Source organism: Anomaloglossus baeobatrachus, chromosome 1 (genome assembly GCF_048569485.1).
Source record: "Anomaloglossus baeobatrachus isolate aAnoBae1 chromosome 1, aAnoBae1.hap1, whole genome shotgun sequence".
Lineage (NCBI taxonomy): Eukaryota > Metazoa > Chordata > Amphibia > Anura > Aromobatidae > Anomaloglossus > Anomaloglossus baeobatrachus.
The window spans coordinates 18,685,553-18,757,641 of record NC_134353.1 but is presented as its reverse complement, the minus strand read 5'-3'; the positions used below and the strand labels follow the sequence as shown (position 1 = coordinate 18,757,641).

Genomic DNA, 72,089 nt, shown 5'->3' with positions numbered 1-72,089 from the left:
ACTGAGTAATATTTCTGGATTGAAATGAGTTTTATTGTACTAGCGGAAAATGTGCAATCCGCATTTAAGCAAAAGTATGGGCACCCTTATCAATTTCTTGATTTGAACACTCCTAACTACTTTTTTCTGACTTACTAAAGCACTAAATTGATTTTGTAACCTCATTGAGCTTTGAACTTCATAGGCAGGTGTATCCAATCATGAGAAAAGGTATTTAAGGTGGCCACTTGCAAGTTGTTCTCCTATTTGAATCTCCTATGAAGAGTGGCATCATGGGCTCCTCAAAACAACTCTCAAATGATCTGAAAACAAAGATTATTCAGCATAGTTGTTCAGGGGAAGGTACAAAAAGTTGTCTCAGAGATTTAACCTGTCAGTTTCCCCTGTGAGGAACATAGTAAGGAAATGGAAGAACACAGGTAAAGTTCTTGTTAAGCCCAGAAGTGGCAGGCCAAGAAAAATATCAGAAAGGCAGAGAAGAAGAATGGTGAGAACAGTCAAGGACAATCCACAGACCACCTCCAAAGACCTGCAGCATCATCTTGCTGCAGATGGTGTCAATGTGCATCGGTCAACAATACAGCGCACGTTGCACAAGGAGAAGCTGTATGGGAGAGTGATGTGAAAGAAGCCGTTTCTGCAAGCACACCACAAACAGAGTCGCCTGAGGTGTGCAAAAGCACATTTGGACAAGCCAGTTACATTTTGGAAGAAGGTCCTGTGGACTGATGAAACAAAGATTGAGTTGTTTGGTCATACAAAAAGGCGTTATGCATGGAGGCAAAAAAACACAGCATTCCAAGAAAAGCACTTGCTACCCACAGTAAAATTTGGTGGAGGTTCCATCATGCTTTGGGGCTGTGTGGCCAATGCCGGCACCGGGAATCTTGTTAAAGTTCAGGGTCGCATGGATTCAACTCAGTATCAGCAGATTCTTGACAATCATGTGCAAGAATCAGTGACGAAGTTGAAGTTACGCAGGGGATGGATATTTCAGCAAGACAATGATCCAAAACACCGCTCCAAATCTACTCAGGCATTCATGCAGAGGAACAATTACAATGTTCTGGAATGGCCATCCCAGTCCCCAGACCTGAATATCATTGAACATCTGTGGGATGATGTGAAGCGGCTGTCCATGCTCGGCGACCATCAAACCTAACTGAACTGGAATTGTTTTATAAACAGGAATGGTCAAATCTACCTTCATCCAGGATCCAGGAACTCATTAAAAGCTACAGGAAGTGACTAGAGGCTGTGATTTTTGCAAAAGGAGGATCTACAAAATATTAATGTCACTTTTATGTTGAGGTGCCCATACTTTTGCACCTGTCAAATTTAGTTTAAATGCAGATTGCACATTTTCTGTTAGTACAATAAACCTTATTTCAATCCAGAAATATTACTCAGTCCATCAGTTATTAGATATATGAAAAAGAAATAGCAAAAACCCAAATTGTTATAAAGAAAAAAGGTTAACATTAATAGGGGTGCCCAAACTTTTTCATGTGACTGTAGTATAATGGCACCCATATTTCTTCATACTCTATAATGGCTCCAAGCAGAGCCCTCACATAACCATTCATAAAGTATAAAGGCTCCCTCAAAACCCTCCAAATATTATCATGGCCCCCACAAAGTTCTCCATATATTATAATGCACCCCCATAGTCCTCCATATAGTATAATGCACCCCTGATAGTCCTCCGTATAGTGTAATGCACCCCCATAGTCCTCCATATAGTATAATGCACCCCCATAGTCCTCCATATAGTATAATGCACCCCCATAGTCCTCCATATAGTATAATGCACCCGCATAGTCCTCCATATACTGTAATACACACCTCATAGTCCTCCATATTGTGTAATGCACCATCATAGTCCTCCATATAGTATAATGCACTCCCATAGTCCTCCATATAGTATAATACATACCAATAGTCCTGCATATATTATAATCCTGCCCCCATAGTCCTCCATATAGTATAATGCAACCCAATAGACCGCTATATAGTATAATGCACCCCCATATTCCTTTATATAGTATAATGCATATCCATAGTCCTGCATATATTATAATGCATCCCGCTTTGATGACGCCATCGGGCTCGCTGTCCTGAGATGTTAGAGCATGATGGCAGACTTAGCATTAGCGGAACGCTCCCCCTTTCAGCCATTGCTTTCAATTGTATTGGCAGACGCATTGCCGATACAGCATATGCCGGGTGGGGGATGAGCTCTGCCACCTTTGGCAGTATACTACTGCGTATAGAAAATAAAAATGTACGGTAATTTATCTCTTAAATAGAGAAAAAAACAATACAAATTTGGTATTGCATTATCATAGTCACCGGAAGGATCATGTGAGTGGGTTATTTTTACTACAGAAATTACATCATAAAAAAAGGGTAAAAAAATGCTGAAAATGTATTTTTTTAACTATTTCACTGAATTTTGATTGAAAGATGAGGAAAGAAAAAGGGAAGGAATGAGACAGGGACGGAAAGAGAGAAAGGGAAGGAAAGAGAAAGGGAAGGGAAGAGAGAAAGGGAAGGAAAGAGAAAGGGAAGGAAAGGGAAGGAAAGAGAAAGGGAAGGAAAGAGAAAAGGAAGGAAAGAGAAAGGGAAGGAAAGAGAAAGAACGAGAAAGGGAAGGAAAGAGAAAGGGAAGGAAAGAGAAAGGGAAGGAAAGAGAGAGGGAAGGAAAGAGAAAGGGAATAGAAAGGGAAGGAAAGAGAAAAGGAAGGAAAGAGAAAGGGAAGGAAAGAGAAAGAAAGAGAAAGGGAAGGAAAGAGAAAAGGAAGGAAAGAGAAAGGGAAGGAAAGAGAAAGGGAATAGAAAGGGAAGGAAAGAGAAAGGGAAGGAAAGAGAAAGGGAAGGAAAGAGAAAGGGAATAGAAAGGGAAGGAAAGAGAAAAGGAAGGAAAGAGAAAGGGAAGGAAAGAGAAAGAAAGAGAAAGGGAAGGAAAGAGAAAGGGAAGGAAAGAGAAAGGGAAGGAAAGAGAAAGGGAATAGAAAGGGAAGGAAAGCGAAAGGGAAGGAAAGCGAAAGGGAAGAAAAGAGAAAGGGAAGGAAAGAGAAAGGGAAGGAAAGCGAAAGGGAAGAAAAGAGAAAGGGAAGGAAAGAGAAAGGGAAGGGAAGAGAAAGGGAAGGAAAGAGAAAGGGAAGGAAAGAGAAAGGGAAGGGAAGAGAAAGGGAAGGGGGGAGAAAGGGAAGGGAAGAGAAAGGGAAGGAAATTGAAAGGGATGTAAAGAAAAAGAGGAAGGGAAGAAAAAGGGGAAGGAAAGAAAAAGAACAGGAAAGAAAAAGGAAAGCTTGTCCCTTGAAAAAAAAAAAAGGTGAAAAAATTGAACTCTCAGCCAGTATATTGCCTGTTGCAGACATCACTTCCACCATTCACCAATGGCCACAAGGATGCCAAATACAATGGGTGATCGGATCATGTATCTTTGCCTGGAAGCACAATTTGTAAGATGCAGTATATGGGGTGACGCTGGGGTATGTTCCCATGGGAGAGAATCAGGACGATTATGCAAATGACCCTTGGCTCAGAGTCTGCTGCGAGCGTGATCTGAGCGTCATTCTACACTGATCACAGTCTATCACATGTGGGTATTGGATCACAGGTGCGAAGAAGATGAAGAACCTATTTTCTCCATCTTCTCCATTGTCTCTGCGTATAGCGGACTGATGACATCCGAGTGCCATCGGATGTATCACAAACACCACTGACTTGTACTGGTGCGCACTGATTGCAGCATGCAGCGTTTTTTCCTTCACACTGAATGTCAGGCTGCCACCAGGGGGAGCTGGAGTCCTGCAGAGAAAGACACTACACGGAGCTGAATAAGCAAGGAGGAAAACTCACAGTATGTGCTGGTGCAGAGTCTCGCAGCATCAGCTGGAAAGCAGAAGCGGGGGATGGTAGGGCAGGCCGGGTCCTACACAGTACGGGAAGATGGAAGACCGGAGGAATAAGCAGAGGCGGGGTCGAGGTCAGGCCGAGGTCACTACCAGAGGAAGCAACCAAGTGGGGAGATAGGGGGGAACAACCAAGGCTATTGTGGGAAGGAAGGAGGTGGGACAGAGGAATGGCAGAACGACTAGGGGACAGAACACAGAGATCGATGGCACAGAGAGGGGACGGATCAGGATCACACTTACAGGGACCAGAAATCACAGGCAAAGCAGCACTATGCTGTATACTATTATAGCTGGTGCTGGTTCACCGGAGATGACAGTATTTAAAGCATCCAAGCTCCGGAAGTGAGGCCCGAGACAAGGCTCTGCCCCCTAGCCATGTGGACGGGGAGGTGAAACTGTGATACTGAATCAGCATGAGAAAAAAACAAAAAAAACGCAGATCTGCACTGTGCCATATTCATCTCGGTTCTATGGGATAAAACCCTTGTGGTCTATAGAAATAACAATATCCGACAACTGTGGTTCTTCTACATGATCGGTGCACAATAACCCCATGGTTCTCCTACATGAACGCTGCACAATCGGCCCCTGCAGTTCTCCTACATGACCGGTGCATTATTGGCCCTTGCGGTTCTCCTACATAACCAGCGCATAATTTTACCTCGCGGTTCTCCTACACGACCAGTGCACAATTTGCCCTCGCGGTTCTCCTACATGGCCAGTGCACAATAGGCCCTCGCGGTTCTCCTACATGACCAGTGCACAATGTCCCTTTTACAGGCACCGTCATTACAGAGTCACCTGTTATTGTGATATTGAAATCCTCCTCTCGGTTTTGGATCCTCGTCTTATCATCATATCTGGTGATAAATGTGTAGACGCCACTGTCCTTCTTTGTCAGGTTCATCAGTATGAAGCTGCAGTTCCCAAGATCAAATTGGAGCCGTCCGGAGAAGTGAAGACGCGCCATTAAATAGCCATCGCTGTACGAGCCGATCAATTGATTGGTGACGTAAAGTTCATAATGATTGTAAGAATGAAAAGTGCAGATAGTCGTAACTGAAGAGAAGAACCGGAGGACACAGACAAGGACGTCATCATCATGTCACCGACAGAAACTGTGGAGGGAAAGACAAAAACAACCGGAAGTCACCAACAGAAAACAACATAGAAAAGGGAAACTGTCTCACTACTGATACATTCTCAGGACCCACCGCCCACCAGACCATGTCATGACCAAGCTGAGGGTCGTAAGGAGGCTTAAAGGACCCTGACATCTGAAATAGCGTACTAAACCTCTGACTGACGGATCCAGCCTGGTGACGTCAGCATCGCCGCCATGTTAAGACTGGAAAAATACTAAATAAAAACGTTTAACCACTTGGAAAAGCACAGAGGATCTTAAAAAGAAAATGTTGTAATATTCCAGGGAGTAATATATGGTTAAAGGCTATTAGTAACCTGGTAATCACCTATCCATGAGGCTGAAATAGAATACCGGTATAGAAAGCATGCAGGCAATGTAGAAAGGAAAAGGAAAGTCACACTCAATAAAAGCCAACAGAATAAGATATATAAAAAGACAAAAAAAATGCAGCACAAAAAGAAAAAGGAGCGATGTCAGTGTAGAGAAGTCATTCAAACAGCGAACACAAGAGGGCGCCAAAACGCCACAGATAGAAGAGAAACATTTACAGCGCAGCCGTCATTACAGGCGACTGATCAGAAGCCAGTAGAGAGGAAAAAACCTGAGAGTCCAGGTCTCAACCGCGGAGGACTGTTAGGTTTTTTTTTTCAACATTTTTTTTTCTATTCAGAATCATCAGATCAGCAGTCAGGTGTGTGCAGGAGAGATGACTCAGTGTAGGCCAATATGGGACTTGTTTTTCCCATCTACACATGGTGCCATAATAGGGATATAAAACCTGGAGGCCACCATAATAAGGATGTAAAACTAGGAGGGCACCATACCAAGAATACAACAGTAGGAAGATGCCATTTTAAAAATAGTATATAACACCAGAGGGCACCATGCCAAGGATACAACACCAGAGGGCGCCATACCAAGAATTCAACACCAGAGAGCACCATACCAAGGATGCAACACCAGAGGGCACCATACCAAGGATACAACACCAGAGGGCGCCATACCAAGAATTCAACACCAGAGAGCACCATACCAAGGATGCAACACCAGAGGGCACCATACCAAGGATGCAACACCAGAGGGCACCATGCCAAGGATACAACACCAGAGGGCGCCATGCCAAGGATGCAACACCAGAGGGCACCATACCAAGGATGCAACACCAGAGGGCACCATACTAAGGATGCAACACCAGAGGGCACCATACTAAGGATGCAACACCAGAGGGCACCATACCAAGGATGCAACACCAGAGGGCGCCATACCAAGGATGCAACACCAGAGGGCACCATACTAAGGATGCAACACCAGAGGGCGCCATACCAAGGATGCAACACCAGAGGGCACCATACCAAGGATGCAACACCAGAGGGCGCCATACCAAGGATGCAACACCAGAGGGCGCCATACCAAGGATGCAACAACAGAGGGCGCCATACCAAGGATGCAACACCAGAGGGCGCCATACCAAGGATGCAACAACAGAGGGCGCCATACTAAGGATGCAACACCAGAGGGCGCCATACCAAGGATGCAACACCAGAGGGCACCATACCAAGGATGCAACACCAGAGGGCGCCATACCAAGGATGCAACACCAGAGGGCGCCATACCAAGGATGCAACAACAGAGGGCGCCATACCAAGGATGCAACACCAGAGGGCGCCATACCAAGCATGCAACACCAGGGCGGCAGTTCTATGTGCCCCTCACCCTGCTTTCCCCTTTGAGTCACCACTGAGGAGTCCTGATAATGGGGTCACAGTGACCATTACTCACTCAGGGTGGCACTGAGCAGCAGCAGCGGTGGTAGCGGGGCACCGGCCATGCTGGATCCATCCGAGCTGTCTCTCTGTTGGGATGCAGTGTCTCACAGCAGATTGTCTTCAGGAGTTTTGAAGAGAATATATTGGGGCGTTTCACCGGTGCTTTCGCCATCACACTCGGTGAGGAAATACCTTAACTCGTCCTTGACCTGAGTGTTGTGTGCCTAGGTGAGCTAGACTTTAGTGGAAAGTTACACATCTTGTAAACCTCGTGCTCCGCATTCTCACCTGTCACCTGTAATCCGGCTGATAAATAAATGTTACTCTTCTCTATAGTGGAATCATTGCCCATATCACATGTTTGCTCTGATAGCGGGTTCCCAATTTTAGGTAGTCATGACATGAGCACAACTAGGCCGTGAGATTCCACCAACTGCCGGCAAAAGCTTATAGAGAACTGTGACAAGCTGAAAAGGATGAAGAAAAGAAATGGACGTAATATATTCTTTGTCCAAAATTACAGAGATGAATAATAGGTTTCTTACATCATAGACATGGAACGAACAAGGAATAAATGCGGATTACAGGGAATGAACGCATATCCCGTATAAACATGCGTATATTATATTCCCTGTGCTTCATAGGTGGGCAGTGAAGAAGGAATATATGTAGATTACAGGGAAATGAACATATAAACACGTGTATATTATATTCCCTGTGCTTTAAGTGGGCAGTGAAGAAGGATTATATGTAAATAATAGGGAAATGAACATATAAAAATGTGTAGATTATACTCTCTGTATTTGATAATGCAATGAACTTGAAGTATGTACAAAATATGTAACAATTGCTAAATTTCCATTATATTGTGAGGCCGCTTTCACACATCAGTTTTTTGGCATCAGGCACAATCCAGCGAAATAACTAATGTGACGGATCCGGCGAAAAAAGGATCAGTTGCATCAGTTTTTTCCATCAGTTCCTTCAGTTGTTTGACAGATCCGGTGTGGTACTGAGCATGCTTACGCTGCTTTCACACATCCGGTTTTTGCAGTGCAGCTCAATCCAGCTCAAAAACCTATGCAACGGATGCGGCGGAAAAACCAGATCCGTTGCATAGGTTTTTCCATGCGGCACATCCATTTTTTGATGGATGCGGCTTGATACTGAGCATGCGCAGTGAAAAAAAACACATCCGGCGGCTGGATGCGGTTTTTGCCGCAGGACGCCGCATCACGCATCCATAGGCTTGCATTGTAAATCGTCGCAGAAAAAAAGTGCCAGGCAACCTTCCATCCGGCCGCCGCATGGGCTAAATATGCCGCATCTAGCAAAAAACGGACGCAACGCAAGGCCATGTGGCACAATACGGCGCTAATGCAAGTCTATGCAGGAAAAAACGCAACCAGCGGCAACAAAAAACGGTTGCGTTTTTTCTGCAAAGCGCCGTATTGTGCCACTCAGCAAAAACCGGATGTGTGAAAGCAGCCTTAGTTAAAAAAAAAAACAGATCTGGTGTCCATGCAGAAACATGAAAAAACGTCTGTTTCCGCCAGATCCGTTTTTTCCCCCATAAACTTTCATTCGCACCAGATTGTGCCGGATGGCCTTGCATTTCATCCGTTTTTTGCCGGATCCGGTAAAATTTACTTGTATAGTGGCCAGATTAAACGTTGAAGTGAAAATTTGTGTCCGGCAAAAAAACGGATCGCGCCATATCTGTCGCCGTACGGCATGTTTTATAATGGAAGCCTATGGACGCCGGATCCGGCAAAAAAAAAAAACGTTTTTTTTTTTAATTGAGCATGCTCAGTATCACACCGGATCTGTCAAAGAACTGAAGGAACTGATGGAAAAAATGCAACTGATCCTTTTTTTCGCCGGGTACGTCGCATCAGTTTTTTCTCCAGATCATGCCTGATGCCAAAAAACTGATGTGTGAAAGCAGCCTCAACATTTTATCCGGCTGCCGGACAAGTAAATTTTGCCGGATGCGGCAAAAAATGGATGAAACGCAAGGCCATCCGGCACTAATGAAAGTCTATGGGGGGAAAAAACGGATCCGGCGGCAACAGACGCCGGATCCGTTTTTTCATGTTTTTGCCGGATTGTGCCTGATGGCAAAAAACTGATTTGTGAAAGTAGCCTTACTGATCTCCCTTTAAGAAAGCCATGGAACCCATAGGGTGGAGGGGCGACATGACTAGAGGGAAGGGAAGGAGTGATGGGGTTAATGGAAACAGGAATGGTTTGTTTATAAGGCAGAGTAAAGGGATTGGTGGGTAGGAGGAGTTCCCTGGAGGAAGAGGTGGGACAGTTGAGGGGTGTAAGTAAAGGACTTTGACTTACCCCCTCTCTCTTGACTTCCGGATATGGAGCGATCTGACTGGAGAGGTTCCTATAAGGTGTCAGGACGTCACCTTCTATTTCTCCATGGAGGAGTGGGAGTATTTAGAAGGACACAAAGATCTGTACAAGGACGTCATGATGGAGGTTCCCCAGCCCCTCACATCACCAGACTTCCGGATATGGAACGATCCGGACGTGCGACAGGATGGCTGCTACCCGGGAGCAGCGGATTCATCATGGCAGTGCACGGGCCCCTGGCAGCGCGGTCCCACGTCTTGGCTGCTGGGGGTTAACCCGTTGGCACTTTCCCCTCGCTCCCCTGTCAGCTGCGGGCGGCGTCCCCCCTCCCTCATATCTCAGGTACTTGCCGTGTGCGGGGGGAGCGAGGAGGAGATGCGAGAGCCCCTTCGGGGACCCTCCGCGGTAGGACGTGGGCAGGGCAGTACTCAGCTGCTGCTCCGGCCGCGGGAGGAATCTCCGTCCGGGCCGCGGCAGCCGGGAGGGGGTGTGGCTTGGCTGCGGCCTACTTCCGGTCCGAGCCGCGGCCTGGATTGCTGGATGCGGCGGCTCCCGGACGGGGAGAGCGCCCGGCGGTGACAGAGGCCAGCTTTACCCCTCGCGGAAGGCGGGGGGGGGCCGCGGAGCTGCAGCCAGTGGTGGGTCCGGCACCAGGGCAGGCGGGCCTGGGGCGACGGGTGCCCAGGAAGCGTCGGTGAGTGGGGGTGACGGCAGGGGCCCTGCAGTTCCTGCTTGGTCACCCAGATCAGGTTGCAGCTCCCGGCCGCGGCGGTCTCCCCCAGGAGGGGGAGGGCCCAGCGGACAGAGGCTTTCATGGGGCCCAGGAGGGCTGGATGCGGCGGCTCCTGGCCAGGAGAGCGCCCGGCAAGGACGGAGGCCAGCGTTACCCCCCCCCCCCCCCCCGCGGGTGGAGGGGGGGGGGGGCCGGGGGGCTGCAGCCAGCAAGGGGTCCGGCACCAGGGCAGGCGAGCATGGTGCGACGGATGCCCGGGAGGCGTCGGTACGTGGGGGTGACGGCGGGGGCCCTGCGGTCCCCGCCTGGTCACCCAGAGCAGGCGTGCAGCTCCCGGCAGCGGCGGTCTCCCCCAAGGGGGGGAGGGCCCGGCGGACGGATGCCTTCTGGGCCCAGGAGGGCAGGAGGCTGGCGGCTCTGGATGGGAGTCTGCTGGCAGCGGGTCGGGCCACAGGTACCCCCTGTCCTTGCAGGTAGCAAGGGGGGGTCAGGCCAGAAGATAAGGCCCGCGGTGGCAGCCCGTAGGACGGGACGGTTTCTGGGGTTGTCGCCGCGGGACAGAAGATGGAGCTTGGAGGATGGTGCCCACGCGGCGTACCAGGAGGACGGCCGTCGTGGTGGCAGCGCTTCGGCGGCGTCTGCATTACATGAGCCAGAGGCGGTCGGCTCCAGCGAGGAGGAGGAGGAAGCAGCGACGGATGAATCAGACGTCCGGATGGCGTGATTTTTATTCCAGGATATGCCGGGTCGCGGTCGGGTGAGACGGCCGTGGATTTGGCAGGGCTGGGGGGGGGGGGCGGCTGCGGACACGGCAGCGCCGAGTGGGTTGGTGTTTTGACCAGGTATGGGGTTTACTGAAGTGGTGTATACGGTTGTGGAGAGTGCGCATGCACCGCCGGCGGCATGGACGGGATCGGTGGTTAGTAGGCGCAGGTGCGGCAGGCAGAGTGAGGGCGCATGAGGCGGCAGGGGAGCATTTTCGGGCAGAGGCGGCAAGGGCTGTGACAGAGTGAGTGGTGAGGAACGAAGAGGGGGATGAGGTGGTGCGTCTGGCTGACAGTGGCCAAGTGTGAGAGGTATGGGTGCTTCAAAGGCCCGCTGGGGGGGCTCACTTGCTGGAGGATGTGAGGGATAAGATTTGAATGGGGAATGTGTAGCAATAGTTTCGCTGCTCCCCCGGGAACAGTTTCACCTGGATTAGGTTAAGCCAAGTGATTCCAGGAAGGATAAGTAGAGGGAGGGGAGCGCCGGTGGAGGCTCACCCTCGTACATTTGCAACGTGGCTGCGGGCATTTGCGTTTTTTGGCAAGGGTATCGGGGGAAGGAATTGGGTAATTGGTTCGGCATGGTTCGGTTATATGGATCCATTTGGGGTGGCTTGTTAGGTCATATGGCGGTTTAGTCTGGCTTCAGTACGCCGAGTAATTTCAGCAAGGGAAGGTGTTGCGTGCCAGTATGCGGTAGGATCATACGGGCACATCCTTATGGCTGCAGTGGATGGCGGCTCCTAGTCAGCCCCCCCCCTTTTTGGGGGGTAGTTGGCTGTTCGGGGCTTGGAACCCCGGCGACACGGACGATGAGGGTTTTTTGGGGGGAATAGAAGGATGGGTGGTGCAGATTTGGCGCGGACGGTTGTCTTAAGCATAAGTGTTGGGTTGTGGTAAGGAACATAGTAATTCTGCGTCATTCTATTTATATTGGTGGATCTTTGCCTCCTTATTGGAAGTTTGTGCTGGGCTATGGGACACCTGGTGGTTGTCAGTGGAAAGAGGGGTCAGGAAGTGGTGTTGGGCAGGATGGGTGGGCCATTCGGGGCCCTCCTTGTCACGATTGGGTTTCTCTGTTGGGGGGTAGTGCCGGAAATGAGCCGTATATAGATGTATATATTTCGGCTTGTTCAAAACGTATCTTATCTGGAGGAGTCATCGGTGTATGCCTGCTTGGCTCCAGAATTGTCGGCGGTTTATTATGTGTCGTTTGACAGAGGGTGGGATTTGGTAAAGGCGGTGAGCCGGGGAGCATTGATGGCAAAGGCGAATTTGGAGGCGGCATTTAGGTTGTTACTGGTCCACCCTGCTAGCTAGCAGTTCTGGTGCTGCGGTGGGGAGGGGAGTTATTATTATGTTGATCGGTGGGTGCTAATGGGTTGTTGTCCCATTTTATGTTCCTTTGGAGGCGGTTATTTCTTGGTGGAGTGGTTTGTGCGTGGTGTGTCCCAGCTTACACCTCTTATTCATTATAGGTTGATTCTCTTTACATCGGGTTGGCGGGTTGATGATTCGTTGAGGTTGATTGTTTTATTACAGATGGTGGTGGATACTCTTTTGGGCCTGTTGGCGCAGGCGAAGACTGAGGGTCCAACGCCAGTGATACGGTTTGTGGGGATAAAGTTTGATGTTATGGTCAGAGGGGTAGGATTCGTGGGTAATGGTGTGGTCCTATGGGCTGCGATAGAGGCAGTTAGGTCAGCTAAGACGGTGCGGTTTCAGGCGGTGCAGTCTTTGCAGGGGCGGTCGAACCACGGGTGCAGAGTTACGCCGCTGGGGTGCGTGTCTGCTGGACGGCTGGCGATGGCTGCGCCAAGGGTGCAGCCATCGGATCCTTTGTGTGTGGTCACGAGGGAGATCAATGATGATCTGATGGTGTAGGAGGTTTTTTCTTACGGCGATTTAGTGGCCGCGGATTGTGGCTGGGTAAGGTGCTACCTGATGGAACGTAGCTGCGGTACTCGGAGGCAGCGGGTCCAGTTGTTTTCTGGTTGGGCATTGTGGGGTAGCGCTTCCAATCGGTGGTAGTGGTCGGGTGGTGGAGGTTGGCAGTTTTTTCCAAGAGGAAGGTGTGCTGTCATTCTGGCTATCAGTTGGTGGAGAATTCGATTAATAGTTGGTTTGCTAATCCTGGGGCCAAGGGTGGCGTACTTGCGACAGTTGGTTTCTCAATTGGATGTGTTTTAAAAAAAAAAAAAAAAAATGTTATGCGTGGCGCAACCAGTACTGGGGTTCGCCAAGGGAATAGCAGCTGCTGTGTTTCCTTCCAGTTCTGCAGGTCTCGGGAGTTGAGGCCGGGTAGCAGACGAGGTGGGCACGGTGTGTCCGGAGGGCTTGTGGAGTCTGGTGTGGCTGTGTTGGGGAGCGGCTCGGTGCCCAGTGACTGAGGTTATTTGGGGCTGATATTCAGAAGTATGGGTGGCGCGGATAACGTTTGGGACAATGTGTGAGGAAGGCCCGGTGGAGTATTTGATGGTGGCGTTGGCAGTGGTGAGTAACGGTTTTCAGGCTGCTAGGCCGGCGTCAGCAGTGGAGCAGGGGTGGCGGCTGTGGCTGTCTTGTTAAGGATTAGATGTGGAGAGATGTTTTCGCAGGATCTTAGGGCGCGGCAGGCCTTGAAGGGTTTGGTCGTAAGGGTGTGAGGGAGCGGGATACAAGGGTCCGTCTCCGTTGTTTTGTGGCAGCGTTTGGTGAGTGGTTTGTGGCGGCTATGTTCATCTGAGCACGAGCGGGTTTTTGTTTCCCTTGTCCAAAACGGTTTGTGTTAGCCTTTTGGGGGGCTTTGAGATTGTGGGGTTGGTCAGCCCATCTACGGTCAAGAGCGGAGGTTGGATGTTGGAGGATGTGTCCGAGGTGGTGCAGTGGGTTGAGCGCCGGCTTTGTCGCTCACCGAATTAGATTAGGCGGGTGGTGAAGGTTGGTGTTGTTATACGCGGTCCCGGGTGCGGAATTATGTTGTGAGGGCGCCCAGGCTCATTATTGTGTCGCGTTTGTTAAGGTACCATTTTGTGGCAGTGCTGCAGACTTGATTGCAGGTGGCGGGGGTGGGCGCCCGGAATACTATGGGTCGTATTCCTTCTGGATTGGGCTGCCATGGAGGCCCCTCGGTGGGCTCAGAAAAGGGGTTGTGAGAAGTATTGGGAGGTGGGAGTCCTCTTGTTTCGGTGTTACGTTTGGCCTCAGTTGTTATCGGGTTAGGCTACTTTCACACATCCGGTTTGAGCCCTGCGGCTCAATCCGGCTGTGAAAACTATGCAACGGATGCGGTGAAAACACCGCATCCTTTGCATAAAGTTTTTACATGCGGCCGGTCCGGTTTTTTCCGGTTGCGGCATGCTACTGAGCATGCGCAGTGGAAAATACCGCATGCGGCGACCGGATGCGGTTTTTTCCGCATCGCGCCGCATCCGGCCTCCATAGGGATGCATTGAAAAATGCGCCGCAGCGGCCGGATGCGGCGCAATGCGGTGTTTTTTGCCGGAGCAAAAAACGTTGCAGGGAACGTTCGATCCGGCCGCCGCATCGGCTACATCTGCCGCATGCGGCAAAAACCGGACCGAACGCAAGCCCCTGCGGCACAATGCGGCACTAATGTAAGTCAATGCAAAAAAAACCGCAATCGGCGTTACAAAAGCCGGTTGCGGTTTTTCTGCAGAACGCCGTATTGTGCCGCAGAGCAAAAATCCGGATGTGTGAAAGTACCCTTAAGGCAATGGGGGCATTTGAGTCTTTTGGGAGTGGAATGGGTTGGCGTAACAGGTTGGTGTTATCTGTGGGTTTATAACCCCTGGGTTTTTGTGGTGAGGGTGTGCCTCATTTGGATATTTGGGCATTCGTTGGTTCTCGGGGCCTCGACGGTCTGAGGCTCGCCTGAATGTTGCCAGTTGGGTCTGGACGGGTCGATGGTACTGGTCCAGTAAATTGGAGGCAGCGATTTGGTATCTCGAGAAGTTATTTATGAATGTTTTAAAAAAAAAAAAAAAATTGTTGGTTGTTGCATTGTGTAAGACATACCTGAGCTTAATCGTGGGGTAGTTTTGATAGTGTGACCAGGTTGGAATGGCGTGTGGCTCGTGCGATAGGCAGTATCAATCGAGCCTTATTGGGGGGGCGGCGCCAAAAGTTGGTGGCGCTGAACTGGTGGTTTTGGGGATGCGATGGGGGTGCATCTTCACGTGCTTGGTGCTGTTTTGTGGACGCTGGGATTGCGTGGAGGTGTGGTACAAGCTTTTGGTGTGTGGCGGGTCCAGGCCACGTAAGGAGTCACGTGCCCTGTCCTGTGGCGGGGGGTAGGTCTGGTCCAGAGGCGGTTGAAGGCAATGGTAACTGGACAGAGAGACACACCATCTTGGTATGGTGGCTCCAGGTTCCGGGATGTTGCAGGCACGGGGTTCTGCAAAGTTGGGGGGTTAATCCGTAGGTGATTAATACCTCATCTCTGGGTCGGTGTGTTGCGGCCAGGGATACTGGGGTGAGAAGTGGTTCCTGGACTGGGCCTACTCAGGGTTGTATATTTACTGTATTGGTTACTGTGTTACCTATTGTTATTTGTTGGGGTCGCCCGTTGGACGGCGCCCCCTTGTGTTAGTATGTAAATAATAGGTAATAAAGGCTGCTGTGGCCAATTTTAAACCAAGTCACATGCAGTTCGTGTATTATTTACAGATGGTATTGGTGGGTAACACACATACAGCACGACTGGAGAATCCTTCCTCAATGGTCATGAAAGTCTGTCAGTAGAAATAGACAGCAAAAAGTAATGACTAGTCTGCAACACAGGGAACAGCGAAAAAAGCAAGTCAGGAGCTCTACCCGGTAATCCGACATCACGGAAAATAAGACACTCCTCAAAAATCCATTTATTCCAGATTGTCTTATTCCAGCGTGAGCCAGTACTGTTTAAAACTGCTTCAGGCGTCAGATTTTACACTCGTGAGCGTCATATCTGCCTTTTGCAAAGTCCAGCTGTGGTCCACCATCATGTTTGGATTCCAGCGGCCTTGATACCTGTTCTCCATTGGAGGAATGTCTTTAGCCAGCAGCGACGCGTGGAAGTGTGACTAAGGTAAATATCGGGTAACCAAGGAAAACACTTCTCTTGGTTACCCGATATTTACCTTAGTTACTAGTGTCCGCCGCTCTCACGCTGTCAGTGCCGGCTCCCTGTTCCCTGCACTCCTAGCCAGAGTACACATCGGGTTAATTACCCGATGTGTAGTCTGGCTACATGTGCAGAGAGCAGGGAGCTGGCACTGGCAGCGTGAGAGCGGCGGACACTGGTAACGAAGGTAAATATCGGGTAACCAAGGAAAGGGCTTCTTGGTTACCCGATGTTTACCGTGGTTACAGCTTACCTCAGGCTGCCAGAAGCCAGCTCCTGATCATTTAGTTGTTGCTCTGTCGCTGTCACACACAGCGATGTGCGCTTCACAGCGGGAGAGCAATGTCCAAAACATGAAGCATGACATTCAGCAACGACCGGCGACCTCACAGCAGGGACCAGGTTGTTGCTGGATGTCACACACAGCGACAGCGATGAGACGTCGCTGCTACATCACAGAAAATGGTGACTTAGCAGCGATGTCGTTGTCGTCGTCGCTGTGTGTGACACCACCTTTTATGGAACCTTTCTCCATATTTTTCAGTTACGTGTCCCAAATTGGATGGAAAAAAATCAAGATGGAACGAGAAGAAATACATTTTCACTGACATTTGGCAGCCATGATGCTCATATGCCTGAAGCACATTGTCTATTTGATCAGCGCAGTTTTCAGCTCGTCTGTTCCCAAGAAGGTTCTGTACAACGACAAATACTCCAATCTGCCGAGTTTTGCTTGGAATGGGTCAACTCATCGTGCATTAGTTTGTTGAATTTGGGGCCTTTATTCTAGCCTCACTTTTCAGTGCTAAATTTCTATAATAATCAATTGAAACTACAACATTTTTTATTAAACCAAGTTCAGTGTGAAGTGGTGGAAGATCAACTTTAAGTGGATCAACCAGAGACTTGTGCTGTACATTGTACTGACTGTGCGCTCGACTGTAAAGCCGGCGTCACACGCTATGATTTATCTGACGATATGTCGGCGGGGTCACGGTTTCCGTGACGCACATCCGGCATCGTTAGCGACGTCGTTGCGTGTGACACCTACGAGCGACTCCGAACGATCGCAAATAGGTTGAAAATCGTTGATCGTTGACACGTCGTTCAGTTTCAAAATATTGTTCGTCGTTTGGAACGCAGCAGACCTATTGGTACGTTTGACACCCTGCAAACGACGAGCAACATCCACACAACTGCCTTGGTCAAACAATAAGTCGCTGAACGATTTTGCGTCGCTTGTGCGATCGTCACGTGTGACCACTAATAAACGACCTATGAGTGATCTCGGCAAATCGTCACTACGATCTGGGTGTGTCACGTCACTCATGAGATCGTCAGATAAATCGTAGCCTGTAAAGCGGTTTTCCAGAGGCCCCTGTCTCATTGTGTAACGACTGCTGTCATCACAACTGTGCCATAGGCAGAAGAAATATGCAATAGGGGAACAAAGAGGCGCAATAGGGTCTTAACTAGTTAAAAAACAGGGTATAAATGACAATGGAGAGCTGTTGGTGATTGTATTACTTTGTGAGTGGAGTTGTTGTGGAATTCTCCCATTTATTTCTTGCTTCCTCCCTGCTCTTATTTTCCTCCTAAGCTGTTTTGTTTTATACCTCTGTTTGTGTGTATGCCGTGAGATAGAGATTTGGTTTCCACTGTTTGTCTATTTCTGTTAGCTTTATCACTCCTGCACCGACCCTCCCCAGGGGTTGTGGGGATTGGGTATAAGATCAGGCCTGGTCAGGAGCAGGGCAAGGAAGGTGGCCCAGATACCCTCACTATCAGAGGTAACTCTGGGATTAGGGATAGATAGGATCCCCTAGCCGGAGGACCAGTCTAGAAGCCCCTGTCCCTGCTCTCCACCTTCACCATGACAGCAAAGTGTATCATGAAATTGGGTGACAGATTTGCTTTAAGACAATGAGCACTCGTTACTCGAATCAAGCAGGTCCAACACTCAGATGGACTCAACTTAAGTGCCAAGTGTAATGGAAGTCAATAGGAAACTCAAGAATTCTTCCCAGAATGTCTGGGGGGCAGTAAAATCACTGAAATAGATAGGATCAGCACTCAAATGGAATGGGAATAGCATGGGGAACACTCCTGGATGCATCTTTGACTCCCAGGTAACTGCCGAGAACTAAATAAATAAATAATTACAAAAAAATATGTACGGTCCCCCACATATTTTAAAAGAAGCCAAGGTAAAGCAGACAGCTGGGGGCTGGTATTATAAAGCTGTGAAGGCCCATGGCTATTTGGCTCCTTCCCAGCATAAAAATAGCAGCCTGCAGCCACCCAAGAAGTGGTGCATACATTAGATGCGCCATCTCTGGTGTTTTGCCCAGCTATACCCGATTGCCCTAGTGTGGTGGCAACCGCGAGAATACTTGCGGGGGTTAATGTCAGTGGTGAATTGACTGCTTGCATTTAGACCAGGGGTTAGTAATGTAGAGGTATCTATCAGACACCCTACATTACTAACCCAGTACATAAAAAGAAAAAAAGACACTCACAAATAGTTTACAGTATTTGAATAAAGGTTCCCTCACATTATCCCTTGTGCACAAGTTTATTATTATTAATGTTCCCACGAAGTTCTTCCGTCGTAGTCCATGAACCCCGAGTGCGGCTCTAGTCACTGAATAGCAGTAAACTGCAGCTAATCACAGGCACCGAGTAGTAACTACAACTCTACTCAGGGTTGTCGGCTCAATGCGGGCTCAGTGAGACCCAACTGCTCTGTAAAGCTATGAATATCTGCACTTTACTACCATTCAGGTACCAGAGATGCATGGGTGATCATGGACTACAATGGAGGAACTTTGTGGGAATACTTTTGATAATAAATTGGTCAATGAGGGATAGTGTGGGGGATTCTCTATTCAAATAAAGTATTTTTTCCTGTGTGTGTTTTTGTATTTTTGGATTACTGCATTAGTAATGGGGGGTGTAATAGACGCCTCTCCATTACTAACCCCTGGGCTTGATGCCAGCGGACATTACACAGCCAACATCAACCCTAAAAATATTACCCCAATTGCCACAGTACGAAGGCAATCAGGAAGAGCCAGGTAAATTGCCAAAATTGGCACAACTAATGGATGTACCATTTCTGTGGTGGCTGAGGGCTGCTATTTTTAGGCTGGGAAGGGGCCAATAGCCCAGAACTTTACCAGCCTGATAATATCAGCCCCTAACTGTCTGCTTTATCTTGGCTGCTTATCAGAAATAGGGAGGACCCCACGCCGTTTTTTTCATTTATTTTATTTATTAAGTTAAACAAAGCTAAAAACACTGTTAAGTGCCACATGAAAGGCACTAAAGGGGGCAATGTGCAAACCCTGTTCTAATCTAAGCTCTGCCTCCTGAACTGCTTCCAGAAGAAGCCGAGCATCACGCCTCTGGGTCTTATATAAGACCTGATGACGGGATGTGACCAGCCAAATCACGGTAATGTCAGTAACCAACATGGCTACTGCACCACTGTGTGTGGCAGGAAATCCCTGCATGTTGATTTGCTGTTTAACAGCAAAACATATGGGTTTGGGACTCTAGCACCAGGGATAAATCGGCCGAGTAACGAGTGTACCCGAGGACCACTGAGTATTGAGCAACAGCGAGTTTGCTCGCTCATCACCGGATGTTAGGTGGTTATTGTGTGACGTCCCTGGACTATCAGGTCGTCACAGGGTACTGCACGCTCTCTCTAGTGGAGTATTCAAATGCCTCATGGTTCTGGGTCCCCATCTTACAGTGCTGCCTGAAACAGCAAATCAAATCCTAGATACACTCTGCACCACAACCACCAGGCACACCAGTGGGCGGCTTAAGCGGAATAGAGTTGCACACCTAGGGGTCAGGAAGGGAAGGTGAAGAGTGTAGAGGAGGAGTGTAGAGGAGGAGTGTAGAGAGAGGGAAGTGGAGGAGGTTGGGAGTGGTGGCTCCCAGGAGAAGCTACCTAGGTTGCGGACGATGGTCTGGACCTAGAGGAGTCGGACCCCCAGTCGCAGGGGATTGAGGCAAGGTGCCTGGACCTGTTAAAGAGAATGGTCAGCAGCCTGGTCCTATCACCGGTCTGGGACCGAAGGCACGGCGGGGTACACGGACCCTAGGTCGGGGAGAAGCTTCAGGCAACACGGCAATTAACCTGCGAAGAATGGAGACTTCATGGACTGTTCCCACTAGCTCCAGAATTGGGGCACTAGTGCAACGAGGGGGATAAGGTCTTCCATATAAGCAGCCCACTAAAACCCCAAGCGTGAGCCCCGAGAGCAGGCTCCCACACTTAGCAACAGTGGAGAGTGGGGCCCAGCAAGTTACAGACTACTGGGCCACTACGGTGAATTTAAACTTTGGGCCAGGAGGCAGGTCACGGACCATCAGGAAGCACTGCAGGGGACAGGACCCGGATGAGCTCCCCTTGAACGGCAGCGGCACCCAGAGACTTGGTTTACCCGGTTGTCAGTGTCTGCTTACTGGCTGACTGAGTACATGAGTGACTTTTCCCCCTTCATGGCACCGACTATCACCATCCAGAGTCCCAGGGCATGCCCCTACCCGTGGAGGGTAATGACACCTTGCTGCCCCATTTCATCAACCCAGGTACTCCCAACGGCAATGGCGGTACTCCCAGTTATCGCACACAACGGGTGGCGTCACCAACTATAACTCCCTTGTAAATATCCCCCTTTTACTTTAGAGTGTGGCCCCTAAGCCCCTGAGCCTCAAACTGACACCATCCCGGATTCGAGTGGTTCGATCCGCTGCTGGGGTGGCACAATTGTATCGTGATAATTAAACACGTTGTTTCACATCAGGGTGTGAATTGGTTCCAATATCCTCTATTTTTCACATTAAAATCCTTTCTCACTATGAAAAGTGCTGCACTATTGTGAGATGCAATCATGTCCAAGTGTTACATCAGCCGCCATGTGACCGCTCTGCCGGGTGCTTCCTCTCTCCTGATTACGCTATCTCCTTATGGTCATACTCGCTTGGCAAGAAGTATGGAAATATTAGTAAATTCTTTTTCAGGCAATGTTTACTACGAGACGCTGCATCCGGTGCTCGTGACAGAGCGGGGAGCTGATTCACTGTCTGGAGCAAGGTCCACTGAACTTCTATAACCTTTATACATCTCTGTAATGTCAGCTACAGTTAGGTCCAGAAATATTTGGACAGTGACACAAGTTTTGTTATTTTAGCTGTTTACAAAAACATGTTCAGAAATACAATTATATATATAATATGGGCTGAAAGTGCACACTCCCAGCTGCAATATGAGAGTTTTCACATCCAAATCGGAGAAAGGGTTTAGGAATCATAGCTCTGTAATGCATAGCCTCCTCTTTTTCAAGGGACCAAAAGTAATTGGACAAGGGACTCTAAGGGCTGCAATTAAATCTGAAGGCATCTCCCGCGTTAACCTGTAATCAATGAAGTAGTTAAAAGGTCTGGGGTTGATTACAGGTGTGTGGTTTTGCATTTGGAAGCTGTTGCTGTGACCAGACAACATGCGGTCTAAGGAACTCTCAATTGAGGTGAAGCAGAACATCCTGAGGCTGAAAAAAAAGAAAAAATCCATCAGAGAGATAGCAGACATGCTTGGAGTAGCAAAATCAACAGTCGGGTACATTCTGAGAAAAAAGGAATTGACTGGTGAGCTTGGGAACTCAAAAAGGCCTGGGCGTCCACGGATGACAACAGTGGTGGATGATCGCCGCATACTTTCTTTGGTGAAGAAGAACCCGTTCAGAACATCAACTGAAGTCCAGAACACTCTCAGTGAAGTAGGTGTATCTGTCTCTAAGTCAACAGTAAAGAGAAGACTCCATGAAAGTAAATACAAAGGGTTCACATCTAGATGCAAACCATTCATCAATTCCAAAAATACAGGCCAGAGTTAAATTTGCTGAAAAACACCTCATGAAGCCAGCTCAGTTCTGGAAAAGTATTCTATGGACAGATGAGACCAAGATCAACCTGTACCAGAATGATGGGAAGAAAAAAGTTTGGAGAAGAAAGGGAACGGCACATGATCCAAGGCACACCACATCCTCTGTAAAACATGGTGGAGGCAACGTGATGGCATGGGCATGCATGGCTTTCAATGGCACTGGGTCACTTGTGTTTATTGATGACATAACAGCAGACAAGAGTAGCCGGATGAATTCTGAAGTGTACCGGGATATACTTTCAGCCCAGATTCAGCCAAATGCCGCAAAGTTGATTGGACGGCGCTTCATAGTACAGATGGACAATGACCCCAAGCATACAGCCAAAGCTACTCAGGAGTTCATGAGTGCAAAAAAGTGGAACATTCTGCAATGGCCAAGTCAATCACCAGATCTTAACCCAATTGAGCATGCATTTCACTTGCTCAAATCCAGACTTAAGGGTATGTGCGCACGTTGCTTTTTACCTGCTTTTTACCTGCTTTTTTGCTGCTTTTTCTTCTGCGCTGTTTAATGCCAAAATGGATGTGTTCTTCTATTCAAGCAAAGTCTATGGGAATTTGGGTTTCTTGTTCACACTATGTTGTTCAAAATGCTGCCTTTTTGTGGCAGAACTTTGGTCAAAAACTCAGCTTTGCAGTGCAAAACCCAAATGGCAAAAACAATTGACATGTTGCTTCTTTGAAAAGCTGAGTTTTTGACCAAAGTTCTGCCTCAAAAAGGCAGCATTTTGAACAACATAGTGTGAACAAGAAACCCAAATTCCCATAGACTTTGCTTGAATAGAAGAACACATCCATTTTGGCATTAAACAGCGCAGAAGAAAAAGCAGCAAAAAAGCAGGTAAAAAGCAGGTAAAAAGCAACGTGCGCACATACCCTAAGACGGAAAGACCCACAAACAAGCAAGACCTGAAGGTTGCGGCTGTAAAGGCCTGGCAAAGCATTAAGAAGGAGATAACCCAGTGTTTGGTGATGTCCATGGGTTCCAGACTTAAGGCAGTGATTGCCTCCAAAGGATTCGCAACAAAATATTGAAAATAAAAATATTTTGTTTGGGTTTGGTTTATTTGTCCAATTACTTTTGACCTCCTAAAATGTGGAGTGTTTGTAAAGAAATGTGACAATTCCTACAATTTCTATCAGATATTTTTGTCCAAACCTTCAAATTAAACGTTACAATCTGCACTTGAATTCTGATGTAGAGGTTTCATTTCAAATCCAATGTGGTGGCATGCAGAGCCCAACTCGCCAAAATTGTGTCACTGTAAAAATATTTCTGGACCTAACTGTATATACCCGGTCAACGAGAACACGACGGGCAATAACCTCTCGGCATCACACTCAGCTTTCATTTTCCTGACAGAATAAATCTGACCTTTATGTGATATTAACACTGAATCTTCCACATGTCCCAGTAATTCCGAGATCGTTTTTTGTGACACTTTGTACGCTATGATAGTGGTGACTTTAAATTGCCAAAATCTGCTTTTCTTCATGAAATTATTGAAAATTTATAAAAAAAACAATTCACCATTCTACAACTTTAACCCCTTTACATGTAAGCCTGGTTATAAATTTAGTGTGAACCTTACACAGAAGTTAATTTTACATTTTTATATTTATCACCTGAATAAAATAAATACATTTAATTGATGAATTGTTGCTTGTGATATTGACATGTCTGTTATAACTGAAGATTAATTTTTAATAAATACATGATTAATTATGCGCATAAGATGCGCATAAGACATTTACATCTGTTGGATTAGTCCTCTGGGATGTAGAAGGTCCAGGACTCGGAGAAGTAATCCACCAGATGTAAATGGAGTGTGTGCATAATTAATCATCTTATTAATCAATAATGTATACAATAAGACTGACAACACACGCCTCCCGGTGATTTTATTCTTTAGTAGCAGATTCCTACTTGCCCATTCACATAAAGGTTTGTAACCCAGAGAGGCTTCAGTTCAGTGTAGGTTCCCAGTATACGAGACATGCCATGACGCGGCTACTGGGCAGATATAAAAATGGACATTTTAGTATGCTAAATATCTCAATTTTTCCTAGATTTCCTTAAGCAGTAATACATATCTATATTCTCACATTTGTGGGTTGAATGCTTTAGCATTTCAGAGTACAGAGTGTCTCCTCACCTTTGCCTCCCCCCACTGTCCCTTCACACTTTCCCCCTCATACTGTGTCCTCAAACTTCACGCATAATGCTTGTTCACACTTTTTCCCCCCATACGGTCTCCTCACACTTTTCTCCCTTATACTGTCCTCCTACAAGATTTTCCCCCTAATAAAACTCTTCTCTGTATTATTACTGTCTTTCTCCTCCATGGTGCAGTTACCTGATCATGCTGCTGATGTTGTCTTGACTGCGAAAGTGCCAGTGGTCACAATTTCCATTGTTCTTGTGCCCAAAAGATGCAAGTACAATTTATTGCAGGGAGCTGGGAATTCACCTGATCTGTGACTTGGCTGGCAGTTTGACAACTGGCTTAGAACTTATCAAGGCATGTTAGGATAAAAAAATAGCCCATACAGATAAAATGGAATATATTACAAGTGCCTTGAATAGAGATTAATAAATTAACAAGCCTAAAGGCCCCGTCAAACACAGAGATACATTTCGGCAGATCTGTGGTTGCAGTGAAATCATGGACATATTGTTCCATTTGTACACAGCCACGAACCTGAAATGCCCTGAACAAGAGGTTAGAGACATAGTGAATAAGAAAAACTATACTACTGTTCTAATTGAAGGTATTTGCCATTATTATTATTATTATTATTATTACTACTACTATGTCTTCTACATATTGGGATAGAGTCTTGGAGATGGGAATACCCCTTTAAAATGAAATTAAAACACACGACACAACATAAATATCCTAAACAACATAAATGCCCTCAACACCAGATATTCATATTAAACTTAACTATTACAAAAAGGCCCCAAAACCTAAGGTTTCGTTTAGCCTTGTGGGGCAAACGTCCAAAGTCTGTACACCACCTGCTTTCAGGTTGTGCCAGGATTTTACCATGGTCACCACCTCCCCCAAGTCCTAGATTAACCTGATCGAAACCTTAAAGACAATTCCATTGGATTTCCATTAATGATGAAGCTGGAAATGCTGAGGCAGAGTCTTTTAATGAGACATCCTCGACTTCCATCGCATTTTCAATATCGCGAATATGTTCTCTTACACGTAGTCTCAATTCTCGTGTCGTTAATCCAATATACACCTTTCAGCAGTTGCATTTGCCATGGTATCTTACGCCTTTGATGAATAGTTTAATATTTTCCTTATATCTAAATGTCTCTCTCTACATAGAGATTATATATATATATATATATATATATATATATATATATATATATATATATATATATATATATATTTATTAAAATCCATCATGATTACAAAATGTTTTAGCTTTGAACAAGTTCCCACAACCCCTACCTTGCCACATGGATAAAAACGGGGTGGAGGACCATCTACCCGAGACCCCAGTACACAGCATAGTAATAATATAGGTATGTCACTGTTATGTAAAGGTTTACTAATCTCGTGCATGTGACTTGTGATGTATTGAATCATGTGAGGATGAACTGAGCAACTCATTTAGTAGTATGTATTAGGACATAAAGTCATGAGAGGCCTTTGTATTAATTTTACATCTGTACCTAAAGTTGAAACAGAAGCCCAAAAGTCTAGAAGTACCACATTGGTACCACAAAGGAGTGTTGTCAATAAAATGGAGTCAATGAGCTGATAGCAAGTCCTATAGGAAGAAATTGTAGGCAGAATGAGACTTTAGCCCTGAGAGTGTCGTTCACCGATGAGAGATTCACTTCCTAGTGGCTTATAAAGTACCCTGCATGTTTTAAAACAAGGGAACCTGTGGGAACAAGTGGACCTAAAGAAAGAAATGTACCTGTGGGAACAAGTGGGCCTGTGGGAACAAGTGGGCCTGTGGGAACAAGTGGGCCTGTAGAAACAAGTGGACCTAAAGAAACAAGTGGGCCTGTGGGAACAAGTGGGCCTGTGGGAACAAGTGGGCCTGTGGGAACAAGTGGGCCTGTGGGAACAAGTGGGCCTGTGGGAACAAGTGGGCCTGTGGGAACAAGTGGGCCTAAAGAAAGAAATGTACCTGTGGGAACAAGTGGGCCTGTGAGAACAAGTGGGCCTGTGGGAACAAGTGGGCCTATGGGAACAAGTGGACCTGTAGAAACAAGTGGACCTAAAGAAACAAGTGGGCCTGTGGGAACAAGTGGGCCTGTGGGAACAAGTGGGCCTGTGGGAACAAGTGGGCCTGTGGGAACAAGCGGGCCTGTGGGAACAAGCGGGCCTGTGGGAACAAGTGGGCCTGTGGGAACAAGTGGACCCGTAGAAGTAAATCTATCATGTTTTCCAATTCTTCTATGTTCCCAGGGTCAAGAGGTAGATACTGGGACCTACAGTTCTCCTGTAGACCGTCTGTAACTTTAGTAGCATTCTATCATGTGTGTTGTGAGACACCAGGTCTCCCGCCCTACTGGTGCACTATCGCACATTGCACCGGACCTTTAAGGCTATTTCAAGTTAGGGACCCACTTAGAGGTTCGCTGTGACGTGGCAGCGGCTTCATACAGTCTGATCAGAATGGTAAACCAAAAACCTCATGTTCAGTTGTATGCATTTTTGCCTAGTGGCACTAGATCAATGCATGATTTTTGGACGTACAGTCCATGTCTTTTTTAACACTATATCATGGGTGTGCCCCAGTCTGGGGGCGGGGATCTCTGGCCAGTCTTGGACCAGAAGGTCACAGCGCCTTTTTGTACATAGGTCTGCAGCTTGTATTTACATGTATTTGCCTTCCTTTGGCGCTGTAAGGGTTGAGGACCCTTTCCTATCTGGCTATCCTTTGGAGCCTTAAGCTCAGGTGCAGCTCTTTGTGGCCACTCCGCTTTTCTATACATAGTCTCATGTTTTAACATCTGATGCAGTTTATATATTCTTATATCCAAGTTGTCCTCTTTGGAAGGAGACAGTTTCTGTAAGAAGCTGAAGTTTTGTGACAAATGCAGCTGTGGTGTTATGTTAACTGCATTGGATTTGCTTGGAGTGTTTTATTAGTGCAGTGGTGAGACTAGCACTCTCGCCCGCCTTTTCACTAGCCAGGGCTAGTTCAGGGCAAGCAAGGACCTAGGCATGTGATCAGTGCCTGGGGAAAGAACCCATACAGGGATGTTAGGGAGTGCAGGGAACAGTCTCAGGTGAGTACCACCAGGGCCAGCACTAGGGCCCACCATTGTATTGTGTTCTCTGTGCATCGTTTGTTGCGGTACTTGCTGGTGCTTCCCTTATTCCTGACAGAACCATGGAAGTCATTACATGGCACACTAGAAATATTATTGACTAGATACTGCCTCATGGATCCTCAGGGGCGGGCAACTCAGTCTTCTCCTCTTCAATGCTACTGCCTACAGGATTGGGACAAAAATACCAATCCCCAGGGCTTTATGTATATTGCCTGCAACGCATGAGCAGGACAGCCATAGTAACAGGTATGTTAGTCCTGTTGTCTGATATCTCAGCCGATTCGTCATGTAAAACCGCCCCTCCTAAGAGATGCTAATCTGAGCCAGGATTATAGAAAAAACCCCACACAGGATCCAGGAGGCACATTTATATTCACACTTTATTCATATACAGTACAAAATATCATATAAATAACTCTTAAAAGATATCGCTGATCTAAAAAGTAGTAATATATACTGTATATATATATCAAATACATTTGCGAAACCATTAAATACAATATAGAAAGTGCAGTGTGAGTTGTATGCTGGATCGTTATTCTAACTACATGCATAAGAAAGCGAATGGAAAAATTCTATAAAATACAAATAATTTATAAAAAAAAAAAACTGTTTGGTTAGCAGTAAAAATCTAAAAAAAATATAGAAAAAGTAAAAAAATAAAAAAATTATGAAAAAAATGCAACAAAACAACTGTATAAATAAATGGGGTAATATAATAATATTACAAAACGCTAAAGTGCTATTAATTGCTACTGATCAGGGAAATGATCAGAAACAGTTTGTGGGACCACGGGGGAACACTATTCTCCTTATGGAGACTTCGCAAACCAGTCTGGTTGCAAGTAAAGTAAGGGTACTTATAGCTGCCATGCCCCTCTGCAAAATATTCAAATTGACTCTCCAAGACAGGAGACAAACTGTAGCGCAGCGCCACCTATTGGAAGTAGCGATCCTAAAAGTTAAATGTGGATTTTTAACAATCCTTTACAAATAACTTAGGATATATAGCCAGATCAGAATCCCAATTTGCCAGATTTAACTTTTAGGATCGCTACTTCCAATAGGTGGCGCTGTGCTAGAGTTTGTCTCCTGTCTTGGAGAGTCAATCAGAAACAGTTTGGAAATTTTTGTAATTTTTTAAGTTGGGAAGAGAATGACAGAGAATACTGGTAGTTCTAGTATTGAGAGGGTGATAGAAATACATACAGTCCAAAATGTAGTTAATAATATAGGTGGAGTCGAGGTATACAGTCATAGCAGCAGTACCGCGGGGGTGGGGCACATTCGCTTGTCGCTGTCTGGGTGGTTTTAGAATTAATTTCACATTTGTATAACATTAATTTGAGGTTTGTTGCTGCCAAGGCTTCCCTGTAGATGGCCCTAGAGAGCTGCCTTCATCCTGCCAGATTAGAGGTAATTTGCATACCTTTTTCCCAGGATGCATTGCTCGGAATATCTCCATAGTAGACATGATCAAACCCTAGACGTCCATCAGAGGTCTCTAACTCTACTCTCTGAGGGCAGGAACTCTGAATCAGATGGAGGTCTTTATACTTTGGAAAGCACCCTGTTTAGCTGAATATTGTAAGTCAAGGCTCATCAGTCTGTTGAACATTTACTTACAGAGTAGATATGTCCAATGGGTGGCCCCCTTCACATGTCCGTGCTTCCAATACATCCATTTTTTCAGCCTTCTGGCTAAGGTCAAGTGTATTACCTTTCAAAAAGGCGGCCTATGAGAGCGGATCAATTTAGTAGATTGATACATTATGGATACTGGCTTTGGTACATTTGTTGGTACACCGAGTGGATTATATAGTCATCCAGTGCAAAGAATGGCCCCCAGGATTTAGCCTATCAGGCTGGGTAAGATTGATGTCCCGAAGTGCCGTGGAATTGGCGATACTGGGGTGCCCTAACTCACTGGGCCTTGGAAACCCATTTAAGTGTTGGCACATTTTGTATTAGCACCTACATCATTCTTATTGGAGCACACACCGTTTTATAGGCCTTCTGGCTAGGATAGGGAGTTTTATTTATTCCTGCATGAAAGTCCAGTCAGTATTTTTACATTTGTTTCATGGTGTGTCCACCCATTACAAGGATTTGTCAGTGTGTTCCTTTATGCGTTCCTCTCAGGTTTAGGGGGAAGTGTGTGGCCATCAGGTCCCGCTTCCCCTGACTCTTTTCTCTTGTGAGGAGAGCTAACAGTCAATGGCTACCTGTTCTCGCTTGGGTGGGAAACTCAGGCAGATGCTAAGTAAGATTGGGTTTCCCTTGACTTTGGCTAGGGGAGGCTATTTGTCCTTCTCACTGTGGCCTTGAATTGGAGGGAAAAGGATCAGCTATTGGGGGTCCATCATGTTGGAGAGGTTTGCGAAGACCGCATTATAGTGCACTTTTTTGTGGCACTTTGACACCCTGATGGAAAACACTGATGGAAAACATGGATGACACTCAGATGGAAAACACTGATGTCACTGGTACCGGTGTAGCACATTCGTGTTTTACACGTGTGAAGGGGGCCTAATCCACAATAGATCACTTTGTGTGAAGGATATCACTGTCTCAGTAAGAATATTTGGAGGTAAAAACAGTGCTGCCTCTGGAGGACCAAGCTTATTCATGCATTACACAGCAGCATACAATACTTCCTCCATCCAGCAGGGGCACTATAGATTAAATAAACAATTACCACCCGCTAAATCTGATCATAATAGTTTTCTGCCTCCACAATCAGTTCAGATTTTATTTCCTGTGACTTTCAATAATTTTAAAATAAGAATCGTTCCATGAATTCTTTTGATGCTGGTTTTAAGGCCGGACTCTGCACTCTCATTGGCTGGGGGGGGGGCTATAAATATTGTGTTACATAAAATACTTGGAAAACTTGAGGGGGTCCATATGATTGTTCTCAGCAGGTCAGTTGTACATCAGTGCTCGGCAGTGTGTGCGCACCAGCTGTTGTCAGCACCATACCAGGATCCTACAGTACTACACTTTTTCATGGATGTTTATTTTTGAGGGTCACCAGGCGTTTCTGTAGGATCTTCTTGGAGATCATCATGTGTTTTCGTAGGATTGTCTTGGGGTTCTCCGGGTGTTGTAGGATCTTCTTGGAGTTTGACAGTTGTTTTTGTAGGATCTTTTGGGGGGTCACCAGGCATTTCTGTAGGATCTTCTTGGGAAATCAGTGTAAATTTATTTTTGTAACCTGAAAAAAACATGAAATAAAATAAAAATTTAAATGCACCGTTACATCCAAAAAGAAATGTACAAATCCAACCATGTTAAATTGGTCCTCACACCAGACAGAGATGTGATGAAAGTAACTGCAGGATCAGGCGACTCCCAGCATATCACAGTAAGGGATCGTTCACATAAATGCATTTTCGGTCCTAGTGTTGTCCGCAAATACACGGACAGCACTCAAACCAATGTTACTCAAAGGAGCAGAGCAGATAAGCATTTTTTTTTTTCAATGACAAAATCTGCATGTGAAAAGTCTAGGGGTGCACTAACAAATAGATGCTACACTGAGGCTCCATATGGCATCCTGTTTTTTATGGATACATTGCACTTCTGTAACACCGGAAACTGTAAATAATATCGTCAATTTATTAAAAATGGCTAGTGTAAAAAGCAGATTGCATTTAGAATGCAAGCGAGACATAAAAGGCTGAGTTTTCGGGATGGAAATATGAAAGATTTTCTATATCCTTGTGTGAACTTGCCTCTAGGGATGGGCGAACCCAAACTGTAAATTTTGGGGTCTGTACCAAACACATGGTGTTCGTGCACACGATCCCAAACACGAGCTTTCACGAAGTTAAAGTTACAGTTCGCGTCCAGGGGCTGTAAAAAAAAAAAAAAAAAAAAAAAAAAAAAAAAAAAAAAGCACAATTATTAAAAAAACATTATGATTATACTTACAGGAGCCGCGATGAGTCCTGCAGATTCTGTCTCCCGGCCACTTCCGCTTCCGTCCAATCATTGCTGTGTCCTCCCGGTAACCAGAATGACTTAAGGACCTTCCGTGTCATCATGCCATGTGATCAGTCAGGTGTGCATGTTGTATTATTTCATTGACTACAGACTGGTCACGTGACTATGATGTCATCAAAGGACCTGGTGCGCCATGATACGATTGTTGCATCGCGGCGCACAATCTCCCGACAGCAGCGGGTCAGCAGCGTTTGTTTCCACAACTGAGGCGCTCCTGTCCTGAGAGTGGGGTGATGCAATGCAAGTGCAATCATACCCTCACTGTCAGCTCTGCTACATCGTTCGCTCTGTACAGAGCGATGTAGCAGAGCTGACATGGCACGCTTTGCTTCTCACTCTGTATAGACACTGTCTGTGCACAGTGATGAAGCAGAGTTGACATTACTGTCCCTGTGGATTACGTCAGACTAAGGAGTTTTTTTTATAATAAAGATTGAGTCTGTAAATGGTTTTTTTTTTTTATTCCTAATACATTTTTTTCTCTGTTTTTTTTTTTTTTTATTTTTTTTACTGTTTACTAGAAATTTATGGTGGTCATGTCTAATGTCTAATTTGGTGTGACAATGAATTTCGGGCTTAATACCATCTGAGAATACAAAGCTGGTATTAACCCCTTTATTACCCAGCATGCCACCGCCATCAGGGCCACTGGTCGAGCCGGGTAAAGCACTTGGAAATGGTGCTAAAAAAAACAATTCGCCATTTCCAGGGACAGTTGCGGGCAGCCAAGAATCCCACCAGCTCCCAGCTGCCTGGCTTTACCTGACTGGCAATCAAAATACAGGGAAGCCCATTTCTTTTTAGTTATTTAAAAAAAAAAAAAATAAAAAAAAATGCGGGGCTTTGCCATATTTTTGTATGCTAGCCAGGTACAGTAGGCAGGTATGGGCTGCCCCCATCCCCTAGCTGCCTATTTGTACCCGGCTGGGAACCAAAAATATTGGGAAGCCCTCGTTTTAATTATTTAATGAAATAATAATAAATAAAAAAAAAAAAAAATGACGTGGGCTTCACCCAATTTGTGTGTCCAGCCAGGTACAACTAGGCAGCTGGGGATTGGAATCCGCAGCGCAGGGTGGCCCAAACTTTTTGCTCCCCCCCCCCCCCCCGCTGTGAATTGCAGTCCGCAGCCGCCAAAGAAAATGGCGCTTTCATAGAAGCCAACTCCACCAGCGGCCCTGGTGGTGGGTGGCACGCTGGGTAATAAGGGGTTAATACCAGCTTTGTTTTATCAGCTAGTATTAAGCCTGAGATTCTTAATGTCAGGCCAAGTTTGACCTGGCCATTAAGAATCTCCAAAAAAAAAAAAAAAAAAGACAACACACAGAGAAAAAATACTTTATTAGAAATAACTACACAGACACACCATTTTTATTACACGGACTCCATCTTTATTACTCCCTCTCACCTCTCCACGATCCTGGACTTCTGTCACCGATCTAGCTCTGCTATATCAGAAAGAACGGGAAGAATGCTTCTTCTCCCCGTGCTGTCTAATCACTCAATGAGTGAGCAGAGGCTGCGGGTTGGTAAGTGGTGACGTCACCGTGTCACAGTAACCTAACGAGCGGGTTACTATAGCAATGGTGATCTCCAGGGCCGGATTAAGGTTGGTGGGGGCCCCTGGGCAGAAAATCTGGTGGGGGCCCCATAAACGTTACCATTTTTAGCCATAACAGTAGAGCACGAACTGTAGCATTTAGATATAAATCCAATGAACATGTATCTTATCCTGTTCTGCCACATTCAGATTTACAGTACTACAATACAGATACAGTCCAGGATCACTCACAGCCGTCACTTATACACAGTACAATACAGATACAGTCCAGGATCACTCACAGCCGTCACTTATACACACAGTACAATACAGATACAGTCCAGGATCACTCACAGCTATCACTTATACACACAGTACAATACAGATACAGTCCAGGATCACTCACAGCCGTCACATATACACACAGTACAATACAGATACAGTCCAGGATCACTCACAGCTGTCACTTATACACACAGTACAATACAGACACAGTCCAGGATCACTCACAGCCATCACTTATACACAGAAAGTAGAGTTACTCACATATTTTTTAATTGATCCCAATGTTAAGGCAGCCAGGGCCGGCTCCAGGTTTTTGTGGTCCCCGGTAGAGTCTCAGTGGGCCCCATCCACATGCAGACACGCACATACACATACATATTTGAAGACAAATTCACAAACATACATTTAAACAGACAAATATATGGACAGTCATATACACTGACATACATGCAGACACAGACGCATTACAGGTGTTAATATGGAGAAGTCACAAGCAGCATCACTCACCTCCCCCGCTTGTTTCCAGCTCCTCTAGGACATATGGCTGTGTTGCATGATGGCCATCAATAACCGACATGACTGCACACCATGCACACTGACACAGCACTGCTGTATATACATAACAGGAGGCGCTGGGGCCTACAATATATACATTACAGGAGGGGAAGGGGGCATAGACATTACTGGGGGGGGCATAGACGTTACTGGAGTGGCAAACAGCTCTGGTGGCGTACACATTACTGGGATGGGTGGCTTAGCGCTCTGGGGGACCCATAGTTCTGGGGGGGCCGCACAGACTTCTCTGATTCATATATACACACACACAGCTCTGCTTCACACCACACATCTTTCTTCAGCTCTGCTTCACACACACACACACAGCTCTGCTTCACACACACACACACACATCTTTCTTCAGCTCTGCTTCACACACACACAGCTCTGCTTCACACACACACACATCTTTCTTCAGCTCTGCTTCACACACACACACACAGCTCTGCTTCACACACACACACACACACACACACACACACACACACACACACACACACACACAGCTCTGCTTCACACCACACATCTTTCTTCAGCTCTGCTTCACACACACACACACACACACACACAGCTCTGCTTCACACCACACCTTTCTTCAGCTCTGCTTCACACACACACACAGCTCTGCTTCACAGGCGGCTCTGCTTCACACACACACACGGCTCTGCTTCACACACGGCTCTGCTTCACACACGGCTCTGCTTCACACACGGCTCTGCTTCACACACACACACAGCTCTGCTTCACACACACACACACACAGCTCTGCTTCACACCACACATCTTTCTTCAGCTCTGCTTCACACACACACACACAGCTCTGCATCACACCACACATCTTTCTTCAGCTCTGCTTCACACACACACACACAGCTCTGCTTCACACACGGCTCTGCTTCACACACACACACAGCTCTGCTTCACACACACACACACACACACACACACACACAGCTCTGCATCACACCACACATCTTTCTTCAGCTCTGCTTCACACACACACACAGCTCTGCATCACACCACACATCTTTCTTCAGCTCTGCCCCTACCTGCTCTGATGCCATCCCCCTGCTGCTCCGGTATAGGCCGCGGCCGCGCGCGTGGGTCTTCTCCTCCGCGGCCGCGCGCGTGGGTCTTCTCCTCCGCGGCCGCGCGCGTGGGTCTTCTCCTCCGCGGCCGCGCGCGTGGGTCTTCTCCTCCGCGGCCGCGCGCGTGGGTCTTCTCCTCCGCGGCGTCCTGCTGTGACGTCCGCGGCGTCCTGCTGTGACGTCCGCAGCATTGGACGCCGCAGCAGAGCAGGGAGCAGGCACACCTCTGACCCCGGAAGTACAGGCGATGGTACTTCCGAGGTCAATCAGCGTCCTGCGCCCGCAGTTTGTTTTTGCGTCTTAGAGACGCAAATACAAATAAATGTAGGTGCTCCCCCCCCTCCCCAAAACACAGCTGATTTAAACTGTCTTTACGGAGGGGGAGCGGGTGTGAAGAAAAGAAAAAAAATTGCTGACGGGTGGCAAGTATGGCCCTGGTGGTGGGGGCCCCCTTGGAAGCTCTTTTGGTGGGGGCCCCGGGGCTGAAGCCCCGCCTGCCCCACCTATAATCCGGCCCTGGTGATCTCTGATCACCTGATTCCCAGCGCCGCTATTCACTGGCTGTGGTATTAGTGTGTTAAAGCCAATCCCTGCATGTGAGCTCACTCTGTAAAGAGTGTCGACCTGCAGGGAGGGGTTGAAGAGCATGTGTCGAGCATCTCGCCGGTACTCAGCACTCACAGAGTACTGAGATGATCGGGCGAGCACCGAGGACCGGCGAGTATGCTCGTCCATCCCTATCCACTGACAGCACGGGACCTTGCATGACGTCATAGTTGTGTGAGCAGTCTGTAGCTAATGAGATAATACAACATTCACACGTGACTGGTCACATGGCTATGACATCACATATGGTTCTATCATCAGCGGTGGTTACCGGGAGGGCAGAAGCAGCGGGAGACAGAGTCTGCAGGACCAGTAAGTATAATGACAGTGTTTATTATTAACGATATTCTTTATTTTACAGCCCGCCCCATCACATAACTGTAAAGCCCAAGATCGTGTTCTCTCAGAACCCAAACATTACAAAACATTCGGGCGAGTCTCCCCGATCACAACCATCGGGGGGTTTCGCCCATCACTACTTGCCTCTAAAGAAGCAGTCCACCAAAATGTATTTTTACAAGAGATGAGCAGAGTAATCGAATTTGAGATTATTTTCCTGAAATTCACAGAACCAGGAGAATTTTGACTAATATGTTATTGGATTTGAAAGGATCCCCCTTTCCCCTTTCAAAAAGAACAAAAAAAATTCTTGGCACCATTGTACACAGTGCTGAAGATTGTATCAACTGAGAGGGTGTCAAAGTGTCTCATACTCGGCTGAGCTAGATATGGCGGCTCTGCTCTCACAGACTATACCCCTCGTACTCGCAGCAGTAACACCCTGGTATAAAGGATTGCACTTACAGTAGATAATGGTGATGGATCCAGCTCTCAAAACCATAGAAAGGAAGAGTGACAGGAAGAAATAACCAAAACCGGGGGATTCTCCTCCCAAGAAGACGTCTGAAAAATAACATGAGGTAATCAGAGGTCAAGATTATTGGATCCCTTGAAGGAAAAAAAAAAAAAAATATCTGAACTGATGGGTATAATACAGAATATGAATTTCCAGCTCTGGAAGAACCAAGAAGATTCGGGTCCAGATCATGTATAAGTGTATGTATATACTGTATATGTGTGTATGTCAGTATACAGTACTGGGAAGAAGCGAGACTCTGCCCCATAGATTCAATGATATCTGGAATGGCCAGTGCTTTAACGCTAATGGTATACAGTTAGGTCCAGAAATATTTGGACAGTGACACAAGTTTTGTTATTTTAGCTGTTTACAAAAACATGTTCAGAAATACAATTATATATATATAATATGGGCTGAAAGTGCACACTCCCAGCTGCAATATGAGAGTTTTCACATACAAATCGGAGAAAGGGTTTAGGAATCATAGCTCTGTAATGCATAGCCTCCTCTTTTTCAAGGGACCAAAAGTAATTGGACAAGGGACTCTAAGGGCTGCAATTAACTCTGAAGGCGTCTCCCTCGTTAACCTGTAATCAATGAAGTAGTTAAAAGGTCTGGGGTTGATTACAGGTGTGTGGTTTTGCATTTGGAAGCTGTTGCTGTGACCAGACAACATGCGGTCTAAGGAACTCTCAATTGAGGTGAAGCTGAAAAAAAAGAAAAAATCCATCAGAGAGATAGCAGACATGCCTGGAGTAGCAAAATCAACAGCCGGGTACATTCTGAGAAAAAAGGAATTGACTGGTGAGCTTGGGAACTCAAAAAGGCCTGGGCATCCACGGATGACAACAGTGGTGGATGATCGCCGCATACTTTCTTTGGTGAAGAAGAACCCGTTCACAACATCAACTGAAGTCCAGAACACTCTCAGTGAAGTAGGTGTATCTGTCTCTAAGTCAACAGTAAAGAGAAGACTCCATGAAAGTAAATACAAAGGGTTCACATCTAGATGCAAACCATTCATCAATTCCAAAAATAGACAGGCCAGAGTTAAATTTGCTGAAAAACACCTCATGAAGCCAGCTCAGTTCTGGAAAAGTATTCTATGGACAGATGAGACCAAGATCAACCTGTACCAGAATGATGGGAAGAAAAAAGTTTGGAGAAGAAAGGGAACGGCACATGATCCAAGGCACACCACATCCTCTGTAAAACATGGTGGAGGCAACGTGATGGCATGGGCATGCATGGCTTTCAATGGCACTGGGTCACTTGTGTTTATTGATGACATAACAGCAGACAAGAGTAGCCGGATGAATTCTGAAGTGTACCGGGATATACTTTCAGCCCAGATTCAGCCAAATGCCGCAAAGTTGATCGGACGGCGCTTCATAGTACAGATGGACAATGACCCCAAGCATACAGCCAAAGCTACCCAGGAGTTCATGAGTGCAAAAAAGTGGAACATTCTGCAATGGCCAAGTCAATCCCCAGATCTTAACCCAATTGAGCATGCATTTCACTTGCTCAAATCCAGACTTAAGACGGAAAGACCCACAAACAAGCAAGACCTGAAGGCTGCGGCTGTAAAAGGCCTGGCAAAGCATTAAGAAGGAGGAAACCCAGCGTTTGTTGATGTCCATGGGTTCCAGACTTAAGGCAGTGATTGCCTCCAAAGGATTCGCAACAAAATATTGAAAATAAAAATATTTTGTTTGGGTTTGGTTTATTTGTCCAATTACTTTTGACCTCCTAAAATGTGGAGTGTTTGTAAAGAAATGTGACAATTCCTACAATTTCTATCAGATATTTTTGTTCAAACCTTCAAATTAAACGTTACAATCTGCACTTGAATTCTGTTGTAGAGGTTTCATTTCAAATCCAATGTGGTGGCATGCAGAGCCCAACTCGCGAAAATTGTGTCACTGGCCAAAGATTTCTGGACCTAATTGTATGCTTCTTCAAATATTATTATTGTTTATTTATTTATTGGGGGGGGGCCCTATTAGAAATTCTGCTATGGGGCCCCATGATTTCTATGTACGCCCCTGGGTGTTACCAAGGGAAACTCCTTTTCCACAGCATATAGTGCCCAGTATAATAAAATCAAACACATAATCCTCAAATATCTACCGGTGGTTAATCAAGATTCTTCTCTCGTTCATATTATATCAGGGGGTTGTAGAATAGTTGCACGACGAGGAGTTTCCCTTGGTAACACCCGGCCTTTTTTGCAACAATGATTCAGAAAAAAAAAGAAAAAATAAAAAAACTGGTTGTCTGTGTCCGTAATTTACAGGTAGAAAGGGGGTGGGGGAAGCCGCTGCGATGTTTGCAAATTGGCAGAAAATAAAATGAATAAAAATAAAATGTCTTTTCAAACTCCAGATATTACAATGTATCATATAATGTCCTTTATGAACTGTGAATTCCATCATGTTGTCTATTGTATAAAATGTTCTAGCTGTAGGGTGAAATATATAGGACGCACTATAAAAAAAAAAAAAAAAAAAAAAAAAAAAAAAAAAAAAAACCACACACAACAAACCACTGCAGAGCATGTTTCAAATATTTCAAACGCAAATTCTTCATACTCGGGGGCTGCGAGACATTGTCTCAGTTCACAAAACTTCATTGGACTTTAAAAAAATAAAACAAAATTTTCACATAGGCTTTAAATCAAAAGGATAGATCTTTATTACTACATTTTTTTTGAAAAATACTCTTCAAACCGTGTAACAAAAAAAAAAAAAAATTTGGAGAAGATTAAACAAAGTTTTTTTTCTTTTCCATACGTATTTTGCTTTTTCTTTCTTTGTGTTTTATGCAAATTGTGTCATTTTGATTGGTTGCTTGTGGCTTTAAATACTCATCTGTAATGTATTGTGCCATCTTATGACTAATGACGCTGTGGGCGTTGGAAACACGTCCGGGTCATGTGGTGTGTGCGCTTCAGCACCATGTTTTAAAATGTTGTCTGTTTTGAATAAAGAAGAAGATACTTTTTTTTTTATTTAACCATACAGGATGTGCCAGATTTTTTTTTTATGGGTAGGGTGATAGACAGCAATGTGGTCAAGATGTAGGGGAGTGCAGAACTGTGGAGAGGATGGGTAGGGTGATAGAGATGAAGAAGAGATGTAAGGCGGTGCAGAATTGTGGAGAGGACGGGTAGGTGGTAGATGTACGGCATTGTAGAATTTTGGTCCATTAGCCAGACACAAACCCTTGTTGCCTCCCTCCAGGGGCTGATGTCCAAACCAGGTGGGGTGGAGCCAAGCGGTTGGCCCCACCCACTGAGGAGTTCACAGTCCTGGAGGCAGGAACAGTAGTTAGATAGAGTGAGGAGTTGAACGTGAGAGGAGTTACTGGAGGTGTCTGGGTTGGAGCCCAGGCACTGACAGCAAGGTTGGCAGACTGTGGTGGCCGTCTGCAGGAGAGGTGGACTGACGTGACACCGTAGGACCGGAGTCAGGCGGTGGCCCGCCGGTACCGAACCGTGGAACGAAGTGAAGCCAGCACACACAGGCAGGGCCATCGGACCCAGACTAGGCTTGGAGTCGCCGGAAATTAGTCAAAACCCGAGAGTGACAGGAACCCCAAGGGTCCCCTAACTACCAAAGTCACGGTAGAAGGCAACCGTCCGCACAGTGGGGATAACAGCTACCGCCAGAGGCTAAAAATCCAAGGGCCAGCGCCTGTGGGCAAACTGGCTCCTTTGGCGCCAACAAGCCAGGGAGCGGACCACCGCTGGGAACCCAGCGTGGTCGAACAGTACACAGGGTGCAGGGAAAGACAGCCGCCATCACCTGTCCGGGGAGAGGAACACTGCAGCCGGCTGCGGGACCAGTCCATCCAGCCGTTTGGTTTACCGGAGACTTTGCATGTCATTGCCTGAGTGAGTACACCTGCGCCATCTGGCACCGCGCCGCGCTGTCCCTGCAACCCTGCACCTGGCCCATCCTGCCTCCCCAGTCACCACACCGGGCCCCGGGACCACCAACCCCTACCCACAGAGGGGGAAAATAACACCTCGGCTGCTCCCTACCAACACTCCCGGGATCCCCTGTCACCAGCAGCGGTGGTGCCCACCTTCACCACACACCGTGGGTGGAGTCACGGACTCCATTCCCTAAACCAACTTCCCCCTTTTCACTCACGGGCGAGGAGCGCCGCTCGAGTCCCCGGATCCGGCCCATCGCTCGAGCCACCGAGCAGCAGCATCAGTGCCGGACCCGAGCGTGAGGGAGCGCAGCGCCCCGCCGCCCGCGACAAACTTGGCGTCACAAACAGGATCTTACCGTTCTACCGGCTGTTAGAAGTGCCTTGTAGTCCCGCCGAAAAATTTCAGAATCCGCCATCTTGGGCGCGAGGATTATCCCGCTCGAGCGTCTTCCCGAGCAGTGGAGGCGCGAAACCTGGGGCCCCGCCCCCGAAGGAGGAAGTGCTAAGAAAGTACCAAGGGGGGGCGGATGGAGGAATGGCGGCGTCCTCGGGCTGGCATGCAGGGGCACCCGCCGCTGGAGTGGCGGGGCCCGGAAGAAGCCGGGGAGGAGTAGCCTTTGAAGACTGCGGTCCAGGAGAGCTCCCCGTCGGGACCGCTGCTTGGCTGTAGCGGGAGTTGGGCCGGTTCAGCCTGAAAGCGAGGGCGCAGAGCCTGCAGCAGCTGATGGATTGGATGGCGGAGGTGCTCAGGATGGTTGCGGTGGTGTGGGCCGCGAGCAGGGGGCCACCGCAACCGTGCCGCGACCAGGCTACACAAACTCCGGAGCCAGCCATGAGTGAGTGGGAGTCGGAACCCGGTGCCGCCGCAGCGGGGGCGGCCCGAGGCGGTGCAGTCGATGGCAGAGGAGGTCTCGAGGCCGCTGCCCCCGCCGCCGATCCCGATGGCGGTTCATGGCTATGGGATGTGTAGCAAGTGGGAGGAGAACCCGATGTACTGGTCGGTACCTGGCCAGGGCGACCCCCTGCGGTGGTAGCCATCCCAAGCGCCTGGAGTTAAATAGAAAAGTTGTTCCCCGTTGGGACCCTTAGCACCGTTATGTGAGTAAATCAGTACTGTTACCGTTGTGAGACTGAATCAGCCGAGTACCTCACCTAATAACCGTAAGAAAGGAACAGTCCCCGTTGGGACTGGAGTTGTCCCCGTTATTTAACCCCCACCGTTTCATAAGGAACTCCTTATGGACAAGGCCGTGAACTTGCAGGCCGCCCACGAACTTGTGGGATTGTAAATATGTTGATGGGCAAGGTTTTCCGTTGCCGCCTCCGGAGAGGCTGATTTGGAGGATGGGCCTGGAGGAAAGTGTTGGCCCAGGCCCGCCACTACCGGAACCGGTGGCGATCCTCCGGGGGTCAGGGGTCCCCCTTGGACGTGGGGGCCCCTGAAGTGACAGTCGGGTGCAAGTTACCGTACCCGTTCGGGCAGCCTAAACCTGGACTGGGGTCAAGGGGTGCTGCCCACTTAGGGGCAGCATCAGGGCTAGGTTGCTTGGGTGGGAGAGCGGAAGACATCCGTCCGTCCGTTATTAAAAATGTTTTTTTATGTGAAACGTTCAAGTGACCTAAAAAGTATGCATATATTTAAAATGTTTACAGTTTACATGTTTTTACTTTTTTGCAGTTCAAAAATAAAACCGGTGATGGACGGGCAGCCCGCGGACGGTCTGCATTTTACCAAAGGGGAATGTGGCGCCCTGGACAAGCCAGGTTGTCACAGGTAAGACACCAACACACCCCAAGACAGGTCCATTAGCCAGACACAAACCCTTGTTGCCTCCCTCCAGGAACTGATGTCTACACCAGGTGGGGTGGAGCCAAGCAGTTGGCCCCACCCACTGAGGAGTTCACAGTCCTGGAGGCAGGAACAGTAGTTAGACAGAGTGAGGAGTTGAACGTGAGAGGAGCTACTGGAGGTGTCTGGGTTGGAGCCCAGGCACACACAGCAAAATTGGCAGACGGTGGTGGCCGTCTGCAGGAGAGGTGGACCGATGTGACACCGTAGGACCGGGGTCGGGCGGTGGTCCGCCGGTACCGAACCGTGGAATGAAGTGAAGCCAGCACACACAGGCAGGGCCATCGGACCCCGACTAGGCTTTGAGTCACCGGAAATTAGTCAAAACCCGAGTGACAGGAACCCCAAGGGTCCCCTAACTACCAAAGTCCCGGTAGAAGGCAACCGTCCGCACAGTGAGGATAACTGCTACCGTCAGAGTCTAAAAATCCGAGGGCCAGCGCCTGCGGGCAAACGGGCTCCTTTGGCGCCAACAAGCCAGGGAGCGGACCACCGCTGGGAACCCAGCGTGGTCGAACAGTACACAGGGTGCAGGGAAAGACAGCCGCCATCACCTGTCCGGGGAGAGGAACACTGCAGCCGGCTGCGGGACCAGTCCATCCAGCAGTTTGGTTTACCGGAGACTTTGCATGTCATTTTCTGAGTGAGTACACCTGCGCCATCAGGCACCGCGCCACGCTGTCCCTGCAACCTTGCACCTGGCCCATCCTGCCTCCCCCGTCACCACACCGGGCTCCGGGACCACCAACCCCTACCCACGGAGGGGGAAATTAACACCTCGGCTGCTCCCTACCAACGCTCCCGGGATCCCTGTCACCAGGTGGTGCCCACCTTCACCACACACCGTGGGTGGCGTCACAGACTCCATTACCTAAACCAACTTCCCCCTTTTCACTCACGGGCGAGGAGCGCCGCTCGAGTCCCCGGATCCGGCCCATCGCTCGAGCCACCGAGCAGCAGCATCAGCGCCGGGCCAGAGCGTGAGGGAGTGCAGCGCCCCGCCGCCCGCGACACAACTGTGGAAAGGATGGCTAGGGTGATAGAGATGAAGAGATGTAGGTGGTTGCAGAACTGTGGAGAGGACGGGTAGGTGGTGGATGTAGGGCATTGTAGAATTTTGGGGACAACGAGTAGGGTGATGGACAGATGAGGATGAGACGTAGGGCGGAGCAGCACTGTGGAGAGGGTAGGAAGGTGATATACAAAGATGAGTGAGGAGATGTAGGTGATGCAGACCTGTAGAGGGCTTTTGTAGGTGAGAGTAATAAGTTGATATTGTACTCTGTAGTAGATTGGCAACCAGTGCCATGACTGGCACACGATGGAGGCATCAGTGTAACGGTTGGAGAGAAGAGGACAGAGGGCCTGATATGGATGGAGAATGTGAGCTGTACATGTGGAGGAGAGACGGCCTGATATGGATGAAGAAGGTGAGCTGACCTTGGGGAGGGGAGGAGAGAGGCAAAGATACAGATGGAGTGTAGGGGTGTACCGCCCTGGGGGCTCGGCTGCTCTGCTGGCAGAGCCGCTCGGGTCCGGGCTCGGGTTGTCGGTGGCTCGAGCGCCTCCGGACCGGGGGCCACGTCGCTCTGTTAGCTGGACTGGCAGTGTCGGGTAGGGGGTGCGCAGCCGGGAAGGCCGCGAGGTGGCTGGGTGAGTCGTGACGCCACCCACGGGTCGTGGTGAGGTGATGCACCACAGCTGCGGAAGATTGTGGGGCTCCCGGGGGACGGTGTTGTGGCGCAGCCTTGGTGTTAGCCCCTCCGTGGGCAGGGGCGGTGTGTCCCGGGGCCCGGTGGTGAGGGGACGGGCGTTGCTGAGGGGGTCGCGGTGCAAGGCGCCGCGCTGCGGTGCTGTGCCCGGGTGGCACTGATGTACTCACAGTTATTCACACTCAGAGTAACTGGTAAACCAAAGTTCGGTGAAGATCGGGTCCCGCAGACAGCTGCCGGTGTCCCCTGTGGGGTTGGTGGTGGCTACTTTTCCCTTGCACCTGTGCTGTGTGTTCGGCTCCCCTGCCTGGGCAGTGGTAGCCCGCTCCTCGCGTTTTGGCTGCTGAAGGAGACCTCTGTTGCCCGCAGGCGCTGGCCCTTAGGGCGTTTGGCCCTTGGCGGTGGCTCTCACTCGGGACGGTGGGCTGTTGCCTTCTGACGGGACCTGGGTGTGGATGAACCCTTGAGGTCCAGCCAGCAATCAGTCAATTTGCTTATACTCGGTGGGTTCTGAGCTAGGACGGGGTCTGAGTACCCAGTACTCGGTGCTCCAGTAAAACGTTTGACTCTCCGGTTCAGGGTCAGCGGGCTCCAACCCAAAGCCGGTCCCTACGGTTCCGCCTGTTGTCTACCGGGACGACTGCAGATGGCCACTACCGTCTGCCTGCCTGACGTGTGTGCTCAGCTGTGACACCTCCTGCCACTTTCACTGTCTGTACTACACTGCTTACTGAACTTCCTGCCTCAGGACAGTAGTCTCCTCGGTGGGCGTGCCTTTCCGCCTGACTCCGCCCACCTGGTGTGCTCTACCTGCCCTGAGGGAGGCATCAGGTCTCCCTTTCGGGTGACGGTTGTGTCCTACAGGGGTGTGGGGGTGTGTATGAGGTGTGATGTTGTGTTACCTGTGACCCCTGGGGGCCAGGGCATCACAGGGGGAAGTAGATATGATGGATTGAAGCAACTAGCACATAAATACAAACACAGGATGAAAACATTTTGCAGCACAGATGAACTAGCAATAAGTTTGTTGTGTTGCCCCGCTGTCTGTGGACACTCACCACTTTTAAAGTACAAAATTCCAACAACGAGAGCAAACAGCAGCTGAATCAGCGACGTGAAGCCACAGCTCAAATAGCAAGTGATCCTCCGACATCTGGGGCTCAGGTCATCATCTAAACAGGAGAAAATACGTTTATACAGGGCCGGGCATTTCTAGGAACGTCTTTATAAGGTGGAAGTATAACAATGTAAATCCTTACCATCATAAAATGCACTACAAGTGCAACAAGCACACATGCTCCTGAAGACACTGATGGGAGAAAGGGTTAGAAGACAATCCGGTAGGTATCCTGCAAAATACAGAGGCGAAATTTCAATCTGAATATTTTAATTTTCTTAATTTGCCAATATTACCTAAAGACAACCTGTCCTGTCTGACAAAGATATGTATCTGCAGATATAGGGTTAATATGCTGGTTAAGAGTGTAAGGGGGGCTTTACACGCTGCGACATCGCTACCGATATATCGTCGGGGTCACGTCGTTAGTGACGCACATCCGGCGCCGGTAGCGACATCGCAGCGTGTGACACCAAGGAGCAACGATCAACGATCGCAAAACCGTTCCAAAACGGTGATCGGTGACACGTCGCTACTTTCCTTAATATCGCTGCTGCCACCGGTACAATGTTGTTAGTCATTCCTGCAACAGCACACATCGCTATGTGACACCGCAGGAACGACAAATATCTCCTTACCTGCGTCCACCGGCAATGCGGAAGAGAGGAGGTGAGCGGGATGTTACGTCCCACTGATCTCCGCCCCTCCGCTCCTATTTATTGGCCGGCCGCTTAGTGACACCGAACACTCCTCCCCCTTAAGGGAGGGATTGTTCAGCGGTCACAACAACGTCGCTGACCAGGTATGTGCATGTGATGCTGCCATAGCGATAATGTTCGCTACGGCAGCGATCAAATGTGGCACGAGCGACAGGGGCGGGTGCTATCGCGCTCGACATCGCTAGCAATGTCGCAGCGTGTAAAGTACCCCTTAGAAAGGTGCCTGGGCACAGTATTTAAAATCCAGCTATCAGGAGAAAATTTACTTTATTCCTATTTTCTACCAGTAGCTGCACTTTCACAGAGGAGGCACCTGCCATCCATGTCCCCACACATCTGGATGCTGCAGCCATAAGCTGGTACTCCTGTGTGACTTCCGATACTGTTACATCAAGGAGTGAGTAGCTACAGAGAACTAAGGATTATAGCTGGGACTTGTGGCTCCACAACCAAAGAGTTTGAGGATTTTGCTTTTATTATATTTCTAAAATGTACCATCAATACCTGAAGGTTCATCAAAATCTGCAGCAACTTGGCTCCAACAAAGAAATGTAGTTGCATGGGTAGAGACACTTATGCCTCATTAATTAGGAAAGTGTCTGCTGTCACTTAAAGGGAAAGTGACATTCTTATCTGAGACAGCAGTATTAGTATAAAGGGGAGATTTGTTCTTATTTGCTGTAAGGGTCCAGGGCCGGGCCGGGGGCAGAGCCCAAGGCCGGGGGCAGAGCCCAAGGCCGGGGGCAGAGCCCAAGGCCGGGGGCAGAGCCCAAGGCCGGGGGCCGGGGGCAGAGCCCAAGGCCGGGGGCCGGGGGCAGAGCCCAAGGCCGGGGGCCGGGGGCAGAGCCCAAGGCCGGGGGCCGGGGGCAGAGCCCAAGGCCGGGGGCCGGGGGCAGAGCCCAAGGCCGGGGGCCGGGGGCAGAGCCCAAGGCCGGGGGCCGGGGGCAGAGCCCAAGGCCGGGGGCCGAGCCCAAGGCCGGGGGCAGAGCCCAAGGCCGGGGGCAGAGCCCAAGGCCGGGGGCAGAGCCCAAGGCCGGGGGCAGAGCCCAAGGCCGGGGGCAGAGCCCAAGGCCGGGGGCAGAGCCCAAGGCCGGGGGCAGAGCCCAAGGCCGGGGGCAGAGCCCAAGGCCGGGGGCAGAGCCCAAGGCCGGGGGCCGGGGGCAGAGCCCAAGGCCGGGGGCCGGGGGCAGAGCCCAAGGCCGGGGGCCGGGGGCAGAGCCCAAGGCCGGGGGCCGGGGGCAGAGCCCAAGGCCGGGGGCAGAGCCCAAGGCCGGGGGCCGGGGGCAGAGCCCAAGGCCGGGGGCCGGGGGCAGAGCCCAAGGCCGGGGGCCGGGGGCAGAGCCCAAGGCCGGGGGCAGAGCCCAAGGCCGGGGGCCGGGGGCAGAGCCCAAGGCCGGGGGCCGGGGGCAGAGCCCAAGGCCTGCAAGGTCTAGGGCCGTACCTTGTGCAGGATCGTAGTACACACTGATACACTATAACAAACCATGAGCTGCCCAGCAAATATCGTTTTGCACTGAATGTCCATGATATAAATCACTGCCAGCTAGTATGTGGACATGGCTTACCACAGTCACAGATCTGAGACTTTACATATACAAAGACCTAAACCTCGATCACTCACCAACAGATTTTAGGCCGTCACTGATGAGGAGGATCGGAATCACTATCAGTATCCAACTGTAAGAGTTTCCTGCAGAAAGAAGGAAGATTTCTCATTGCATTGGCAGAGACGGTGAGAAAACCCTCAGGGCATCACCCATGTAAGCAATTTACACTGTACCATGTGCACCAGTTCCTCCCCATCCTCTGCTTGCTGTCAGGGAGCGGGAAGATTCTTGATTCAGCTAGGGGCAAATTAGGGGATTTTTTTCTCATCTGAGATTAGATCAATTATGCTAATGACCGTGATCAGAGTGGGATCGGAGTGAGATAATAGTGTGATCCAGTTTTCTAGGATGTGGAGAAGATAGAGGATAATATGACCCATTCACTTGCATGGCCGATTAGATACAACTGAAATAGCCTGCAGTTTTCTCCTTATATTGTCAGTTCAAGGAAAAAAAACAAAATTAAAAAAAAAAAAAACAAAAACAGACATGTGCACTGACATCCCCTGCCTACATCAGCTCCTCAGCACTGACATCCCCTGCCTACATCAGCTCCTCAGCACTGACATCCCCTGCCTACATCAGCTCCTCAGCACTGACATCCCCTACCTACATCAGCTCCTCAGCACTGACATCCCCTGCCTACATTAGCTCCTCAGCACTGACATCCCCTGCCTTCATCAGCTCCTCAGCACTGACATCCCCTGCCTACATCAGCTCCTCAGCACTGACATCCCCTGCCTACATCAGCTCCTCAGCACTGACATCCCCTGCCTACATTAGCTCCTCAGCACTGACATCCCCTACCTACATTAGCTCCTCAGCACTGACATCCCCTGCCTACATTAGCTCCTCAGCACTGACATCCCCTGCCTACATTAGCTCCTCAGCACTGACATCCCCTGCCTACATTAGCTCCTCAGCACTGACATCCCCTGCCTACATTAGCTCCTCAGCACTGACATCCCCTGCCTACATCAGCTCCTCAGCACTGGCTCCACCTACATCAGCTCCTCTGCACTATTATTGTCTACATCAAGATGAATAAGCCATTTACAGGCTCTTGCTAAAAGTGACCAATTCTCAAGACTAACCATTAATCATGGATCCAAGATGCTCTCTGTCAAAAACAACTATATATATATATATATATATATATATATATATATATATATATTATATATATATATATATATATATATATATATATATATATATGAGGTTTAGGTGATTTTATAGATCACTTCTGTAAAATGTTGGTACATTACTACATAATTCGCATGGAATAAACGCTCCAGGATGGATACACGGTGACTGATATCAGTGATATATAACACCCGCCATATGTTCTTACCGCTGCGCATGGTGAAGATGCTGCAGGTCTGGGGATATGGCTGTGATGATGTAATTGATCAGACCGGCGACTTTTCCGCTCCGCTCGTACAGGCTAGGGCAGAATCCTAGTGATAAAGACATACTGTGAGAGGAAACCCTCCGGTATATGGATATATAGTGTGTGATGATTCCCATAGGTTATTATGCTTTTGTTTATTTACTGCCTTCATGTTCCGCAGAGCTTTACAAACGTTATCATGGGTGATGACATTTACCGTGGCCAGGGCTGCCCATGACTGTACACAGCAAGTGTCCTTTACGGTCTGATCACTTCTGACCCAATGGATGGGAGGCGAATTCACCACTGGAATGTCACCTCCTCTGCGGCTCCTGCATCAGTCTCCATTCCCAGCTGCAGAGATGACGTCCTGACTCACAGACATGTGACTGCTGCAGCCAATCGCTGGCTGAGGCCGTTACTGCTGTAACCGCTGACTGGCTGTTCATTTCCTATGTGTCAAGAGCTGTCAGGAAACAGTCCAGCAGATTCTAAACCTCTCCATACTAGAGACGAGTAAATCGATTCAATGTGATCTACTAAATTTGAACGATTTGTGATTTTTCACATTGCAGACTATTGCCTCAGTCAGAGAAGGATCACATGACCTGCGCAACCGGGTAGGCTTCCCATAATGCTTTTCAGTTATCAGATCACATGGTACAGAACAACCAATCAAGTATGACTATTTTAGCCTGTATAAAAGCTGAGGCTGGGAATACAGCAGCCATTCTGTGGTGAATCTGGTACAGGAGATGCTGTCAGAGCTCTCAGCTTAGCAATAGGACAAGTAGAGGAGGCTATATAAAAAAAAAAAAAAAAAACCCTGGCAGATGGTGTGACAGGTGTACATTTGAGAAAAAGAAAACCACAGACTTAAGGCTACTTTACATGCTGTGACCTCGCTAGCGATCTCATTAGCGATGTGAAATTCTAGATTGCAAGTGCGATCTTTCGAGGTCGCACATAGGTTATTTTACGCATGTGCAATCTCGAAAGATCGCACTTGCTATCTAGAATTTCACATTGCTAATGAGATCGCTAGCGATGTCACAGCATGTAAAGTACCCTTTAGTTGAGCTGGTGTGCGCTTGATGAGTTGGGCATAGTATTGCTGCCTAAATCAAATGGATCCCATTCCAGTCAATAGTTCAGTCTGCATCTATTATGTAACTGATTGTATGTAACTGATTAATCCTAATGACATTGCAAAATGATAGTGTGAACAGAGCCTTAGGTTTTCATGGCTTCTGCCCACCTGTCTTCTAATTCTTGGTATCCTTTTTACAAACCTTGTAATGTCAGCAGCAGTAAAGTGAAAACAAGGTTCACCGCAGAGTCCTGCGACAAACAGAAGGAGACGAAGCCGAGGACGGCATCATCAGAGACCTGCGTCTTGTTACAGGAGGTGTGATCTGAAATAAAGCAAAGGCTGAGATGAGAGGAAGGTGGGACGGACAATTCTCACAGTGACCCTCCTCCGTAGTGTCCCCGATATACAATACAATGTGACAGCGGCCCCCCACATACCGGGTCCCAGTACAGCTGCACATATGACATACCCACCCCAATGGTTGGATATTACACTGACCAGATTGAGAAAGAGCATATGGCACGTCATCAATAATGGTACCGACACCTGACAAGACTAATGTTGAGGTGGCTAGTGGGGACCACTGTAGTCATCACAGGGGCTTCCAGGCTACAGCGCAGCCGGACGTTAACCCCTTGCACCCCGGTCACCACTCCAGTGCAAATAAACCTCCGCAACAGTCCATTTATTCTCTGAGACAGTAAGTCAGACAGAGAAGGGTTCTTTTCAAACAATTGAGCTTTACTATCAAACTTCATCACGTCAGCATGTCGCATCTTGCGGGCACCGCTTCTGACCCCATCGTGGTTCCTTTTAGTTTTCAATACATAATCCACTTTACCGGCTGATCGCTTCCCTGGCACCTGGGTCTCTGAAAGCACCGCTAGGCCTCTCATCTCTTCCTTAGACAATACAACACATGGCAGGCTCATCTTCTGCTCACATTCTCGGTTTCCACCCTATACTTAGGGGCACGCTAGCCGTCAGTCTCTTCAAGAGAATCGCTGGGAATGCTTTCCAGGGAACAGATGAAACTCAAACGATCCAGACCCGCTTCCAGGAGACGTGGTTCTGTCAGTCCTCCCCACATAGGACTCCACGTAACCAATGTCTGAGCTGACCCTGAGGGTCTTGTCAAATCAATTTGTCTAGGCTTCTCTGTTTCTCCTGCTAGAGGACTCTCCAGTACTCTTCCCTTTTATAACCTACAGCCATCCCTGCTCCATTAATAATATTAACGACCACTTATGGATCAGCCTTCCACTAGGCCACATCACCTGGTTCCAGCTTCTTTTATCCAATATGGCTCAATTAATAAGATCCACGATCACTACAGATCAGCGTCCATTAGGCCACCAAGGTCACCATGGCCTCAACACTCCCTCACAACTAGCGGAAGCCCCAAACCAAGTTTGAGAAAAATAATTCCAAGTCAACATCCCAACAGTCTTTGATGCATGGTGCAGACAACAAGACATGGTCCTTTACAGGAGGACAGATTGACAGGGCAGTGGGTCCGGTACCTGCTCCTTGAGGTACAAAAGCAGAGCCCTACCGAGGCCTAAAGCAACTACTAATGTGCATGTGTCTGCCCAAACTATAAAACACAGACTCCACAAGTGAAATGAGAGCCCAAGGTCACAGACTGCTTAGTATTGGGCAGAGAAATAGAGACCATCAGAATTGTCAGTTCTGTGTTTGGCATCACATTCTCCTCACAGGTGAGAGCACGTTCACACTGAGCACATGTGGCAGGTGAGAGAGTCTGGAGACACCATAGTTATCCAGCATTACCGGTTTGGCATTGAGTCAGTAATGTTCTGGCAAAGGCATAACTTTGGAAGGGTAGACAACATGATAGCCAACGGTACCCTGATCTCTGTTAGATACTGGGATGAAAACGCTCAGATATTCAGATCTTATACTTGTGCAGTGGGCAGGAATGGTCAATGGACAATGTCAATGTGGACAGCATTGGTGTGTAGCCATCTCCTGGATGATGAAAGCAATGTTACCATTAATTGAACCTCATGTTTCCCAGACCTGAATGTAATTGAGAACCCTTACTCTAAGCATAACACCTATCCTTACCCTAACACTAGCTATGATTGGAAAATGTTTATAGCGGTAATAATGGACTCACCGATGATGATGACCTTGTACTTTATGTCGTGCGTTATTGACTTGTGGTTTATGGCATAGTACAAATTCACGGTGAATATGGTCCCATCCTCTGCTCGCAGCCTCTTCAGGGTGATTGTGCAGGTCTCTGGGTCGTATGTCAGACGACCATGATAACCTCTTAGTCCTTGTAGTTCATCATCATACGCCCCGATCCGTTGTGTATTGGAAAGGAGGTCAAAGCGGTAGGAGCCCTGATATGCACAGGCCTCATTCACAGGAACAAGAAGGTCGGAGCCCAGCTGTCCTTCCACGGTATGCGGTATGGGGTCTTTAGCTGTAACAAGACCTGAAGAGGCGAGGGAAACTGTAGAAACAAGAAGAAGAGGATGAGATCAATCATAAAAGGATTATATAATAATATAAATGTGACAATCTGGCAAGAAGATTTTAATTAAAGGTGAGAATCAGAACTGACAAGTCACTGTGGAGGTCAGGGTTGCAAGGATGGAGGGGAGAATCTTTGGATAACACGGTTGTGGAGGGAGCCATGTCCAGGACACTTATGGGGGGGGGGGGGGGTAAGCTATGGAGGACACTGTTCTAGAGGAAGCTATGTGGAGGACACTGCTGTGGTGGTGGGGGGGGAATCTGTGGAGGATACTGTCATGGAGGGAGCCATGTTGAGGACAATGTTGTGGGCGATCTGTGGAAGATATTGTTGTAAGAGGCATTTGAAGAAGAATATTGGTGTGGTGGGAACCTGTGGAGGACATGGTTGTTGGGGGTAGTCTGGGGAGCACAGTTTGTGGGGGGGGGGGGGGGAAGAATCGGGAATCTGAGGATCATACTGTTGTGGGTGGTGATCTATGGATTGCACTGTTGTGGGGGGGGGGGGGGGGAATCTATGGTCTATTTGCAGCAGTCAGCATGTCTGAATGTTGTGCCTGGTTTTGCTGTCAGTAGTGTTGTAGTTTCTCACCATGGTGCAGTTATTACTGGGATTGCAAAAGTTATATCATCTGTCCCAGTTCATTCTGGTGATCGAGTTACAGAGAAAGCAGGAAGTGTCATGTAAAACTCTTGAAGGGTCCTTACCCCCCCCCTCCCCACAATCATCCACAGATCGCCATGACGATTATCTGATCAGCCTGAAAGTTTAGGAATTTACGACTCGGGGATGGTATAGCTACAGCCAAAAGATGTACAGAAAAGACAATCCTTTGTTCTGTTGGAGGGATAACTCCTAATACAGTTTTATTTTACGGGGCCCGTTAATGCTAGAAAAATGAAAAACATACTGTCAGAATCCCTGTGGAGCACTGAACCCAGTGCACCATTTAGCTTGACTGGGAGATCGCTGGTATGACGACAAATTAGCACTGGCCAGTAAAATCATGCTAGATGCGTTGTGTTTGGTATCTACAGTGCAGGCCAAAAGTATTGGCACCCCTGCAATTCTGTCGGATAATACGCTGTTTTTTCCTGAAAATGATTGCAATCACATTTTTTGGTATTATCTTCCTTTATTTTGCTTGCAATGAAAAAGCATAAAAAAAAAAAAAAAAAAAAAAAAATCAAATCATTGATTATTTCACAGAAAACTCCAAAAATGGCCCGGACAAAAGTATTGGCACCCTCAGCCTAATACTTGGTTGCACAACCTTTAGTCAAAATAACTGAACAACCGCTTCCGGTAACAATCAATGAGTTTCTTACAATGCTCTGCTGGAATTTTAGACCATTCTTCTTTGGCAAACTGCTCCAGGTCCCTGAGATTTGAAGGGCGCCTTCTCCAAACTGCCATTTTAAGATCTCTCCACAGGTCTTCTATGGGGTTCAGGTCTGGACTCATTGCTGGCCACTTTAGTAGTCTCCAGTGCTTTCTCTCAAACCATTTTCTAGTGCTTTTTGAAGTGTGTTTTGGGTCATTGTCCTGCTGGAAGACCCATGACCTCTGAGTTTTCTCAGCCGCAAAAAAAAAAACAAAAAAAAAACAAAAAAAAAAAAAAACACCAAACAAACACGTGGGGGTCCCCTCAAAATTGGATCACCGGCCAAGGTAAAGCGGACAGCTGGGGTCTGATATTCTCAGATTAGGGAGGTCCATGGTTATTGGACTCTCCCCAGCCTAAAAATAGCAGGTCGCAGCTGCCCCAGAAGTGGCGCATCCATTAGATGTGCCAGTCCTGGTGCTTCGCCCCAGCTCATCCCGTTGCTCTGGTGCGGTGGCAAACGGGGTAATATATGGGGTTAATACCAGATGTGTAATGTCCCCTGGCATCAAGCCCTGGGGTTGGTGAGGTCAGGCGTCTATCAGATACCCGACATCACCAACCCAATCAGTAATGGAAAAAAAAAAAAAAAAAAAAAGACGAATAGACGACAAACATTGTTATTTGGGAAAAAACTCCCCAATACATTCCCTCTTTCACCAATTAGAAAGAAAAACAAATCCAGGTCTGCTGTAATCCAACGGGTTCCCATGGCGATCTATACCATAGTCACTGTCCCAGTCAATGAAGAACAGAATGTTCCCCAATGGCTGCGAGAGCAATGCAGTGACCTGAGCTAACATCAATAGATCAGCCCAGGTCACTGCAGGGCATGACAAGTGCTGCTGTCAGCGAGGTACATTACCTGCGGTGATGATCTCCTGCACTGCTGACAGCAGACCTGTCACTGACTTCAATGACCGCCGACTTCACAGCCAAGTATCGCGGGAGCCTGTGACGTCACCACTAGTCACAGTCTCGGGCCGGCAGCAGAGGAAATGTGAAGCGGCGGCCATAGAAGACAGTGACAGCGCTGAGGTCAGGACTTCATCACCGCAGGTAAGCCGAGCGGGGTAATGTGTGCGAAGTGGGTGGAGCCTAGCGGGGCCATGTGTGTGGGCGGCGGAGTGTGAAGTGGGTGGAGCCTAGCGGGGCCATGTGTGCGAAGTGGGTGGAGCCTAGTGGGGCCATATGGTGCTGAGGATGTCAGTGCTGGGACTGCATGGCTGGTGACAGGTGCGTGTGTGTGTATACACATGCCGAGTGCAGGAGGGGGCGGAGCCGAGCAGGGAAGTGTCGGCTCCCTGCACATGTAACCAGGGTAAATATCGGGTTACCAAGCAAAGCTCTTTGCTTGGATACCCGATGTTTACCTTGGTTACCAGCTTGTGGCAGGCTGCCAGCGATTGCTCCCTGCACACTGTAGCTGTAAATAGCCCTGCTTTTGCTGATCGAGTTACGTTCGAGAACGGTTCTAACTGTCGAGCTTTTAGCAAAAAGCTCTAGTTCTATCTAGAACACCCCCCAAAAAAAAAAAAAAAAATCACTCGAACCGCGAACTGGCGAACCTCGCTCAACTCTAGGGGTGAGCTGTACGGCAGGAAAGCAGGAAAGTGTATCTGACCTTCTTTAAGTTCTATGTTATCTTAATGTAAACTGTTCACGGTGCTGCTTTGGACATTTTGGGATGAAGGGGGGGGGGGGGGAAGAGAGGATGAGGCTGATAAGGTGATGGGGGCCAGCCCACAGAATAAGTCACTATGTGAGCAGTGGGGGGGGGGGGGGGGGAAGCATTTGCAGCAGTTTGTTGAAAGCAGCACAGCCAGGTCCTGTATCTAAGTACAGCTATATTACTGTGCACTGCTACATACACAGAAGACCTTGTGCCCACGTGGCTTTTTTCATGCGTTTTTACTTGCTTTTTTAAAAATCGATAAATGCAAGGAAAAAATCATCCCAGCAAAGTCTGAATCCTGACTTGCTGTGAACACGCTGCTTCTTGCAGTTTTTGGTGCTGAAAAAAGAAGCAGCGTGTCAGTTGTTTCTGTATTTTTTTCCTGCTTTTTCTCCAATTGATTTCAATGAGGTCAGTGAAAAATGCAGGAAAAACGCATGTGTATTGCCCACGTTGAATTTTTGTGCGTTATATGCTTTTTTGACGTCACTGGGCTCCCTGCAGCCATTTCCTTAGTCTTTATGGCACGACATTGCTTCTGGGAAGTCCGGTGATATCACAAGGTGCACATAGCCTTAGGCCCTGTGCGCACTTACCGGATTTTGCCGTGGATTTGCTGCATGTTTCGCTGCAGAAAATGTTCATAACATCTCTGCAGTGAATCACCAGCAAATCCTATGGGAAAAATAAATCCTGTGCGCACTATGCGGATTTTGACAGCTGCATGTTTTGCTGCGGGATTCCCGCAGAAAAACAATTGCATGTCACTTCTTTTCCGCACGTCGCTGCGGGATTTCACTACATTGCCTGCAATGTAAGTGTGAAATCCCGCAGTGAATAACGCAGGCAGCAAATTCTGTGCGGTTCACTGAGTTTTCCTGCGTTATTCCCTGCGGTATTTCGCGGTTTACCTCCGGTAATGTACATCGCTGCCTGGGTTTTGCAGGGAAGTGATGTCATTACAGGAAGAGGAAGCCGTGCAGAGTAAACACACACATCACAGACACACACACACACATCACAGACATAGAACACAGACACATAGAAAGCAAACGGAAATATATAGAAAAAAAAAAAAAAAAAACCACGTGGGCTCCGCTGTATATTTACCGTCCAGCTGAGGTAAGCACACAGCGGCGGCCCGGTATTCTCAGGCTTGGGAGGGCAAGGGGCAGGGTTAAAGTCCCCCGCCTCCCTCCCCCCTCCCGCAGCCGAGAATATCAGCCGCAGCTGCCCCGGCACTGTCGCATGCATTATGCGGCAGCACCGGCGTGTCCCCGGCTCTTCCTGCCGCTGTGTAGCAGTGGCAGTCAGGGTAATACAAGGAGTTAATGGTGGTGGATCACCGCCATTAACTCCAGGCTTGATCATGGCAGCGTCTATGTGACCGCTGAGATGATCAACCCGTAAGTAAAGTGAAAAAACACACACTGAAAAATTCTTTATTTTAAATAAAACACAAACAAGCCTCGTTCACCCTTTTATGAACCCCTCCCGGAACAAAGCTCCGGCGTAATCCACAGCTCCGGCGTCCTGCGCTGTTTACATCCAGCCGCGACTGACACAGACACTGCTGAATGCAGCCTCGCAGCGAGACAGCAGAGGTAACCACAGGGCATTTCCCACGGCCGGTAATGTGAACTCACTGCCGACCGTGGGAAATGCAGAGTGCGCTCACAGGGACTCTGTCTATCCTCCCTCTATCTCAGAATGAAATGACTTTTTTTTTCAATGTGCTTTATTGGATTGAATGCAATAAAGCACATACCAACCCGCATGCGGCAAAACCGCGGCAATACCGCGTACAATACCGCGGTATAACCACAGCAAACCACATGCGGTTTGCCGCGTTTTTTTTACCGCGGGTGCGGTAATCTTTGAATACCTGCGGAATTTTCTTGAGAAATTCCATTTTCCAGTGCGCACAAAGCCTAAAGTAGATTTGATGCAGTGTGTCCTGGGAGGGTGCTTTATGTTTACAATACGTGAGCCGACTTCAGCAGCCAATAGTTTGTGGATGGAGTGAGGAGAGCAGGCAGGGGCGTAACGATCACAAACTTAGAGATCATTACCGGGCCCAAGGGCACAGGAGACACGCCAACCCCAGCTCCTACTTCAGCTGGATGAGCGTCTGAGGTCGCACATCAACTGAAATGCATCACAGCACAAAGACCCGCTGGGTCCCTGCACTGCGATACACGCTGCCAGGCAAACAGTGGCTGGCAGCTGACAGCCATACCATGACTGGGGCAGCGCATGGTAGTACCGTCATGCTCTATAGCACGCACTCCGATGTCAGCTGTAGGTTACTCCGCGCTCGCTACAGAGGACACTGGGAGATGTGGAAGCAGAGGCAAGAGGAGTAGAATTTTTTTAAATTATTTTAATTATGCATTAGAGACAGTCCCAGACCATACATACCAGGATGAGGGACATATACCAGGATGAGGGACATATACTGTATATCAGGATGGGAGACATATTAGGATGGGCCCAGGATGTGCGACATTTTTACTAGGATCGGCCCAGGATTAGATAAATATATACCAGGACGGGGACGTTATATACCATGAATACCAGAATGGGGACATATATACAAGTATGGGGGGGGACATACGTACCAGGATTGGGAACATTACTGCATAATGAAGGGGGGTGGGGGGGGGGGGGGGGGTAGGGGCAATTAACATGTCTTTATAGGATTTAGAACGCTACAGGTGCCCATTCATCTGACCAACGTCTGGAGGGGGACCAGGTCCAACTTTCGCACCGGGGCCCATTGCACCACTGATACACAGTATATACAGTACGTCGTGCACAGGTCATCACACTCCGTCATTTTATAAAGGAGGTGATTATTAATCTAGACTTAGATCAGTGAATTCCCAAACTTACAATTCCCCCCAAAAACCGGAATAAAAATCAAAGTAAGAGGTGAAACTTTGCATTCAGTGACTGGAAACAAGTGCAGGCATGTGTCCGGCATCACTGACATACAAGCCTGCATGGAGCAGGATCCCTGTGTACGGATAATGACTGCCGCACGAAAAAAAACCACACTCTGCAGCAAGCACCCCAACCACCAGCAAGCAGCAAGCACCCCAACCACCAGCAAGCACCCCAACCACCAGCAAGCACCCCAACCACCAGCAAGCACCCCAACCACCAGCAAGCACCCCAACCACCAGCAAGGACCCCAACCACCAGCAAGGACCCCAACCACCAGCAAGCACCCCAACCACCAGCAAGCACCCCAACCACCAGCAAGCACCCCAACCACCAGCAAGCACCCCAACCACCAGCAAGCACCCCAACCACCAGCAAGCACCCCAACCACCAGCAAGGACCCCAACCACCAGCAAGGACCCCAACCACCAGCAAGGACCCCAACCACCAGCAAGGACCCCAACCACCAGCAAGCACCCCAACCACCAGCAAGCACCCCAACCACCAGCAAGCACCCCAACCACCAGCAAGGACCCCAACCACCAGCAAGCACCCCAACCACCAGCAAGCACCCCAACCACCAGCAAGCACCCCAACCACCAGCAAGCACCCCAACCACCAGCAAGCACCCCAACCACCAGCAAGCACCCCAACCACCAGCAAGGACCCCAACCACCAGCAAGGACCCCAACCACCAGCAAGGACCCCAACCACCAGCAAGCACCCCAACCACCAGCAAGCACCCCAACCACCAGCAAGCACCCCACTTAGCTCTGCTACAGCTGCTATATCTGTGCATGGAGGAACATGTAAAGGGGTATGAAGCGAGGGCGCACTCACCTGTGGCTGCGAACACCAGCACTAGCGGCACCATCGCGCTGGCGGATACGTGTACTGCTCACACTGCACACTCGCGTTCATTCCTTCTCTGAGTCCGTGCCGGCACCTGTGTGGAATGTGCGATGACTCCCTGCACTGTGTGAGGGGGGTGTGCAGTGCCTGCCTCTGGATTGGCTGGTTCTCTGATATAACTGCAGTGCCTGCCTCTGGATTGGCTGGCTCCCTGTAACATGTGAGCTGCAGTGCCTGCCTCTGGATTGGCTGGTTCTCTGATATAACTGCAGTCCCGGCCTCTGAATTGGCTGGCGCCCTGTAACATGTGAGCTGCAGTCCCGGCCTCTGGATTGGCTGGTTCTCTGTGATGTGACAGCAGTCCCGGCCTCTGGATTGGCTGGTTCTCTGTGATGTGACAGCAGTCCCGGCTTCTGGATTGGCTGGTTCTCTGATATAACTGTAGTTCCGGCCTCTGGATTGGCTGGCTCTCTGTGATGTGAACTGCCGTTCAGGGGTTACTTGGTGTCAGGCAGGTTCTGAACACGTCACATCCACTTTCTCTTTCGCTGGCTGCACACCTGGCAGCTTCTAACTACACAAGCAGCCTCTGTCACCTGAAGAAAGCCCTGGCACTCCCTGTTGCTCACATGTTCACCCATCAAACCGCTGCCACCAATCACTAATAGGTGGTGTAACACTAATGACGCCAGTGATTGGCTACACTAGTCACTTTATTAAGCAGATAATGACAGCTGCAGGCAGGTGATGAGCTCACAGAAGAAATACAGAGAAAAATTTTAAATGATCAATTCTTATTAACTACAGCTGCAGCTCAATCAATTAGATCATCAAAAACTATAATTTTTAATGTATTTCAGTAATTCAAAACAAAAAGGAAACAAATATATAGTCATTACACACAGAGGGATCTATTCCTATATATTATATAGAGTCATTACACACAGAGGGATCTATTCCTATATATTATATAGAGTCATTACACACAGAGGGATCTATTCCTATATATTATATAGAGTCATTACACACAGAGGGATCTATTCCTATATATTATATAGAGTCATTACACACAGAGGGATCTATTCCTATATATTATATAGAGTCATTACACACAGAGGGATCTATTCCTATATATTATATAGAGTCATTACACACAGAGGGATCTATTCCTATATATTATATAGAGTCATTACACACAGAGGGATCTATTCCTATATATTATATAGAGTCATTACACACAGAGGGATCTATTGCTATATATTATATAGTCATTACACACAAAGGGATCTATTCCTATATATTATATAGAGTCATTACACACAAAGGGATCTATTGCTATATATTATATAGAGTCATTACACACAGAGGGATCTATTCCTATATATTATATAGAGTCATTACACACAGAGGGATCTATTCCTATATATTATAAAGAGTCATTACACACAGAGGGATCTATTCCTATATATTATATAGAGACATTACACACAGAGGGATCTATTCCTATATATTATATAGAGTCATTACACACAGAGGGATCTATTCCTATATATTATATAGAGTCATTACACACAGAGGGATCTATTCCTATATATTATATAGAGTCATTACACACAGAGGGATCTATTCCTATAAATTATATAGAGTCATTACACACAGAGGGATCTATTCCTATATATTATATAGAGTCATTACACACAGAGGGATCTATTCCTATATATTATATAGAGTCATTACACACAGAGGGATCTATTCCTATATATTATATAGAGTCATTACACACAGAGGGATCTATTCCTATATATTATATAGAGTCATTACACACAGAGGGCTCTATTCCTATATATTATATAGAGTCATTACACACAGAGGGATCTATTCCTATATATTATATAGAGTCATTACACACAGAGGGATCTATTGCTATATATTATATAGTCATTACACACAAAGGGATCTATTCCTATATATTATATAGAGTCATTACACACAAAGGGATCTATTGCTATATATTATATAGAGTCATTACACACAGAGGGATCTATTCCTATATAATATATAGAGTCATTACACACAGAGGGATCTATTCCTATATATTATATAGAGTCATTACACACAGAGGGATCTATTCCTATATATTATAAAGAGTCATTACACACAGAGGGATCTATTCCTATATATTATATAGAGACATTACACACAGAGGGATCTATTCCTATATATTATATAGAGTCATTACACACAGAGGGATCTATTCCTATATATTATATAGAGTCATTACACACAGAGGGATCTATTCCTATATATTATATAGAGTCATTACACACAGAGGGATCTATTCCTATATATTATATAGAGTCATTACACACAGAGGGATCTATTCCTATATATTATATAGAGTCATTACACACAGAGGGATCTATTCCTATATATTATATAGAGTCATTACACACAGAGGGATCTATTGCTATATATTATATAAAGTCATTACACACAGAGGGATCTATTCCTATATAATATATAGAGTCATTACACACAGAGGGATCTATTCCTATATATTATATAGAGTCATTACACACAGAGGGATCTATTCCTATATATTATATAGAGTCATTACACACAGAGGGATCTATTCCTATATATTATATAGAGTCATTACACACAGAGGGATCTATTCCTATATATTATATAGAGTCATTACACACAGAGGGATCTATTCCTATATATTATATAGAGTCATTACACACAGAGGGATCTATTGCTATATATTATATAAAGTCATTACACACAGAGGGATCTATTCCTATATATTATATAGAGTCATTAGACACAGAGGGATCTATTCCTATATATTATATAGAGTCATTACACAAAGAGGGATCTATTGCTATATATTATATAGAGTCATTACACACAGAGGGATCTATTCCTATATATTATATACAGTCATTACACACAGAGGGATCTATTCCTATATATTATATAGAGTCATTACACACAGAGGGATCTATTGCTATATATTATATAGAGTCATTACACACAGAGATCTATTCCTATATATTATATAGAGTCATTACACACAGAGGGATCTATTCCTATATATTATATAGAGTCATTGCACACAGAGGGATCTATTCCTATATATTATATAGAGTCATTACACACAGAGGGATCTATTCCTATATATTATATAGAGTCATTACACACAGAGGGATCTATTCCTATATATTATATAGAGTCATTACACACAGAGGGATCTATTCCTATATGTTATATACAGTCAATACACACAGAGGGATCTATTCCTATATATTATATAGAGTCATTACACACAGAGGGATCTATTCCTATATGTTATATACAGTCATTACACACAGAGGGATCTATTCCTATATATTATATAGAGTTATTACACACAGAGGGATCTATTCCTATATATTATATAGAGTCATTATACACAGAGGGATCTATTCCTATATATCATATAGAGTCATTACACACAGAGGGAACTATTCCTATATATTATATAGAGTCATTACACACAGAGGGAACTATTCCTATATATTATATAGAGTCATTACACACAGAGGGATCTATTCCTATATATTATATAGAGTCATTACACACAGAGGGATCTATTCCTATATATTATATAGAGTCATTGCACACAGAGGGATCTATTCCTATATATTATAGTCATTACACACAGAAGGATCTATTCCTCTATATTATATAGAGTCATTACACACAGAGGGATCTATTCCTATATATTATATTGAGTCATTACACACAGAGCGATCTATTCCTATATATTATATAGAGTCATTACACACAGAGGGATCTATTCCTATATATTATATAGAGTCATTCCACACAGAGGGATCTATTCCTATATATTATAGAGTCATTACACACAGAAGGATCTATTCCTATATATTCTATAGAGTCATTACACACAGAGGGATCTATTCCTATATATTATATAGAGTCATTACACACAGAAGGATCTATTCCTATATATTATAGAGTCATTACACACAGAAGGATCTATTCCTATATATTATCTAGAGTCATTACACACATAGGAATCTAATCCTATATATTTTATAGAGTCATTACACAGAGAGCGATCTATTCCTATATATTATATAGAGTCATTACACACAGACAGATCTATTCCTATATAATATATAGAGTCATTACACACAGAGGGATCTATTCCTATATATTATATAGAGTCATTACACACAGAGGGATCTATTCCTATATATTATAGAGTCATTACACACAGAAGGATCTATTCCTATATATTATAGAGTCATTACACACAGAAGGATCTATTCCTATATATTATCTAGAGTCATTACACACAGAGGGATCTATTCCTATATATTATATAGAGTCATTGCACACAGAGGGATCTTTTCCTATATATTATAGTCATTACACACAGAGGGATCTATTCCTATATATTATAGAGTCATTACACACAGAAGGATCTATTCCTATATATTAAAAAGAGTTATTACACACAGAGCGATCTATTCCTATATATTATATAGAGTCATTACACACAGAGGGATCTATTCCTATATATTATATAGAGTCATTCCACACAGAGGGATCTATTCCTATATATTATAGAGTCATTCCACACAGAAGGATCTATTCCTATATATTATATAGAGTCATTACACACAGAGGGATCTATTCCTATATATTATATAGAGTCATTACACACAGAGGGATCTATTGCTATATATTATATAGAGTCATTACACACAGAAGGATCTGTTCCTATATATTATATAGTCATTACACACAGAGGGATATATTCCTATATATTATATAATTATTACACAGAGAGTGATCTATTCCTATTTATTATATAGAGTCATTACACACATAGGAATCTATTCCTATATATTATATAGAGTCATTACACACAGACAGATCTATTCCTATATATTATATAGAGTCATTACACACAGAGGGATCTATTCCTATATATTATATAGAGTCATTACACACAGAGGGATCTATTCCTATATATTATAGAGTCATTACACACAGAAGGATCTATTCCTATATATTATATAGAGTCATTGCACACAGAGGGATCTATTCCTATATATTATATAAAGTCATTACACACAAAAGGATCTGTTCCTATATATTATATAGTCATTACACACAGAGGGATATATTCCTATATATTATATAGAGTCATTACACACAGAGGAATCTATTCCTATATATTATATAGTTATTACACAGAGAGTGATCTATTCCTATATATTATATAGAGTCATTACACACATAGGAATCTATTCCTATATATTATATAGAATCATTACACAGAGAGCGATCTATTCCTATATATTATATAGAGTCATTACACACAGACAGATCTATTTCTATATATTATATAGAGTCATTACACACAGAGGGATCTATTCCTATATATTATATAGAGTCATTACACACAGAGGGATCTATTGCTATATATTATATAGTCATTACATACAGAGGGATCTATTCCTATATATTATATAGAGTCATTACACACAAAGGGATCTATTCCTATATATTATATAGAGTCATTACACACAGAGGGATCTATTCCTATATATTATATAGTTATTACACAGAGAGTGATCTATTCCTATATATTATATAGAGTCATTACACACATAGGAATCTAATCCTATATTTTTTATAGAGTCATTACACAGAGAGCGATCTATTCCTATATATTATATAGAGTCATTACACACAGACAGATCTATTCCTATATAATATATAGAGTCATTACACACAGAGGGATCTATTCCTATATATTATATAGAGTCATTACACACAGAGGGATCTATTCCTATATATTATAGAGTCATTACACACAGAAGGATCTATTCCTATATATTATAGAGTCATTACACACAGAGGGATCTATTCCTATATATTATCTAGAGTCATTACACACAGAGGGATCTATTCCTATATATTATATAGAGTCATTGCACACAGAGGGATCTTTTCCTATATATTATAGTCATTACACACAGAGGGATCTATTCCTATATATTATATAGAGTCATTACACACAGAGGGATCTATTCCTATATATTAAAAAGAGTCATTACACACAGAGGGATCAATTCCTATATATTATATAGAGTCATTACACACAGAGCAATCTATTCCTATATATTATATAGAGTCATTACACACAGAGGGATCTATTCCTATATATTATATAGAGTCATTCCACACAGAGGGATCTATTCCTATATATTATAGAGTCATTCCACACAGAAGGATCTATTCCTATATATTATATAGAGTCATTACACACAGAGCGATCTATTCCTATATATTATATAGAGTCATTACACACAAAGGGATCTATTCCTATATATTATATAGAGTCATTACACACAGAAGGATCTGTTCCTATATATTATATAGTCATTACACACAGAGGGATATATTCCTATATATTATAGAGTCATTACACACAGAAGGATCTATTCCTATATATTATAGAGTCATTACACACAGAGGGATCTATTCCTATATATTATCTAGAGTCATTACACACAGAGGGATCTATTCCTATATATTATATAGAGTCATTGCACACAGAGGGATCTTTTCCTATATATTATAGTCATTACACACAGAGGGATCTATTCCTATATATTATATAGAGTCATTACACACAGAGGGATCTATTCCTATATATTAAAAAGAGTCATTACACACAGAGGGATCAATTCCTATATATTATATAGAGTCATTACACACAGAGCAATCTATTCCTATATATTATATAGAGTCATTACACACAGAGGGATCTATTCCTATATATTATATAGAGTCATTCCACACAGAGGGATCTATTCCTATATATTATAGAGTCATTCCACACAGAAGGATCTATTCCTATATATTATATAGAGTCATTACACACAGAGCGATCTATTCCTATATATTATATAGAGTCATTACACACAAAGGGATCTATTCCTATATATTATATAGAGTCATTACACACAGAAGGATCTGTTCCTATATATTATATAGTCATTACACACAGAGGGATATATTCCTATATATTATATAGTTATTACACAGAGAGTGATCTATTCCTATATATTATATAGAGTCATTACACACATAGGAATCTATTCCTATATATTATATAGAGTCATTACACACAGACAGATCTATTCCTATATATTATATAGAGTCATTACACACAGAGGGATCTATTCCTATATATTATATAGAGTCATTACACACAGAGGGATCTATTCCTATATATTATAGAGTCATTACACACATAAGGATCTATTCCTATATATTATATAGAGTCATTGCACACAGAGGGATCTATTCCTATATATTATATAAAGTCATTACACACAAAAGGATCTGTTCCTATATATTATATAGTCATTACACACAGAGGGATATATTCCTATATATTATATAGAGTCATTACACACAGAGGGATCTATTCCTATATATTATATAGTTATTACACAGAGAGTGATCTATTCCTATATATTATATAGAGTCATTACACACATAGGAATCTATTCCTATATATTATATAGAGTCATTACACAGAGAGCGATCTATTCCTATATATTATATAGAGTCATTACACACAGACAGATCTATTTCTATATATTATATAGAGTCATTACACACAGAGGGATCTATTCCTATATATTATATAGAGTCATTACACACTGAGGGATCTATTCTTATATATTATAGAGTCATTACACACAGAAGGATATATTCCTATATATTATATAGAGTCATTACACACAGAGGGATCTATTCCTATATATTATATAGAGTCATTACACACAGAGGGATCTATTCCTATATATTATATAGAGTCATTGCACACAGAGGGATCTTTTCCTATATATTATATAGAGTCATTGCACACAGAGGGATCTATTCCTATATATTATAGTCATTACACACAGAGGGATCTATTCCTATATATTTTATAGAGTCATTACACACAGAGGGATCTATTCCTATATATTATATAGAGTCGTTACACACAGAGGGATCTATTCCTTTATATTATAGAGTCATTACACACAGAGCGATCTATTCCTATATATTATATAGAGTCATTACACACAGAGCGATCTATTCCTATATATTATATAGAGTCATTACACACAGAGGGATCTATTCCTATATATTATATAGAGTCATTCCACACAAAGGGATCTATTCCTATATATTATAGAGTCATTACACACAGAAGGATCTATTCCTATATATTAAATAGAGTCATTACACACAGAGGGATCTATTCCTATATATTATATAAAGTCATTACACACAGAGGGATCTATTCCTATATATTATATAGAGTCATTGCACACAGAGGGATCTTTTCCTATATATTATAGTCATTACACACAGAGGGATCTATTCCTATATATTATATAGAGTCATTACACACAGAGGGATCTATTCCTATATATTATATAGAGTCGTTACACACAGAGGGATCTATTCCTTTATATTATAGAGTCATTACACACAGAGCGATCTATTCCTATATATTATATAGAGTCATTACACACAGAGCGATCTATTCCTATATATTATATAGAGTCATTACACACAGAGGGATCTATTCCTATATATTATATAAAGTCATTACACACAGAGGGATCTATTCCTATATATTATATAGAGTCATTCCACACAAAGGGATCTATTCCTATATATTATAGAGTCATTACACACAGAAGGATCTATTCCTATATATTAAATAGAGTCATTACACACAGAGGGATCTATTCCTATATATTATATAAAGTCATTACACACAGAGGGATCTATTCCTATATATTATATAGAGTCATTGCACACAGAGGGATCTATTCCTATATATTATAGTCATTACACACAGAGGGATCTATTCCTATATATTATATAGAGTCATTACACACAGAGGGATCTATTCCTATATATTATATAGAGTCGTTACACACAGAGGGATCTATTCCTTTATATTATAGAGTCATTACACACAGAGCGATCTATTCCTATATATTATATAGAGTCATTACACACAGAGCGATCTATTCCTATATATTATATAGAGTCATTACACACAGAGGGATCTATTCCTATATATTATATAAAGTCATTACACACAGAGGGATCTATTCCTATATATTATAGAGTCATTACACACAGAAGGATCTATTCCTATATATTATATAGAGTCATTACACACAGAGGGATCTATTCCTATATATTATATAAAGTCATTACACACAGAAGGATCTGTTCCTATATATTATATAGTCATTACACACAGAGGGATCTATTCCTATATATTATATATTTATTACACAGAGAGTGATCTATTCCTATATAATATATAGAGTCATTACACACAGAGCGATCTATTCCTATATATTATATAGAGTCATTACACACAGAGGGATCTATTCCTATATATTATATAGAGTCATTCCACACAGAGGGATCTATTCCTATATATTATAGAGTCATTACACACAGAAGGATCTATTCCTATATATTAAATAGAGTCATTACACACAGAGGGATCTATTCCTATATATTATATAAAGTCATTACACACAGAAGGATCTATTCCTATATATTAAATAGAGTCATTACACACAGAGGGATCTATTCCTATATATTATATAAAGTCATTACACACAGAGGGATCTATTCCTATATATTATAGAGTCATTACACACAGAAGGATCTATTCCTATATATTATATAGAGTCATTACACACAGAGGGATCTATTCCTATATATTATATAAAGTCATTACACACAGAAGGATCTGTTCCTATATATTATATAGTCATTACACACAGAGGGATCTATTCCTATATATTATATATTTATTACACAGAGAGTGATCTATTCCTATATAATATATAGAGTCATTGCACACATAGGAATCTAGGAATGTGCAAGAGCCGAGGAACAAATGGAGGACGAACTGGCGATGGGCATGGAAGACTCTGCAGATGAGGGATACCTTGATCAAATTTCGGTTGATCGAGGTTGGGGTGATATGTCAGAGGAAGGCAGCACGGTTATCACCTCGCCGCCACCAACACAGCAAGGACTTGGTCCGCATGGATGCGCAAGACACATGAGCGCCTTCTTGCTGCACTACCTACAACATGGTAATCCATGCAGAAAGTGTGTTGTGAGGGAGAGACCATACCATGCTGATCGAGAAACCAGTTAACGGCCTGAATGCCGTCACTGTGCTGTATACTTGTGTATAAGCTATCAACATCTAAGGTACCGAGGAGGCAGTCAGGGGGTAGAGGTGGAAGAGCCCTAATGTGAGAGAGGAAATCTGAAGTGTCTTTCACGTATGAAGGTATCAGTGGAATCAATGGAGTAAGTATTTTGTCTAGAGTGATGGCAAGAGGTGACAAAATTGACTCTGTGGAAGCCACGATAGGGCGTCCTGGTGGTCGTTGCAAATTTTTATGTATTTTGGGCAAAACATAAAATACAGGTGTCACTGGATTGGATTTGACAAGGAATTCCGCTAGGGTCTTGTCAATGGCGCCCTGATGTAGATGGTAATCCACCTTTTCCTTGATGTATCCGCATATGAGCGGAGAAGGGTCTTTGGGGACAGGAAGATATGTGGTCGTGTCTCTAAGTTGTCGATATACACACTTTCTGCATGGATTTGCTTCAACTGGTTCTTGGTCATAATTTTTTCCTATTTGAAGATCAGTTTTATATACAGCAACGAGGGACCGCCATGGGATCTAATGTAGCGCCACAGTACGCAAACATCTTCATGGCCCATTTTGAGGATACTATTGTATACAAACACCCCCTTTGGATCAGGCATGCCATTGTCTGGAAACGATACATTGATGATGTATTTGTCGTCTGGCACGGTGACTCTAACTCCCTAGAGACCTTTCATAATGACATCTCCTCCACCCTACCGGGCCTCACATTTACCATGCAATGTGACCCCCGACAGATCAATTTCTTGGACACCCTGATCATTTTATCCCCTGAGGGTAATATCTCTACTGATCTCTTTGTCAAACCTACCGACAAGAATAGTCTCCTGCTATACACCAGTTGTCATCCTCCTCACATGAAAAGATCCTTACCGATCTCACAACACAAGCGAGTTGAGCGGATCGTTTCGGATCCCCAACAACAACTACTACGGTACAATGAGATGGGTACTAAATTCATTTCACGTGGCTATCCCTCCTCCGTAGCAATGAATCGGACATCTCGCCCTCAGAGATGCGACACTAGCACACCACGCATCTATTGCGTACAGACCTATCACCCCTTTTCTTCCATCTTTAAAGGAATAGTCTCCAAGCACTGGCCACTTTTACATAGAGCCTATCCCTCTATTACAGAGTTCTCAACACCCCCGGTATTTTGTCACAAAAGGCCCAAGAATCTTAGGGACAACTTGATTAGAGCCGATATAGGATCACCTACTCCAGTTCGACAGACTTTTCTGGCCCACACAAAATGGGTAATTTTCCCTGCCTGCATTGTCTCCAACGTAACAATCTCACCAAAGGAAATACATTTACGCACCCTCACACAGGCAAATCCTTTTTGATCAAAAATTATTTTACTTGTGAATCTTCATTTGTGATTTACCTCATCAAGTGCCCGTGCGGTCTCGGATATGTTGGAGAGACTACCCAACATATCCGAGACCGTATTAGCAAGCACAAATCCACCATACGGTGCAGACAACTCCTGTTACCTATTCCTCATCATTTTGACGCAGCACACCATACAGTGGCTCAGCTAAGGTTTCAGGTCATAGAACACATCCCATCCATGCGCAGGGGAGGAGATAGGGTTCGCAGATTGAAAGATAGAGTAGCCTTCTGGATACATACATTGGGCACACTTGAACCAAAAGGGTTAAACCGAGAGTATGATGTGCACATAAAATAATACATACGTTCTTAGGTCTGTTATCCATGAGGTATTACTTCTATATACTCTCGGCTCTACCCACCCCTTGGTTTTCCACTGCTTAAGATTATCCCTTTAACACTGGTAATCATACTGACTATTACCCCTGTTAGCACATATGTGTGTTATGTTTTGTTCCATTACAGCATAGACCTTTCTTTTTTAACTACCAGGATGTACTAACTTTGTCTTTGTATTCCTCTAGGCACTCTTCACTACGTGATCACCTGGTCATCACCCACCATCACTCTCCATATGAGCTATAAAGAGGCACCTCCGTTCCCACCTATCACTGGTGGGCAGCACAACACGAATATTCTCCATTGCTTACAAGTTCCCCATTGCCACTGCGCAAGTGCGAAATAGCGCTGCAATATCGCCAGCCACCACCACCTTCTAGTTTCTCATTGCTACTGGGCAGGCGCGATATAGCGCTGCAATACCACAAGCCACCACCGACATCTCCACTACGTGATGCGTGGTGCGCATGGGCGGACCAAGGTACGGTCTGCGCATGCGTCGCCGTGCGCATCACGTCACCACGCTGCGTTCCACCTAATCAGGAAGTGGTCTCACCTGATTCCACTTTCCTGTCTCACAGCACCTATTTTAGATCCGATCCTCCCACCACTGGCACAGCATCCGGTCTAGACGTACCCACCCGGACACAGGTCTGTATCATCGCTACACCCGGTCTCCAGCCTCTCACTATAGTCTCATGAAAATGTCTCTTTCCATTACCACAGGCACAGTCCAGCGCTCCTCACATGTCCCCTGACCTCTTGGCGGTATGTGCTACAATTTCAGTCTCCTCCCTTGCACCTGCATGTTATTTTGCAAAGTTATTTCGCATTTTTTCGCCTCCAGTCCAGTGGATCTATTAACATGTGATGCTCTCACTACATCTCTCTTAGATCTCTCTCAGGTTCTGCCCTGATATACATGCAGCTGGCACTGTCGCTTAGTAACCGGACTAGATGGTAATCCACTACATTGATTAACCTGTCCCCTTCCATATTTTCTATTTCACATATCTGATACATACTTATAATCTCTCTTTTTCTATTAGACTTTTCTCTTCTGATCCCACTGAAGACTGACACTGGGGTACTCCACTGCATATATGTTTATGTTTACCAATATGACAGGTACATTACCGAATACCTTGGCCCTTACAGTGTACTGTGTATGTGACGCCCTGGGCAAGCCAGGGGTCACAGGT

The 72,089-nt window shown here is 45.9% G+C and overlaps 1 protein-coding gene across 2 annotated transcripts; it reads right to left on the bottom strand.

Moving 5' to 3' along the window:
* Positions 1-27,466: 27,466 nt before the first annotated feature.
* On the bottom strand, positions 27,467-58,961 carry LOC142272118 (uncharacterized). Of its 2 annotated transcripts, XM_075332500.1 has the most exons (7): positions 48,584-48,687; positions 48,328-48,433; positions 46,988-47,056; positions 44,790-44,879; positions 44,589-44,702; positions 35,970-36,068; positions 27,467-30,300 (listed from the first exon to the last, which is right to left on the bottom strand). In XM_075332500.1, the coding sequence occupies exons 2-7, from the start codon at positions 48,335-48,337 to the stop codon at positions 30,101-30,103; spliced, it is 582 nt and encodes a 193-aa protein (XP_075188615.1). In that variant the 5' UTR covers positions 48,338-48,433; positions 48,584-48,687; the 3' UTR covers positions 27,467-30,100. The 2 variants fall into 2 exon arrangements, with proteins under 2 accessions (XP_075188615.1, XP_075188614.1); XM_075332499.1 differs by lacking the exons at positions 27,467-30,300; positions 35,970-36,068; positions 44,589-44,702; positions 48,584-48,687 and adding exons at positions 49,659-49,781; positions 51,603-51,947; positions 58,817-58,961 and having other exon boundaries at positions 44,793-44,879.
* Positions 58,962-72,089: the final 13,128 nt, after the last annotated feature.

Excerpts from the sequence above, each read along its gene's own strand:
- LOC142272118 (XM_075332499.1), bottom strand. The coding sequence starts at position 58,850 with ATGGTGCCGCTAGTGCTGGTGTTCGCAGCCACAG. Across the intron at positions 49,782-51,602 it reads GTACAAGGTCATCATCATCG|ATCACACCTCCTGTAACAAG; the intron begins GTGAGTCCATTA and ends GCTTTATTTCAG. Across the intron at positions 47,057-48,327 it reads CATCTTCACCATGCGCAGCG|GAAACTCTTACAGTTGGATA; the intron begins GTAAGAACATAT and ends TTCTTTCTGCAG.